General features: G+C 40.0%; 2 protein-coding genes and 1 non-coding gene across 3 annotated transcripts; 2 read left to right on the top strand and 1 right to left on the bottom strand.

The window, feature by feature from the left end:
- Window positions 1–29588: 29588 nt before the first annotated feature.
- LOC141635259 (small nucleolar RNA R71) lies at window positions 29589–29695 on the top strand. Its single transcript, XR_012539958.1, has one exon. It is a non-coding gene; the product is annotated as a small nucleolar RNA R71 (small nucleolar RNA).
- Window positions 29696–36041: 6346 nt separating this feature from the next.
- LOC141632808 (uncharacterized) lies at window positions 36042–41029 on the top strand. The gene is made up of 5 exons (XM_074445320.1): window positions 36042–36869; window positions 37646–38233; window positions 38295–38738; window positions 38850–39335; window positions 39944–41029. The coding sequence occupies exons 1-5, from the start codon at window positions 36042–36044 to the stop codon at window positions 41027–41029; spliced, it is 3432 nt and encodes a 1143-aa protein (XP_074301421.1).
- Window positions 41030–41346: 317 nt separating this feature from the next.
- On the bottom strand, window positions 41347–66866 carry LOC141633400 (succinate--CoA ligase [ADP-forming] subunit beta, mitochondrial). Its single transcript, XM_074445881.1, has 12 exons — window positions 66639–66866; window positions 65066–65176; window positions 64570–64681; window positions 63100–63164; window positions 62811–62888; window positions 62666–62740; window positions 62426–62578; window positions 62211–62345; window positions 61231–61395; window positions 42442–42564; window positions 41815–41886; window positions 41347–41721 (listed from the first exon to the last, which is right to left on the bottom strand). Exons 1-12 carry the CDS (start codon window positions 66735–66737, stop codon window positions 41620–41622), a joined length of 1290 nt encoding a protein of 429 aa, XP_074301982.1. The 5' UTR covers window positions 66738–66866; the 3' UTR covers window positions 41347–41619.
- Between the last annotated feature and the right edge of the window lie 5223 nt (window positions 66867–72089).

Below are 72089 nucleotides of genomic sequence, written 5' to 3'. Positions count from 1 at the left end.
CTAAGCAGTCAATACGCAAACGAATTATAAGCTGTTCAGAAATATAGCCGACCTATCGACCTTGCAAGACCAACAAAATCGGACTCTCTCGTGGTCACTCTTCTCTCATGAAGCAAAGGGTGAATATTATATGTAAAAGAGGGAAGAAAAGACAGTCACTCACCTAACTACGACCTACATAGCATGCATGCAACAAAAATGAAAGACAATGCAAGCACTAATGCACACACTCCAACCAATAATGTCCGTCACAGCCGAGGGCTTACAAATAATTTGGGAATAGTGAGGTTCAGATGAGAAAGGCAAAACATGTTATGGAAATGTGGAGGTAAAAGCGTCAAGCTAGTTCCTAACAGGACCATAATGGAACCATCCTAATCTAAACTGACTGAAAGACTAAGTACAAGTGCCCTTCATTTGGCACAAAGCTCACTAAACTCAAACACAATCTCCTCAAAAAGATATGGGATAAAACGGAGGAGTCAGACGGTCACAAAATTCCCTTTTTTAATACCGTCTGAATAAACCAACTGAAACAAAACAACTCTTTTTTTTTCAAACTTCTTTTTCTTTCTTTTTTTTTCTGTTCACGTTCCAGCCCCTTTTTTTTCATTTTTTTTTCTTTTCCACGTTTTCTTCTCCTTTTTTTTCTTTTTCAATACTTTTTTTTTCATACTCCCTTCCTTTATTTTCCACCAACTCCATACAAAAGAGATACGGTCAAACTGCAGACGAAAACTCATACCACAAAAGACATACTAACTAGCTTGACTAGGCAGACTTAGTTTGGAATGTAGCTAATGGGTCAAAAAGGCAAGTTTTGGCTAATGTGGAGCTAATTGGGTGAAAAATATAAGGAAAGGGAAATTTGCAAGCACCTCCCTTCATGTGACACCAACCACAAACCCGAATATGTGCATTTGACGAGAAATTGAATGTCATAAAAGTGCAAAAAAAAAACAAAAAAACAAAAAAAAAGATGAACATGCTATGCAAGGAGTACTACTCAAAATTCCTAATGAACTGGTAATGAATGTCACCAGTTATGGCTCTAAAAACTCAGAATTTTTAAGTAGTTTGCCAATTTATATGTCAAGTCTAAACAGTCAGCTTATATTTGAACAGAAATTCGTAGATTATGCGTATGACAAAGCTAAAAACTATCAATAAAGTGCAAGGCTCAAGTAAATTGACAAGTTATAGTGCATTGTCATCATGGAAATCTACCGTTCCGACTCAACCTATATGCAAAAATAAACGTGAAATTTTTTGAATTTTTGAAATTTTCTAATTTTTTTTTGGATTTTTGATTTTTAAATGAAAATAAACAACAATGCAAACATAAATTAAATGTGATAACTGAAATGCAATAAAAACAATATGCAGACACAAATATGGATGCATAACCTCCCCAAACCAACCCGTACAATGCCCCCATTGTACCAAAACATGGAAAGGAAATGCAAACTGAAAGAGAAAGAGAGTAAATGCGGAAAACTCACAAGATAGCGCGAATAAAGAGACCTCCCCAAACCGACCATGAACATGGGAGGTTGATAAAGGCCCGTAAAACCGTCTCAGGAAGCTAATCCAAGTCAAAAGCACTCGATAGTAGTCGAACAGTAGTCAATCGAGTAGAATGGGCGCTCAAAACTGCTCGATCGAAGGGAAAACAATCGATCGAGTGGTTCTCTATTTGCAGTGGTCGATCGAGTAAAAATTTCACTCGATCGAGTGAATCCATCAGCAAAAGTACTCGATCGAGTAGAAAAACTACTCGATCGAGTGATCCTCGATGTAATTCCTGCAAAACGCAAATAAAACAGCCAAAAACTAACAAGACAAGCATACTGAGATAGTTTATGGTATAAAAACCATTTATTACAACTGAAATAAAATAAAAATGCAAAATAAAATCTCCGGGTTGCCTCCCGGTTAGCGCTAGCTTCAGACAGGTCCCAGCTCGACCTCTTTTTCTTCAGCAGCTTACTCTAATGGAGCCCAGTCAAAACAACTCAAGGCTCGCAAAGACAACTTTGTCAAATAGCTGCGCATGTGCTACACAAAACTGTAAGTAGCACCATAAGATAGAAATAACATAGGAAATCAAAATGTAAAAACATTTAAGCTTAACAAATTTCCTATGGCAGCTCTTAAAATTGTTCAAAAAATAATTCTGCCCTCCAGCTAAGAGCGGAATATAAAAGCTCAAGTTAACCACAGGTGGAGAATTAACGAACTCAGGTGCATTCGACTCAAAATTAACGCGAGTAGAATTAAAATACTCTGACGGGTATGAAATGTGAGGTGGAGGAGTCTGGTCAACTAAGGGAGAAGGTGGATAATCGTCCCAAATGCATGGGATAGCAAAGTCAAATGGGTCAATGGGGTCTCCTAAAATAGGCTCATCATCGATATCATCATAAGTATCCCATTTAGCCTCTAGACTATCACTCTCCTCATCGCTAGACTCGTCAAGATGGAGGTTCTCAAAGAGAGCCTCCAAATCGTCCTCACTAACATTGCAAGAATCATAAAGGGGTTCTAGACTATCCTCATAAAAAGGATTGTCAACCACGCTAATGGTCTCCTCTATGTCTCCGTCAGCATTTCCTAGATTGGTTTCTAAGGTCTCACCCACCCCCTCATCTAAGTCAACATGAAGAGAAAAAGTAGGTTTAAGAGATTCAGTAGCAAACCAATTAAAGAATTCTAATACCTCAATTACGGGGATTCCTTCGAAATCCCACTTACCTATAGACTCGAGGTATGCTCGCGTAGGGCCATTCATATGCCGGACAATAGTGCAGCATAATTGGAGATCAGTAAAGGCATCTCGTCTGGGCTCAATAAACCCCCAAAGTCTGGCTAAATAAGCACCAAAGATTTCATCCTCTTCCTGTGGAAAACTTAGAGAAGTCGCGTACCTGTCAAAAATACCAACTGGCTTTAACTAATATAGCTAGGGAAGTCGGGTCAAATCCACAGAGAGGTAGGAAATTGTCGGCTTAATCTAAGTTTGTCAAGGTAACCAAATGGGGGGTTTTTTTAAATATAATAATCTAAACTAAAAAGAATAAGGAAGAGGAAATTAAAAGGAAGGAATCAAGCAGATAAGGAGAAACAGCTAAGACAGACGGTTCGCCATAATCATTTAGTCAAGTAATCTAGGTCTCAGGTCAATGCAAATATGGTCTAAGGGGTAGCGAACGTCACCTTTCGGTCCTTAATTCACCCTAAAGCATAAACAGCTTAACTTTCGCCCTCAGTGCAATACCCTATTGTTCGCTACTAGTCTCGCCTTTTCCAACCTTTCGGTCCAGGTCAAGGATCACTAAGAATTAAAGGTCTAATTGCGTCGACTCAATTAGACGGATACAGTTAATTGTAGCATTTAACCAACAAAGACTATACCAGCAGTTACCCAATAAATCGATTACTATTCCCTCATGATTATGGATCCCCTATAGTCTTAGCATAACGGAAATTAGCTACTCATAACCAAAGAATTAACGATAATAGCAAATTGATAATTAAGACTTAACATAATGATAAAACTAAAGGATTAAAATAGAGCGATTATGATAACAATAAAGGGAAGAAGGAATTCGAGAAATGATCAAGAATTAAGAGTAAAAGTAGAATAATAATACCAATCGCAAAATCCAAATCTGAGTAGCAAAGTGTAAAGGAAGAACAAAAACCAAAGAATAGTGGCAAGGTATACAGTAAACGAACGTAGGAAGAGAGAGGAGTCACGTAGTTCACTCCTCCAGTCTTATACTAAAAATCCATCCTATAACCTAATCAATGGACTAATTACAAAAGCCCATAAATTAATTAGGCGGACAAAGGCTGTAGAAGGGTAAACCACTCGATCGAGTGGAAATAACTCAGTCGATCGAGCAGCTGTGCATCAATCTCCTCGATCGAGTAGAAATAAACTACTCGATCGAGTATTCCTTGCTTTGCTCCTCTTGTGTGTACTCGAAAGTGGTCGATCGAGTAACTTAGGCAAATAAAAGCATTCGATCAAGCAATAAATCACTCGATCGAGCTGTTCAAGTTCGTTAGGCCTTGAACTATTTCCCGAACTCAGCTCACGCGTCTTCCAAGTGTTAGATTTCCAAGCTCCGGCTCCTTATTCTCCATGAATGCATACAATTGGGACAAATTAGGCTCGATTTAGCTCCTCTTCGGTTAATTCCTGCAAATCACATAAAACGAACCAAAGTAGAATAATCGGGGGTATTTGTAGCCAGATGCTACATAAAAAGTACAAAAAAATGCGTGTAAAAATGAGGTAGAAACCTTATATAAAAGACACGCATCAAATCTCCCCAAACCAAACCTTTGCTTGTCCCCAAGCAAATATGAATGCAACTAAGAATAAACAATGGAACGGGACCAACGCATCAGCTACAAATCATCCACTAGAACCAATTTAATGCGACAAAATGACAAAATGGCAAACGAGAAGTGCAAACGAGTTAAATCAATGTTTCAAACTTACTGAACCGTCGACCTTGCAAGATTCAAAAGATGTCGGACTCTCACGGGCCGCTCGTCACTCAAAATTAGGCACAAGGTAAGTATATATGTGAAAGATAGAAAGAAGTAGAGACACTCACCTAACTCGATCTATAAGAGCATGCATGCAGTTAACATGAATAAAGTCTCTACAACCGTACATATGCATTCCAACCATACTAGTGACCAAGACACATGCCGAGGACTTACATTTGGGTAAGTGAGGTAATGGGTAAGAAGGGCTAAAATGAATTTGGATATGTGGGGTTAATAGCCAGGCTAGCAACAACGGATCCAAATATAGACAGCATCCCAACTTCGTACTCAATATAGCAAGATGAAATGGTGCAAAAATTTTGCACTATACTCACAAACACCAAGAACTCGTCAACTCCCCATAAGATATAAATAAGACCTGGGAGTGAGAATCATTATCCAATTTTTCAACATGATTTTTCTTTTCTTTTCTTCTTTTCTTATTCTTTTCGCTTCGCTTTTTTTTTCATTCTCTTTTTTTTTCCGTTTTCGTTTCATTTTTTTTTCAACAATTCAACATTCTTCTCTTTTTCTTTCCCTTCAATTCTTCCACCATCTTCTGAAATCAGAGAAAATAACCATATTGCAATGAAACATTCCAAGAACTACTCGTCACTAGCTCAGCTAGGGTAGGAAGTATTATAGAAAGTAGTTAATAGGACAAAAAGGCAATTTGGCTATGTGGGGCTCATGGGTAGAATGAAATAAAGGGGACTGCCTCTCCTAACATGTGTCACCATCCACAGACCGAATGCATACAGGTATTAAGAAGACTGGACTCATGCTTATGCAAATTGATGTTACATGCCTTAAAGAGAGTACTACTCACATCCTAAATGAAACCGGTCATGAATGTCACCAGTTTATAAAGCTCTAACCTCAGAATGTAATGTAGCTTGCCGACATAAAGAATCAAGTCTATTCGTTCAGATAAGGAAGAAACAAAAACTCGTAGATTATGCACATAATCATGCCAACTAAATGTCAAGAATATGCAAGGTTCACGTAAGGATTCAAAGTAGCGTCAATGTTCAAACGTTCCGACTCAATTTAAACGTGAAAATTTTTTTGAATTTTTATGATTTTTTTCAATTAATTAAAGCAACAATGTATGCGGAAATGAATAAACGTGCAAGCAAAAATGCAAAAAAAACATGCAGACACAGATATGGATGCATACCTCCCCAAACCAAACCGTACAATGCCCTCATTGTACCAAAAATAGGGAAAGAAATGCAAACTGAGAGAAAATGAAGAGTGGAGTCGGAAAACTTACAAAACGTCATAAAGAGGGACCTCCCCAAACCAACCATGAACATGGGAGGTCAAAGAAAGTCAAACAGTAGCTCCATAGACGAAAAACATCAGCTGGGAGTCAAAACTACTCGATCGAGCACTTAGAACAGCTCAATCGAGTGAACTGGTGCAGGGAAGGACTCGATCGAGTGAAAAACCACTCGATCGAGTGAACGTGATTTTGGAAATGGTCGATCGAGGACAATTATTACTCGATCGAGTGAAATCTTCCCCAAAAAGTGCTCGATCGAGCTGGAAACCACTCGATCGAGTGCTTGGATCTGCAAAACACGCAATTAAAGCAAGGAAATACATAGGGAGTTCGTAAACAGCGTATAAGGTTCAACAGTAAGCTAAGGAAAAATAAAATGTTTAACAAAAGTACAATAAAACAGTCTGGGCTGCCTCCCGGAGAGCGCTGGTTTAAGAGGTCCCGCACGACCTTTCTGGCATCAATTAACTGACGCGTCAAGCTCGTCGAAGCGCAAGACTTCAACGCGATTGTCTGCTTCATTTGCCTCGTGGTAATGTTTCACATATTGGCCATTCACCTTGAATCTATGACCCTCGGAATCTTCGAGCTCCACGGATCCAAATTTGGTAACAGCTGTCACCGTATAAGGACCACTCCACCTGGACTTCAGCTTGCCATGGAATAATCTCAGTCGGGCATTAAATAGCAGCACCTTTTGCCCAACATGAAACTCACGAGGTAAGATTCTCTTGTCATGCCATCTCTTCGTCTTTTCCTTGTAGATGCGCGAGCTATCATAGGCATTAAGCCTAAATTCTTCCAGCTCATCTAGCTGCAAGAGACGATTCTGACCACACAACTTAGGATCATAATTAAGCTCACGAATTGCCCACCAGGCCTTACATTCCCATTCAACAGGTAAGTGACACGATTTCCCATAAACTAGCCTATAAGGTGATGCACCAATTGGTGTCTTAAAGGCAGTTTTGTAAGCCCATAATGTGTCATCTAGCTTAAGACTCCAGTCTTTCCGTGATTTAGAAACTACTTTAGACAAGATCTCTTTCAACTCGCGATTAGAGACCTCTACCTGACCACTAGTTTAGGGATGATACCCCAAACCTCGCCGGTGTTGGACACCAACTTTAGACAGTATGGAAGTTAGTTTCTTTTCTTTAAAATGCATTCCCCCATCACTAATGACGACCCTAGGGACACCAAATCGGGGGAATATGATCTTTTTAAACATCTTTATCACGGTCTTAGCATCACAATGAGGTGAGGCAATTGCCTCAACCCATTTTGACACATAGTCTGACCACTAAGATATACTGTTACCTTTCTTTCGGATGGGAACGGCCCTTGGAAGTCAATGCCCCAGACATCGAAGACCTCAACCTCTAAGATGCCATTTTGTGGCATCTCATGTCTCTTTGAAATGTTCCCTGATCGTTGGCACGCATCACAAGCTGAAACAAAAGACCTAGCGTCAGCAAACAAAGAAGGCCAGTAAAAACCAGACTGAAGTATCTTAGCCACGGTGCGCGATGGACCGTGGTGACCACCATATGAAGAGGAGTGACAGCCTTCCAGGACTATCTTGGTCTCCCACTGCAGAATACACCGTCGGTAGAGGCCGTCTGCACATTCCTTAAACAAGTAAGGATCATCCCAGAAGTACTGCTTAACGTTATACAGAAAACGCTTCCTCTACTGATGAGAAAGGTCAGGCGGCAGCTTGCCACTGACAACGAAGTTAGCTATATCTGCATACCAAGGTTCTTGGTTAACAATAGACGATATAACAGCAATTAAAGTATCGTTAGGAAAAGAATCATCAATAGGTAGAGAATCTTCCCCTTCTTGTCGCGACAAGTGATCAGCTACAACGTTCTCAGCTCCTTTCTTAACCTTAATCTGCAAATCAAACTCCTGAAGAAGGAGTATCCATCTTAGTAGCCGTGGTTTAGCCTCCTTCTTAGCAAGGAGATGCCTCAAAGCTGCATGGTCAGTAAAAACAGTGACTTCTGACCCAACTAAATAAGTACGAAACTTCTCTAAGGCATAAACTACAGCTAGCAGCTCTTTCTCAGTGGTAGTGTACTTCACTTGAGCCTCATCCAGAGTTCGGCTCGCATAGTAGATAGCACTCAAAGCCTTGTCTTTCCTTTGGCCTAGCACCGCTCCTAGTGCGTAGTCACTCGCATCACACATGATCTCAAACGGCAAGTCCCAGTCGGGAGGCTGTATGATCGGCGCAGAGACTAAGGCCTGCTTTAACCTGTTGAAAGCAGAAAGACAATCATCAGTAAATACAAAAGGGGCATTGATACCGTCGTTTTGTATCAAAATTAAATTTATAATTCCAAACTAAAACTATAGCTAGTGATAGTAAGGGTCGAACCACAGAGAGACAAGGTTGATTTTGTTTGCTATTTTTCAGTCTATAAAAGTAACAATTAATTGGGGGGTTTTGAGATTGGTTGACTAAATTGACTAAATGCTAAAATGAAATTTCTCAACAAGATAAAAAGGGGATCGGGAAATTCGGTTCACCATGGCAATGGTCAGGACAATAAGGTAACAGAAATCCTATAATACGGTCTCAGGGGTATAAGCAAGCCTTTCGATCTATGCTCAAATTAACCTTGCGGTCTTCAAATTCCCCGAAATTTCTCAAAGCTTTCACTCAAGAGAAATTCCAATCTAATGATAGTTATAATTACTAATCTTTCAATCTAGCAAAAAGGCATATCAATAGACGACAAAATCTAAATAGTAGAATTCATGCTAACAAACAATCCTAATTTATGCCATGGTTCACCTCATTCCCAATCAAAACAATTAGCTACGCATGACTAAAACTAAAACAATTTCTAAATTGATAACAAAGAACAAGATTGACATGATTGAATTTAAATAAAAGACAAAGGACAAGAGTTGAATTTCTGGAATTAAATTGATAAAACAAGAATTGAAATAACAAGAATTAAAAGAAGAGAGGAATTGCATAAAAACTTACTAATTGAATTCAAGAACAAAGTATCGAAATCGAGGGTTTCCGTCTGCAAAGCTAGATCTAAAAACTGAGTTCTTCAATAATGAAAAGCATAACCTAAAAGTTGCTGCGTTCTACTGATAAAAAGATGCCAAAAATTAATTACAAGTTGGGCTTTTAAAAGTCTAACACGAAGAAAATAATTCTCAGCTCGAAGACTGGTCGATCGACCGGTCAGCATGGTCGATCGACTGGTAAATGCAAACGATGGCGTCGATGAGCTTCGATTGTCGATCGACTTTACAAAGATAGTCGATCGACTGATGGTGCTGTGCAGAAACACTTCTTTTCTTCAAAAACAGCTCCTCACTCCAATGCACGCATCCCGAGGTGAGTGAGTACGAATCTCCTTCTTCTGGGCTTCCTTGAAGTTTCCTCCGGAGGACGAATTAGGCTTGATTTAGCTTACTTCCATTCATTCCTACAATAAATCATAGAAATTGCAAAGTAAACCGTTTCGGGAGAAATAGTAGCCTTAAGCTAACAATTATGCATGGAAATACGTGCCAAAACCACAGATAAAGTGTTTAGAATATGCACGTATCAAATCTCCCCAAACCAAACCTTGCTTGTCCCCAAGCAAGCACTATGACCCGTATAAAAACTAAATGGAGAGGAGTATATCTCAGAGCTAACTACAAGTCAATGCCAAACCGTTTAATGCACATTATCAACTACTCCAAAGCTCAAATCAGGTGAACAAACTTATGCATATCATGGAATCAAATCGGGCGTTCGACCTTGCAAGACTTATACGTTCGGACTCTCCCGGGTCACTCTTCTCTCAGCAAAGCAAATGGTAAGATTATATGTAAAAGAGAGGAAAGAAAAATACAGTCTCTCACCTAGACTGCGACCGACAAAACATGTATGCCTGACTAGCATGAATAATGATTCTAGCTACCGTACATACGCATAACCACCGTCAAAGACTATTACATGCCGAACTATTGCAAGATTTGGATATGTGAGGTTAAGTGGGGAAAAAGAAGGGCAAAACAATTATGGAAAAAGTGAAGGTAAGAGCCAAGCTAGTACCTATACAACCATCAGAAACCGTATCCCTTCCTCCAACTCAGCATATAAACCATGCCTTTAAGAGACTAGGCATCACAAAATCCCAAGACAAACGCCTCTAATTCATGAAATAAGCATATAAGGCGCGTTCTTATTCAACCAAAACCTTATTATTTTCAAAACTCCTCTTTTTTTTCTTTCTGTCTGTTTCTTTTTCTTTTCTTTCATTTTCATTTTTTTTTTTTGTTTTTCATCTTCTGAACTGGTGGTCGATCGACCAGTGATGGCAGTCGATCGACCACCCTATCACAACCGAGCTCCGCCAGGTAAGTCCTTTTTTTCTTTTTCTTTTCTGAAATTTTTTTCTTTCTTTCCAGCTGAAACATTAACATCCCCTTCACTTCTCATCAATACTCACTCCATCAGTACAAAACGAACCAAAACCGCTTCTAATCCGACAAAAATTCCTCTACTACTTCCTAGCTTGGCACAATGGTAGGCTAAGTATGGGATGTAGTTGAGGGCAACTGGCAGTTATAGCTTATAGTGGAGTTAATGGGGTAAAATGAGAAAGGGGAGGATGCAAAAGTTCTCAAAACATGCAATACCGACCACAAACCAATGCGTATAGGCAATAAGCAATCAAAACTCATACACTGCAAAACATGAAATGAAGGGAGTACTACTCTCAATCCTAAATTAACCGGTCATGAATGTCACCAGTTATAGGCTCTATATCTCAGAAAGTATAAGTAGTTTGCCAAAAGTAATGAGTCAAGTCTAATTACCCGAAATGAATTCCATAACAAAATTTGAGAAATCACTTATAATTCTCGCTAAACAGCTGTGAAAAGGGCATGGAATGGCATATTTGACTAATAGTGCAAAATCATCATTAATAACTCCAATCCGACTCAACTATATGCAAAAGTAAACGTGATATTTTTTGATTTTTTTGAATTTTCAAATTTTTCTTTGTTTATTATCTTTTTTTTCTGAATGAATGAAAAAAAAAACAAATGCAAACAGAAATGCACTAAACATGTGACTGAAATGCAATAAAAACAAATGCAAATGCAAAACAAAAGGCATATGCAAATACCCTCCCCAAACCAAAACGCACAATGCCCTCATTGTGCTTAGCAGCAAATCACCAGCAGAAAAATGGGAGAATAAAAGCATAATAAAATAAAAGGAAGCTAATAAAGAAAGGAAGGAACTCACAAAATAAGACCTCCCCAAACCAGCCAAAAACGGGGAGGTCACCAGCATCTAATCTCCACCATCGTAATCAGAATCTCTGTCCTCGTCGGACCCCGAGTCGCTCTCCCCCTCCTCCGCCTCGGCCGGCAGCGGTGGCTCTCGGGAAGTGGAGGCACCGGCAGATAGTAGTGGGAGGGGGTCTCTGGCGGCCGAGGGTAGCCGCCCACAGGGGGAACAAAGTAGGAAGGGTGAGTCCAAGAACCCTGTGGGAGCATCCCTCCTCGGGCTAACTCCTCGTAAACTGGGTAGAGGGCTAGAGCCGTGTCTAGCCTGTGCTGGTCAAAGCTCCTGCACAAGTCACCCAACACACGTGACATTGCCCTCTGGTCCATGACCGGAGGGACAACCAAAGGAGTATGAGGTCGAAAAGTGTCCGGGTAGCCAGTGGGAACAGGAGTGGAGGAAGAGGGTGCCTGTGAAGTGGAGGCACGAGCTCTCCTCGAAGTGCTAGCAGTAGCAGTGGCCGCCACCAGAGGAAGCCTATAACTAGGCAAGGGCGGCCGAGCTGCCCCCTGAACAGTGGTAAGGGGCAGGACAGGAGGGTAGCCAGTGACAGGGATGCGGTCACAGATGAAAGAATCTATCTTCCACCGCATCTGTCTATCGACCCAATAAACAGCCCTCGCGTAAGGAAGGTCCATGAAACGTAGGTCAGGGTCGATGGGGTCCTTCTGTCGAGGGAAAAGTAAAACAAGACGGTTGGCGAGACGCGTCACCAACCCACCACAAGCAATAGTGGTCAAAGTGCCCTCATTTACAGTCTGAAAGTGAGCGGCGGTCAAGTAGGCAATGTTATAAATACGGGCTATCCGACTTTCAACGTTCAGATAGCCCGCCAAGATAGAAAGCTCAATATTATTCATATTATTAGACTCTTTACGGCCAAAAATGGTATTACCCATTAGCCGTAGAAAATAACGAAGAGGGGGAAAATGGACGGAAGTGCCCGTCCTTTTAGGCCCGTGAAAGTCACTGATGCAAGACCACATGACTCGATGAACATCAGAGGTATCCGAGGTTCCGCCTCGAAATAAAGACCGTAAAACCTAAGCAAAATCGGCTAATGTCAGAGAGTAGTTGACATTGAAAAGCCGAAAGGAAATGCAAGGGTTAGTCTTATTTTCCTTAAAAGCAGCGGAATTAAAAGCATAAGACGAAAAGAATTCAAGGGTCAGAATGTAGTATGTGAACTCAGCCATGTCCACAAGACCCATCATACCTGTCCCATTTAGCAGGGACACAACCGACTCATAACAGCCTAATTTCTCCAAAGTATCTTTATGGAGAAACCGGGTAGCTGTGACTTTCATTCTCGAAACAAAAAGAGAAAATTTAGCGCGCTGAGTAGAATTAGCAAAGATAACCTGCGGATAGTCAGGTAGACTATCCGTGGTAGCCTCTATCATCAGTGGCGGTCCTCGTGGCCGCTTGGGAGCTCCTTGGCTCGATTGTCCCTCGTAGATGTGCTCCTTTTCTTTCGTCATCTTTGTTACCTGCAAACAACTCATTAGCAACGAGAATCCTCTAACAAAGTCAATTTACGGAAACCCGAACAAAATCAGAATTTGAAAATCGATTTAGGGTTTCGAAATTTGGGGAAAGACGGCATTATCACCTCCTAGGTGCTAGATCATCTCGAAAATCAAGGGGGAAAGGGTAATACAAGCAACTAAAGCGTAAAAACAACAAGAAATGAACCCCTAAATCAATCATCCCAAATCGATTTTTCCGTCTCAAGGGAACAATGCTCGAAAATTGGGCAAGATACTTCAGTAGAAGTCGAAAATAGAGGATGGAAATGAGATTAGAGCATACCTTTTGACGAGAAATTGCAGGATTAAGCAAGAGAAATCAAGATTGAGAGGGGATTGCAGATGAAATCGCGGAAAAGGGGAAAGGCTAGGGTTTGCTTAGGATTTTTGATGTTATGAATATGAAAGAATGAATGAGAAAAGAAAGAAAACTCCCTTATTAAAATGCAATCTGGACTCGCGCTGTGGTCGATCGACCACCTGACCCGGTCGATCGACCAGTCTTCACTTGCAGCAGCTTCTGGACTTTTCTCATCAGTCGATCGACTATGTTGCCCAGTCGATCGACTAAGCTCCGTATACAGTAGCCTCTGACCTGTTCCTTTTCAGTCGATCGACCACATTGCCCAGTCGATCGACTGAAAACACTGGCAATTTAGCTTAAATTCGTCAAAAAATTTTTGCCAACTTAAATCGCCTTTTCCTCTGAGTTTACGCACTTTGCATAAAATATATTCCTGGAAAAATTATCAAAGGCGTACATTTTTTTTGTTTTCAACCCAAGAAAGTGCTAAATAAAAAAAAATAAATAAATAAAGCTCAAAATGCAAATTAAATGAAATAACAAAATAAAATTCCTAAATTACAAATAATTACAACCTGGGTTGCCTCCCAGTTAGCGCTGGTTTAAGAGGTCCCGCACGACCTTTTTACCTCACTCTGCATCATCCGATAACGGGTCGAAGTACAATACCTCGACTTTCCCAACATATGCATCTGATCCATGATAATGCTTCACATATTGGCCATTAACCTTGAACCTTTCTCCAGCAGAGGTCTCCAATTCAACTGATCCGAACTTTGTGACTGTTGTGACCGTGTAAGGGCCAGTCCACCTGGATTTCAGCTTACCAGGAAATAAACGGATACGAGCGTTAAAAAGAAGTACCTTATCGCCAATATGGAACTCGCGCTTAATGATTCTCTTGTCGTGCCAGCGCTTTGTTTTCTCCTTGTAGATCCTTGCATTGTCATAGGCCAGCAGCCAAAATTCCTCTAGCTCATTCAGCTATGTCATGCGTTTCTCACGAGAGAGGTTAGGATCCAAATTCAAATCACAAATAGCCCACCAAGACTTACGCTCTAACTCAACAGGTAAATGACATGTCTTACCATAAATCAATCGGTATGGTGACATCCCGATTGGCGTCTGATACGTGCCTAATGTATAGTCTTTTTAGCCTATTTCAGCACGTATTTCTATGCATTTCTATACTATTGTTATGGTATTTTGCCCCGAATTGGCTACTTTGGTGTATTTTGTCCTTTTTGTAGGAATGATCGCGAAAGTAGTGGAACCATGTTCCTTTTTGCCCTTTTTGCATGCATTTAGAGGAGACGGGATTGTCCCAGAGTAGAGTACTGCACTTGGAAGCGTCGTGGCACGCATTACGAGGCACTTGGGTGAGGACGTGAGCTGAATTGAAGATACAAGTACTCGATCGTGTTGTTTTTGGTCGATCGAGTGGTTTCTAGCCCCTCGTTGGTCGATCGAGAGGTTCCTTCCTCGATCGAGTTAGCTGAACATGACCAAGTCCTCGATCGAGTAACCTGCTGGTCGATCGAGGGACTTCTGCTGAGATGATGGTCGATCGAGTGGTTTAATCCACTCGATCGAGAGGTTTTCATGGGCGTGGGCTTTGATTCAGTCCGTGTGTTTAATTTTCGCTAAACATTGTTTGTTTCCTATTTAACCTACGTTTAACTAGGTTATTAGGTATCTCTTTCATTATCTAAGTTTACTTTAGAAAGCTACTACTACTTTCATACGTTACTTTTCTCCTTCAACTGTTGCTTTTAGTTTGGGATTATTTCACTCGGACTTGGTCGTTCTTTACGCCGGAATCGCTTAGATTGTAATCTCCTCTCTTCCCTTAATAATAATTAACCTTCTTGTTGCCTTTAATTCCTGTTTTATGTTATCGTTCTTTCTTGCCCTAATTTCCGTTATTGCGTTTTATTATTATTTCATTATGTCTTTCTTTGGAAATTTATATCTTTGTTAGTTTAACAATCAACATGAGTAGCTAATCTCCCTTCATGTTGGGATTAGGGGATCTGCGGTAGAATAATGACGACGTAGTGAATGAATTAGACGAATTGACTAAGAGACCCTGTCACTATAGCAATATAACTGTAATTCTCGACCTAGTTGAGTGCACGCTTCTATGTCACCCATTAATCTGGCTACAATTAATCCTGGATCGAAAGATTGGACTAAATAGGCCTGCTATAAACAGTGGACTACCCTAATGAGGACGAAAGTTAAGTTAGTGGTATTTTAGGGTGGGAAGTGGACCGAAAGGACCTTCTAATATCCGTCTCGCATTAGTTCGTCTCGAGTCATTTCTTTGCTAAGTTGTTGAACTACCATAGTGAACCGAATTCCCGACATGTCCCCCTCTTATTGATAGTTTAAATTCACTTCCTGCTTTACTGCTCTCTGCTTTATTTCTCTTTCCCTTCAACTCCGTAGTTTAGAATCAAAAATTCAATCAACCTAATTGTTACCATAGGATTAGAAATAGGTAGTTTGTAGTTGCATTACCTCCCGAGGATTCGATACTCGACCGCCTCTACTACATTTTTAGTTGAGACCGTTAGGTTTTATTTTTTGATTCGCGACGGACGTGTCAAATTTTGGCGCCGTTCTTGGGGAGGCAATTGTTCAATTTACTAGCTGTTTTATTTTTAATTCTTCTTTTAGTTTAAGGAACATCGTTCCTTAGACTATTCTTATATCTTGTCCGTAGTTCCTTCTTATGCGCAGTCGCAAGGTGGGCCACTACTACCTTTTGATCCCGAGATTGAGAGATCTCTGCACGTAAAAAGGAGACTATTTCAAGAACAACAGCGGAGGAAGAGCCCGTTCTCGTGGTAGCTTTTACGAGAACGAGCTTTTCGAAGACAATCCACCGTCTTCTCCAGTTTCCAATTCATCAGTTGAATCTATTACTTTTCCAGAATTTCCCGAAATGGCTGAGGAAGCAACCATTGCTAGTCACTCCGAGCCCACGGCTGACAACCTCTATAAGGGGTTCGAACTGCCGGGAGATGCTAGGAAGTTCGAGCCCAAGCCTGCATACATCAATATGGTCGAGAAAAATCAGTTCGGGGGGAGCGCAATCAAGACGCAACAAAGATATGGAGACTTTCATTGATTATCGCCGCTCCATACCTCCTCCCACCGGTGTGACAGCTGATCAAATCAAAGAAACTATGTTCATCTTCTCACTCCGCGATGCTGCAAGGGAGTGGTATAGGGATTTGGACCGAGCTGCTCACGGCATAACAGATTGGAATTCGCTAGCATTGGCGTTTTATAAGAAGTACTTCTCTGCTTCGAGAACCATCGCCATTAGAGCTCAGATAACAAGTTTCAAACAAGGGCCTGACGAGAACTTCCACGAGGCATGGCTTCGTTTTAAGAAACTAGTGCGGACCATACCACATCACGGTTTGAAAAATGGAGCTGTGCAACCATTTTTACAATGGTTTATATGATGATCGAGGGCTATCTTAGATCTGTGCCCAATGGTCGATTTGTCGACAACTTGGGAGCGACCAAGGGATGGAAAATCATAGATGATTTAGCCACTCATAGGGCTGAATATGGGAATTCAAGAGGAAACCAAAGGAGAGCCGTTGAATCCTCTTCAGTGGCCGCATTAGAAGCCCTTACCGCGAGGTTTGACAAGTATGAATTAGGGGGAGCTCTCAAGGGAGGGATGTACCAGGTTAATGCTATGACAGACGGTCCCTTTAAATGCCCGTACAAGGTGTGGGGTAGATGGACATGTTTCGATTATTATCCTAGTCCTTATGAGCAATGTGTTGCCTTCCAACATTACAGGCAAAACAACACTCATTACGAGCCGAATATCCACCCCAATTTGAGGTGGAGTAACCATAACGTACTCAACCCCACCGCTCCTCCGAATCGGCAAAGAAGACCGTATATTCCACCCCATAAGACTCAACAAGGCTATCGAAGCCTCCGTCTTTTAACCCTCCTAACCACGGTTCATCTTCAAGTGGGGTGAGTGAAATGGGCGAGTTAAAGTCTATGATGCAAGCCATTACAAAGCAGCTTCATGCGAGTGATCAACAAAGAAGCACAAGTGACCAACAGAGAGACGCGTCCATAAAGGCACTTGAGACTCAAGTTGCCCAACTCGCCGCGAATCAATCCTCGAGGAAGCCGGGTCATTTACCGACTCAAAATGAGAAGAATCCAAATGAGACGGTACATTTGATAGAGTTGAGAAGCGGTCTTTCTTATGAGGGACCCGGAAGTATGTAAATCGGACCGAGGAAGGCATCGGCGATGATGAACAGTGTTCGTTAAGAGAAAAGGACTCACGACACAGGAGTTACTCGATCGACTGAAATCTGGAGCTCAATCGAGTGTAAATGGTGAAGAAGCTGGTCGATCGAGTAGAGTTCCTGCTCGATCGAGTGAATCAGAAGACGAGGTTGGTCGATCGAGTGGTAAGTTTGCTCGATCGACTGACGCTGATGAAGAAACCGCTCGATCGAGTGAGCACAGTTCTCGATCGAGTGTTATTGATGACGGGAAGCTTATTCGAGAGCCTGCTAGTGCTCGTTTAAGCGAGAAATTACCAGAAAGGCCTCGTTCGAGAGGTAAGAAGCATCCGAAGGATACTGAACTTGCTCCGGAAGACACTTTGGAAGCGAGAAACAAGGGACTCGAGATTCCAATTCGTTCCTTCCCGAGGCGACTACTGAGAATACCAAGATTAATCAACAGTTTAGCAAATTTGTTGAGCTTTTGAAGAGTTTGGAAGTTTCCGTGCCGTTCACTTTGAATTGTGACCAAGGTACCCTCTTATTTAAAATTTATGAAAGAAATTTTAGCACGTAAGAGGACTATAAATGATAATGAGACCGTAGCTTTGACTGAGGTGGGGTCAGCCCTATCTCAAAATAAGCTACCTCCTAAGCAATCAGACCCGGGTAGTTTTTCGATCCCTTGTCACATCGGTATGCAATTGATTGATAATGCGCTATGCGATTTAGGCGCTAGTGTAAGTGTTTTACCCTTGTCTCTAGCTAAGAGACTTGGTGTGACAAAGCTGAGTTGCACCAACATGACTGTCCAGATGGCCGACCGTAGTCTATCACGGCCACTAGGTGTAGCAGAAGACGTACCTGTTCAGATCGGGAAGTTCTTTATTCCCGTTGATTTTGTCGTCTTAGATATCCCCGAAGATGTGCACGCCCCTATCATTTTAGGGAGACCATTTTTGTCCACTGCCCGTGCAGTAATAGACGTCGGGGGGAAGACTTTGACCTTTCAGGTAGGGGACGAGGAGTTGACTTTCCATCAGTCCAAGTTCCGGAGGGCTCCCATGCAAGCTCACCCTTGCAATGCTCTCTCTTCTGTTGACCCTATTATTGACACTCCAGATGAAAATTTGGAGAATATTGCTGTTATCGCTAACCCTCCGCCTCACACTGAGAGCAAGAAGGAGGCAAATTCGTCTGTTGTCCTTACTGCAGGTACAGATGAAAGCAAGGATGGGACTGTCAAAGGAAGTGGTGTGGCCCTTATCAATCAAAGTGGCAGCAAGGATGCCAAGGAAGATGACAGAGGAGCGAGAACGAAGAAAGTTCGAACCTACATAGATCGGAACTACATTCCTCCTACTGTCGCAACTGGTGATTCAAGTTCCTGGAAATCAAAGAGGACGGCCGTATCGCCAAGTGACGTCCTCCAGTCAGAAGCCCACCAAGGGGCTACTGAAAGCTGATGGGAATTAAACGGGGAAATGCCCCGTGTAACAAATTGTAATAGATATTTGTTTGAATTTCTTTTAAACCTCTTTATTACGCTTTTAATTAGGACAATTAGTTTAGACAATTCTTTAGTTTAGACTAAGACTATAGACTGTGTTTTCTGCGTATTTGGTATTTTGGGATGTGTTTGGATATGTTTTACGCAGGTTTGGGGAAATGTCACGCATTTCGAGGAAGTAAAGACGAAAATCAAGGAGCCTACAAGAAGAAGTCCTCGATCGAGTACTTTTTGTACTCGATCGAGTGGAATTTGGTTCGATCGAGCTGTCTGGTTACTCGATCGAGAAGGGCCAAAGAGGAGAAGGTCGATCGAGAAGGTTCTTACTCGATCGAGCAGTAGGGACATCAAAGTCCCCGATCGAGTGACTTAAAATCACTCGATCGAGTGAAATGAATAGGACACGGGAGTTTTTCTATCTTAAAACTCTTATTTTCCTAATTCTTTTTTCATTTATCCCTAATCCCGTCTAACCCCTTCCCTTATTGCGATTCCCATTTTCCCCCAAATCCCCAATTTTTGCCCAAAATCATCAAATCCACCACCTACATTCTATCACTCGCACTTAATTCTTCAATAGCCCCTTGTTTTTCCCCTCTTTTGTGTTCGTTTTCACGGTTTTCAAAGGGAATTAGGGTTTGCGGTTTTTTCGATCAAAATCCGCCTTTGTTGCTTGTTATTTGAAGTTTAATTGCTTATTGTAGGTTAATCATCATCAAGTAAGTGTTCCTTTCATACTCTTTGCATTTTCTCTTCACTTAAATCGAATTTATTAAGGTGATTTGAATTAGGGTTCGAAAATCCATGACTAGTCGATTTTGTTTCGACTTAACTGTGTTTATATGCCCTTAATTAGCTTGTTGATGATCTTTTCGCAATTCCTCGCTGTTTCTACATGTTGAATTCGAATTTTGCGCGATTTCCGCGATTAGGGTTCCTGTAAGTCGAAATTTATCGACTGTCTGACGGTTTTTCTGTTGCCTTGCTTGCTTAACTTCAGTCCTTTCTCACTTATCACTGTTGTTAACTGCTGTTACCGTCCCCTATCGCCATTACTCGATGTGAATTACTGGGAAATCTCGTACTGTGAGTAGAAATCTTCGACTGATAGGAGTCTTACATGCTCCCATATGTGATTTTCATGCCGTGTTAGCCCCTCTATCAGTCATTATTTTATCATATCACCACCACTCACATGCTGCCCTTCGAAATTTTTGAGGAATTGTTGAGTTCTACTTGCTGGAAGTCGGATTTCTTCACAGATAGGGCCTTATAATTGCTGTCACATGTTGGTTAGCGGGTTGTTTTAACCACGGTTAGCAGCATATTTTCTTATCATGCCCTTTGATACCTTGCAGGATGGACGCGAGTTCTGTGCCTTCTACTAGTACGTCCTCCAGCTCATCCGTGAGCGAGTCAGTGGTCCCTGCTGTTGCCACTAGCTCCGCGTTGGTCACCACCGCAGCACCAGTTCTCCTTGTCTCAGCTGCAGGGACAGTTTACTCCGCGGCTAGCTCAGCCGGGAGCTCGATTGAGCTACACCATCCACTACTCCTACCAGGCCCTTTTCCTTCTTTGGATCGCGATTCACCCTCGTCTCCCGCAGCCTGGCATGGCACCACCGAGGCCACACCAGCAGGCTAGCCAGTTAGCCATCACCTCCAGCCCATCAGGGGCTACAGCTACAGGAGAGGGCGACCTCACACCTTTACAGCGGATGCCCACGGTACGTTTCACTTCAGAGGCTCACCGGAAACGGTTAACCGCTTTACTTCGTTGCCCCCTCTCCCCCACCCGTTTCCTTGCGCGGACTGACCTAGAGACCTTAGGCATTTATGAGGAGGTCTGTAGTTTGTTGAACGGGACGGGTATGTCGGGTCTGATTACCATGCAGGAGGCTACTATTCGTACCCTTACGTACGAGTTCTTTAGCTCCTATTCCTTTGACACCGACTCTTATGATGCTGACCACTCCAGTTCCTGCATTTACTTTCGACTCCGCAATGAGTCACATCACTGGACCTTGGCCAAGTTTGGGCAGGTTTTAGGACTAGTTAGTGACGGTCCCACCGACCCACCTCGAGACCTCCTTCAGCCACTTTGGGCTGCGCTTACTCACACTCCCTTCCCCTCACGGAAGGGAGCTCATGTTCACCTACCGCGCCCGTTACTACTTGCGTCGATAGGAGAGACCATCTTTGGGCGACTCCGAGCCCAATAACGTGACCAACACCGAGCTAGCGATTCTCGCGGGGTACCTCAACATTGACTCCGGACCGTTTATTCTAAACATTGCCTATCTGGTAGCTCGGCATTGAACGGAATTGGGACTCGGGTCAAGACCGCTGTTGTCTGTGGCGGGCTAGTGACTAGGATTGCCCGCCACCTTTACCCCACTGACCCTTCACTTACTCCACCTGATAGGGAGGCTTCTTACCTTGACCTGGGAGCCATGACTGACTTCGCCTGGTTCCCAAAGGCGAAGGGGAGCGCGAGGACATGGAAGATCTGTGGTTCCACGTCTGTTACCATGCCGTGCTCTACCCTTCCGCTACTTTTACCGCTCCCTACTGCTGCTGAGGGAGCGAGGCCACCTACACCCACCTTCCACCTTACACTTACCCCTCCTTCTTCTTCTAGGAAGAGGAAGCGGGAGGCCGGAGCATCCTCTAGCTCCCAGGCTGGACCGACCCCCACGCCTCAGCCTACACCCACTCAGGCTCCCACACCTCCACCCTCACTCACTCCACCTCCTTTTGATCCGGCCTTTCCGGCCAACTTTGTCTGCCCTCCTGTCTTAGAGGCGCCCGAGGTCATGGACCAAGGGCGTCGTGATGCCGTGCTTTCGGATATGTGCAGGTACATTACTGAGATGAGACGGGATATGGCTTTGGCTGTATTCCCGCTCTACGAGTTCCATATCCGAGCCCGGCGACCGATTCCAGAGGGGTGGCCGCATCCTTCCTTCTACCGATACCGGCGGACGGGTACCCTCCACTACCTTCGACTCGGAGGAGGAGCCGGAGGAGACAGCGGTAGCACGAGAGGTGCGGTTACGGGCGAGCAGCGGCACGAGCCGAGAGAGGAGGAGAGTGACCCTCCGTTCGCACCCGGTCCGGAGGAGGATCACTGGAGATGACGACTGAGTCTCCCCCTTGTTTGTTGCTGGTTTGGGGAGACCGTTTTGTTGAGTCGGAGTACCTAGGAGACGGCGGTGCCGATGACGAGTAGCTACTGGTCTACTCACTTCCCCAGTTTTCTGGCTGGTTTGGGGAAGTTCGCTTTTGTATGTTCTCTTACTCTTTTTATTTCGTCTCCTTTATTTTTCTTTTATTGGTTGTATACTCCCATCCCCCATCTTTCTGCTGGTGTATGCTGGAGGACAACGAGGGCGTTGTCCGTTTTGGTTTGGGGAGGGTATTGCATCCTTTTGAGTCTGCATCTGCATTTGTTTTGCATTCACGTTTAAATTTTTCAGTTTGCATTTGTTGTTTATTTTCATAAAAATCCAAAAAAAAAAAAAAAAAAAAATAGAAAATATCAAAATTTAAAAAAAAAAATTTCACGTTTATTTTTGCATTTAGGTTGAGTCGGAACGGTAGATTCCCATGATGACAATGCACTATAACTTGTCAAATTACTTGAGCCTTGCACTTTTATTGATGGTTTTTAGCTTTGTCATACGCATAGTCTACGAATTTCTGTTCAAATAATAGCTGACTGTCTAGACTTGACCTATAAACTGGCAAACTACTTAAAAATTCTGAGTTTTAAAGCCATAACTGGTGACATTCATGACCAGTTCATTAGGAATTTTGAGAGTAGTACTCCTTGCATAGCATGTTTGTCTCATTCGCATATTTATGACATTCAATTTCTCGTCAAATGCACATATTCGGGTTTGTGGTTGGTGTCACATGCAGGGAGGGTCTTGCAAATTCCCCTTTCTTTACATCTTTCACCCATTTAGCTCCACATTGACCAAAACTTGCCTTTATGACCCATTAGCTACATTCCAAACAAGCCTGCCTAGTCAAGCTAGTTAGTCTGTCCTTTTGTGGTATGTTTTCCATTGCAGTTTGGTCCGTAATTCCTGTTTGGAGTTGGTGTTTGTGTTGAGGAAGGAGGAAGAAAGAAAAAAAAAAAAAAAAAAAGGAAGTATTGAAAAAAGGAAGGAAACGTGAAAGAAAAAAAAAAGAAAAAAAAAATGAAAAATATGAAAAAAACAGAAAAAGAGCTGATAAGCAAAAGAAAGAAATAGAGATTGTGTAAAAAGTTGTCCCCTCTTGTCAGAGTTGAGAAGATGTTCGAAGATGTACAATCGACAAGAGGGTTGGTTGTTTCAGTTAGTTGTTTCAGACGATGTGTTTAAAAAAGGGAACTTTGTGACCGTCTGACTCCTCCACTCTTATTCTATATTTTTTGAGGAGATTGTGCTTTGAGTCTAGTGAGTTTTGTGCCAAGTGAAGGGCACTAGTACTTAGTTTTTCAGTCAGTTTGAGATCCGGATGGTTTATTATGGTCCTGTTAGGAACTAGCTTGACGCTTTTACCTCCACATTTCCATAACTTGTTTTGCCTTTTCTCACCTGAACCTCACTATTCCCATATTATTTGCAAATCCTCGGCTGTGACGGACATTATTGGTTGGAGTGTGTGCATTAGTACTTGAATTGTCTTTCATTTTTGTTGCATGCATGCTATGTAGGTCGCAGTTAGGTGAGTGACTGTCTTTTCTTCCCTCTTTTACATATTACATTTGCCCTTTGCTTCATGAGAGAAGAGTGACCACGTGAGAGTCCAGTTTTGTTGGTCTTGCAAGGTCGATAGGTCAGCTTTATTTCTGAACAGCTTATAATTCGTTTGCGTATTGATCGCCTGACTTTAATTGTTGATTTCTGTTGCATTAAATCGGTTCAAGTAGACAAGTTAAGCTAGCTCTGAGTTATCATTTCCGTTCCATTAGTTTAGTTTTGAGTTTACTCGAGGGCGAGTAAAGGTTTGGTTTGGGGAGATTTGATACGTGCCTAATGTATAGTCTTTTTAGCCTATTTCAGCACGTATTTCTATGCATTTCTATACTATTGTTATGGTATTTTGCCCTGAATTGGCTACTTTGGTGTATTTTGTCCTTTTTGTAGGAATGATCGCGAAAGTAGTGGAACCATGTTCCTTTTTGCCCTTTTTGCATGCATTTAGAGGAGACGGGATTGTCCGCAGTAGAGTACTGCACTTGGAAGCGTCGTGGCACGCATTACGAGGCACTTGGGTGAGGACGTGAGCTGAATTGAAGATACAAGTACTCGATCGTGTTGTTTGCTGGTCGATCGAGTGGTTTCTAGCCCCCCTGTTGGTCGATCGAGAGGTTCCTTCCTCGATCGAGTTAGCTGAACATGACCAAGTCCTCGATCGAGTAACCTGCTGGTCGATCGAGGGACTTCTGCTGAGATGATGGTCGATCGAGTGGTTTAATCCACTCGATCGAGAGGTTTTCACGGGCGTGGGCTTTGATTCAGTCCGTGTGTTTAATTTTCGCTAAACATTGTTTGTTTCCTATTTAACCTACGTTTAACTAGGTTATTAGGTATCTCTTTCATTATCTAAGTTTACTTTAGAAAGCTACTACTTTCATACGTTACTTTTCTCCTTCAACTGTTGCTTTTAGTTTGGGATTATTTCACTCGGACTCGGTCGTTCTTTACGCCGGAATCGCTTAGATTGTAATCTCCTCTCTTCCCTTAATAATAATTAACCTTCTTGTTGCCTTTAAATCCTGTTTTATGTTATCGTTCTTTCTTGCCCTAATTTCCGTTATTGCGTTTTATTATTATTTCATTATGTCTTCTGCTGGAAATTTATATGCTGTTAGTTTAACAATCAACATGAGTAGCTAATCTCCCTTCATGTTGGGATTAGGGGATCTGCGGTAGAATAATGACGACGTAGTGAATGAATTAGACGAATTGACTAAGAGACCCTGTCACTATAGCAATATAACTGTAATTCTCGACCTAGTTGAGTGCACGCTTCTATGTCACCCATTAATCTGGCTACAATTAATCCTGGATCGAAAGATTGGACTAAATAGGCCTGCTATAAACAGTGGACTACCCTAATGAGGACGAAAGTTAAGTTAGTGGTATTTTAGGGTGGGAAGTGGACCGAAAGGACCTTCTAATATCCGTCTCGCATTAGTTCGTCCGAGTCATTTCTTTGCTAAGTTGTTGAACTACCGTAGTGAACCGAATTCCCGACATGTCCCCCTCTTATTGATAGTTTAAATTCACTTCCTGCTTTACTGCTCTCTGCTTTATTTCTCTTTCCCTTCAACTCCGTAGTTTAGAATCAAAAATTCAATCAACCCAATTGTTACCATAGGATTAGAAATAGGTAGCTGTAGTTGCATTACCTCCCTGAGGATTCGATACTCGACTGCCTCTACTACATTTTTAGTTGAGACCGTTAGGTTTTATTTTTGACAGGTACGTGACAGACGTGTCAGCGTCTTAAACGCAGTTCTATAAGCCCACAAGACATCATCTAACTTAAGACTCCAATCTTTCCGTGATTTAGAAACAACTTTAGCTAAGACTTCTTTTAATTCTCTGTTAGAAACCTCAACCTGACCACTAGTTTGGGGATGATACCCCAAACCTCTACGATGTTGGACACCGAATTTAGTCAATAAAGCACTAAGTTGTTTCTCTTTAAAATGCATTCCCCCATCGCTAATGACAACCCGAGGGACACCAAAACGAGGGAAAATAATCTTTTTAAACAGTTTAATCACGGCCTTTGCATCGCAATGGGGAGTAGCAATAGCTTCCACCCATTTGGATACATAATCTATAGCTACGAGGATATATTTATTACCTTGACTGCTCGGAAAAGGTCCTTGATAATCAATGCCCCAGACATCGAAAATCTCAACCTCAAGAATGCCTACCTGTGGCATCTCATGTCTCTTGGAAATATTCCCCGATCTTTGACAAGCATCGCACTCAAGAACAAAATTGCGACAATGCATGCAAAGTTGGCCAATAGAAACCAGATTGGAGTACCTTAGCTACAGTCCTGGATGAACCGTGATGACCACCATAAGCAGAAGAGTGGCAAGCCTCTAGGATATCCTTCACCTCCCATTGAGGTACGCATCTCCGGATGAGACCGTCTGCGCATTCCTTGAAAACATAAGGATCATCCCAAAAATATTGTCTAGCATCATAAGCAAACCGCTTCTTCACGCCATGAAAGCTCGGGTGGTATCCTACCGTCACAAAGCAAAGTTATCAAAATCAGCAAACCACGGAAGTGGATAAGACCCTGAAGTAGTAATAGCTAACAGACTCTCATCAGGAAAAGAATCATTAATAGGTAACGAATCCTCCCTTTCTGTCAGCTGCAGACGAGATAGGTGGTCAGCCACCACATTCTCAGGTCCTTTCTTGTCTTTGATCTCCAAATCAAACTCCTGCAAAAGGAGTATCCACCTCAAAAGCCTCGGCTTCGCATCTTTCTTAATAAAGAGAGTCTTCAACGCTGCATGGTCAGTATAAACAATAACCTTAGAACCTAACAAATAAGACCGAAATTTGTCTAAGGCAAAAACTACAGCTAGAAACTCCTTCTCAGTGGTAAAATAATTAATTTGAGCCTCATCCAGAGTTCGGCTCGCATAATATATGGCATTCAAGCTTTATTCTTCCGCTGTCCCAAAACTGCACCGACCGCATAATCGCTGGCATCACACATGATCTCAAATGGGAGGTCCCAATCAGGCGGCTGAATGATTGGCGCAGAAACTAGGGCCTCCTTTAACCTATTAAAAGCGGTAAGGCACTCATCAGTAAATTCAAAGACAGCATCCTTAAGGAGCAAATGTGTAAGTGGTTTAGCAATTTTTGAAAAATCCTTAATGAAACGCCGGTAAAAACCAGCGTGACCAAGGAAACTCCTCACTCCTTTAACATTCACGGGAGGGGGTAATTGCTCAATCACCTGCACCTTTTCCTTATCAACATGTATACCTTTATCAGAAATCAAATGCCCTAACACAACTCCCTCATTGACCATAAACTGACATTTTTCCCAGTTTAGAACAAGATTAACATCTATACAACGCTGCATGACTTTATCAAGGTTAGCTAAACAACGATCAAAGTCACTACCATAAACTGAGAAATCATCCATGAATACTTCCATAATATTCTCTATATAATCAGAAAAAATCCCCATCATGCACCTCTGAAAGGTAGCAGGGGCGTTACACAATCCGAAAGGCATTCTACGATATGCAAAAACACCCTGTGGACAGGTAAAAGTGGTCTTACTCTGATCGTCCGGATGAATAGGGATCTGAAAGAACCCTGAATATCCGTCTAGAAAACAGAAAAATTTGTTAGAAGCAAGTCTTTCAGTCATTTGGTCAACAAAAGTGAGGGGGAAGTAATCTTTCTTGGTGGCGGCATTCAACTGTCTATAATCAATGCACATCCGCCACCCTGTCACTACTCGAGTTGGTATTAATTCGTTTTTATCATTTTTAACCACGGTAGTCCCTCCTTTCTTCGGGACTACCTGAACTGGGCTAACCCACTTGGAGTTGCCAACTGTATAAATAATACCTGCATCGAGTAGTTTCATCACCTCAGCCATAACAACTTCCTGCATCTTCGGGTTCAACTTGCGTTGACCCTGTCTGTAAGGCTTGTGGCCTTCCTCCAACTCTATCCTGTGCATACAAACATCAGGGCTGATGCCCTTAATGTCATCCAAAGAGTAACCCAAAGCCTTCCTGTTTTTCTTAAGCACACACATCAAAGCAGACAGCTGGTCATCATTAAGCTTAGAGCTAACAATAGCTGGGTACTGCTCCGTATCATCTAGAAAAACATACTTAAGATTAGGAGGAAGTGGCTTACGCTCCGGCACCTTTACCTCTACAGCATAGACAGAATCAGCTTCAATGGTGTAGCAAGTGTTGACCAAGTTCTCGTTGGCCAAGCTCAAGAGCACCTCATCTTTTTCCTCACTGAGCTCGTAGCTCTCCATTGAGGCTACCAAAGCATCTGGCTCCTCAGCATTCTCCATCAGATTACTCGCACACTCACCTAAACGGGTTAGATCAGCTAAGGGATCCTTGGCTAAGGATTCCCTCCAATTACAAGTAACAGCCACGTCAACAATATCAATGGAATAACACGTATCCTCATCAGCAGGTTCAGTCGCCTTGTGAGCAAGACTGAACTCAATGGTGTCATCCCCTACCTCTAAGGTGATGGTTCCGCGTTTGACATCTATTACAGCCCCAGCTGTATGTAAAAACGGTCTGCCTAAAATAATAGGTATTTGACTGTCCTCTGCAATGTCCAAAACAACGAAATTGACAGGAATAAAAAACTTACCCACTCGAATGGGTACATCCTCTAGAACACCTATAGGTCTCTGAGTCGATCTATTTGCCATTTGAACGGTAATATCGGTCACCTTAAGTCTACCAATATTTAACCTTTCGCAAACAGAATAGGGCATGATACTGACACTGGCCCCTAAGTCACAAAGGGCCTTTCCAATTACGTGGTTACCTATAGTGCAAGAAATTGAAAAACTACCCGGGTCCTTTAATTTAGGTGGCACATTAATTTGCGAAAGAGCATTACACTCTTCCACAAAAGCAACATTACCATCAACACGAAAATTTCTCTTACGATTTAAAATATCTTTCATGAATTTAGCGTAAGAGGGTACCTGGGTAATTAGATCAGTGAAAGGAACCGTTACCTCGAGATTCTGGACCATCTTCAGAAACTTACCAAACTTACGCTCCAGCTTAGTAGCCTTCAAACGCTCCGGATACGGGACTGCAACACTGGCCGTAGGATCAGTAACCTTCGGCTTCCGTAAGTTTAAAACCCCCGTCAAATCATCAATGAGTGAAGAATCATGCGAACTAGTTGACGGATTTGCATCCTGCTCTGGAGTTCCAGTCGATCGACTGATATGAGTGGTCGATCGACCAACTTGGCTGGGCGTGAACAGTTCCTGTTCAGAATTGATTTCGTCAGGTGATTCAGTCGATCGACTGACAATGTTGGTCAATCGATTGATCGTGTCTTTGGTGTGAATAGTTTCGATCGAAACTATTTTATCGACGCTTGATCGATCGATCGACAATGTTGGTCGATCGATTTAAGTACTTGCAATTGTGCTCGTTTTTGCACCAGAATTTAAACGAGCTTCTTCATCATTTCCCGAGTCTTCCGTTGGCTTGTCGGGACTTTCATAAGAGAGGCCACTTCTGAGATTAATGGCATTAATGGTTTCAATCGGCCCTTCACATTTGCTTGAAGAATTAGCAACTTGCTTAGCCTCTATATTCTCCAATTGCTTCACAAAATTCCTTGAGCACTCAATCCCGGCTGCTTCCATATTCGCCACTTGAACCAAAAGGAGTTGGACCATTTCTCTCAACTTCTCGGTCTCATCTGAGTTTTGAACAGTTACTTCAACTTTCTCCTTGGAAGCTTCAGAGATCTCGAGCTTCTCGAGACGGGCAGTAATAGAAGTTATAAGTGTCACAACGGCACTCATTTCATCACTTTGCTTTTGTGACTTTCCACGTGAACTTCCAAACTCAGCTCTATGGACTGCCATCTCCTCAATAGTGTTCCAACCTTTACTTTGACCGGTATTGTTTTGGAACCTACCATTAGCAGCTGCATCCAGGATGACCTTGTAATCATCATATAGAGCATTATAAAATAGGTTGCAAAGATACCATTGCTGGAAACCATGGTGAGGGACAGCTCGGACCAAACTTTTGAAACGTCCCCATGCTTCACAAAAACCTTCATCAGCTCCTTGCTGGAAACTTGTGATTTTACTTCTCAAGGCGTCAGTCTTTGAAAGTGGGAAGTACTTCTTGTAGAAGGCTAATGCTAGAGATGTCCAGTCCGTGACTCCAGTTGCTACCCTATCAAGGTAGCGGTACCAATCTCGCGCCGAATCCTTCAAGGAGTATAAGAACATCAACCCCTTTACTTCATCCTGAGTCACCCCAGCTGGTATAGGTATGGAACAGCAGTAGTCTGTGAAAATCTCCATATGCTTTAAGGGGTCCTCATCTGGTAGACCAGCAAACTGATTTCGCTCCACTAAATCGATATAAGAGGAACGAAATTCGAAGTTACCCGTAGTAGGGGTAGGTAACTGATGCCCCTTTGGAAGATGGTGTTCCTTTGGCTGTAGATTATCATATATTGTAGCCATAATTGCCAAAATGAGAGTACTCAAGTCTTCCTCTCAAAAACCTGTCTTCTAACTGTGCAAAAGCAAAACTAGAAGCAAAGGTGAGCAACGGTCTCAAGGAACAAAAGTTCCTTGAGACAAGAAAAATAAACTAAAATAAAGCAAACAGAATTACACCGTCTCCCCGGCAACGGCGCCAAAATTTGATACCGTCGTTTTGTATCAAAATTAAATTTATAATTCCAAACTAAAACTATAGCTAGTGATAGTAAGGGTCGAACCACAGAGAGACAAGGTTGATTTTTTTTGCTATTTTTCAGTCTATAAAAGTAACAATTAATTGGGGGGTTTTGAGATTGGTTGACTAAATTGACTAAATGCTAAAATGAAATTTCTCAACAAGATAAAAAGGGGATCGGGAAATTCGGTTCACCATGGCAATGGTCAGGACAATAAGGTAACAGAAATCCTATAATACGGTCTCAGGGGTATAAGCAAGCCTTTCGATCTATGCTCAAATTAACCTTGCGGTCTTCAAATTCCCCGAAATTTCTCAAAGCTTTCACTCAAGAGAAATTCCAATCTAATGATAGTTCTAATTACTAATCTTTCAATCTAGCAAAAAGGCATATCAACAGACGACAAAATCTAAATAGTAGAATTCATGCTAACAAACAATCCTAATTTATGTCATGGTTCACCTCATTCCCAATCAAAACAATTAGCTACGCATGACTAAAACTAAAACAATTTCTAAATTGATAACAAAGAACAAGATTGACATGATTGAATTTAAATAAAAGACAAAGGACAAGAGATGAATTTCTGGAATTAAATTGATAAAACAAGAATTGAAATAACAAGAATTAAAAGAAGAGAGGAATTGCATAAAAACTTACTAATTGAATTCAAGAACAAAGTATCGAAATCGAGGATTTCCGTCCCGCAAAGCTAGATCTAAAACGAGTTCTTAAATAATGAAAAGCATAACCTAAAAGTTGTTGCGTTCTCTTGATAAAAAGATGCCAAAAATTAATTACAAGTTGGGCTTTTAAAAGTCTAACACGAAGAAAATAATTCTCACTCGAAGATCGATCGATCGATCGGTCAAGATGGTCGATCGATCGGTAAATGCGAAAAAAGAGCGTCGATGAGCTTCGGTGGTCGATCGACTTTACAAAGATAGTCGATCGACTGATGGTGCTGTGCAGAAACACTTCTTCTCTTCAAAAACAGCTCCTCACTCCAATGCACGCATCCCGAGGTGAGTGAGTACGAATCTCCTTCTTCTGGGCTTCCTTGAAGTTGCCTCCGGAGGACGAATTAGGCTTGATTTAGCTTACTTCCATTCATTCCTACAATAAATCATAGAAATTGCAAAGTAAACCGTTTCGGGAGAAATAGTAGCCTTAAGCTAACAATTATGCATGGAAATACGTGCCAAAACCACAGATAAAGTGTATAGAATATGCACGTATCAGGCATCCTTAAGTAGCAACTGTGTAAGTGGTTTAGCAATCTTTGAGAAGTCCTTGATGAACCGGCGATAAAAGCCGGCGTGACCAAGGAAACTCCTCACCACCTTAACATTAACGGGAGGGGGTAATTGCTGAATCACTTCCACTTTTGCTTTATCAACTTCTATTCCCCTGTCAGAAACTAAGTGCCCTAGGACAACTCCCTCGTTGACCATGAAGTGGCACTTCTCCCAGTTCAGCACAAGATTAACCTCAATGCAGCGCTGCAACACTTTCTCAAGGTTAGACAGACAGTTAGAAAAATCACTTCCATATACACTGAAATCGTCCATAAAAACTTCCATGATAGACTCAATATACTCTGAAAATATCCCCATCATACACCTTTGAAAGGTGGCAGGGGCATTACACAAACCAAAAGGCATCCTGCGATAAGCAAAAACGCCTTGAGGACAAGTAAATATAGTCTTAGCCTGATCGTCTGGGTGGATAGGGATCTGAAAGAACCCTGAGTACCCGTCTAAATAGCAGGAAAATTTATGAGAAGCTAACCTTTCTACCATTTGATCAATAAAAGGAAGGGGAAAATGATCTTTCTTGGTGGCGGCATTGAGCTGTCTGTAGTCTATGCACATCCGCCAACCGGTCACTACTCGAGTAGGTATTAGTTCATTCTTTTTGTTCTTAACAACAGTTGTCCCTCCTTTCTTCGGGACCACCTGTACTGGACTCACCCATCTAGAATTACCGACAGAATAAATAATACCGCATCCAAAGCAGCCTTCATTACCTCAGCCATCACAACGTCCTGCATCTTCTGGTTCAGCCGGCGCTGACCCTGTCTGCAAGGTTTGTGATCTTCCTCCAGCTCTATCCTGTGCATACAAATATCGGGACTAATCCCCTTGATATCGTCCAGTGAATAACCCAGTGCTTTCCTGTTTTTCTTAAGTACAGCTAACAAAGAGGTCAGCTGATCATCATTAAGCTTAGCACTAACAATGACTGGATATTGCTCTGTATCGTCTAAGAAAACATATCTAAGATGAGAAGGGAGAGGCTTACGTTCCGGTACCTTTACCTCAATGGAGCAAAGAGTGCTAATCATTTGTTCCACTTGCTCTCCCTCAGCTTCATCGAAATCCTCAACTAGCAATTTCAACGCAGCGTCATCGTCGTCTGGGCTATCTGCACACTCATCAAAAAGCATAAGAGCTTCCAGTGGGTCCTTCATAAAAGAACCAGACCAGAAGTCATAAATACACTCGTCAATAATATCAACCGAAGAGCAAGTATCCTCTATCATTGGGCGAGCCAAAGTACCAGGCAAACTGAAAGTGATCGCGTCATCCCCTACTGCAAGAGTCAAACGCTCATTTCTAACATCAATAACAGCCCCAGCTGTACAAAGGAATGGTCTTCCTAAGATAATTTGGGTCCGGGTGTCCTCAGCTATATCTAAAATAATGAAATCTACTGGGATGTAAAGCTTGCCTATTTTCACAGGCACATCCTCTAAGACACCTAAGGGCTTCCTAACAGATCTATCAGCCATCTGCTGGGTAATGTTAGTCACTTTAAAATGACTCATCTTCAGTTTCTTGCAGACAGGAAGGGGCATGACACTGACACTGGCACCTAAATCGCAAAGGGCCTTATCAATAACCATGTTGCCTATAACACAAGTAATAGAAAAGCTGCCCGGGTCTTTCATTTTTGGAGGGGCCTTGTTTAAAAGCAAATTACTAGACTCTTCCATAAATGAAATTGTCTCAAATTCACTCAAATTTCTCTTACGCGTCACAATATCTTTCATAAACTTAGCGTAAGTGGGCACTTGAGTAACAAGTTCGGAGAAAGGGACAGTTACCTGGAGGTTCTTCACAACGTCCACAAACTTACCGTACTGTTGCTCGATCTTTGCGTCCTTCAGACGGCCTGGAAAGGGTACCCTAGTGGCAACGAGTGGACCCGCAACTTTTCCTTTACCTTTATCAATGCGTGACGTCTCCACAGCAGGGGAAGATGACACGGTAGCGGCATTAGATAGCAAAATAGGATCTCCGCCATTAAAAGTACTCGATCGAGTACTTATACCACTCGATCGACCATTCTGTTCTTCTGTCTCACTCGATCGACCAGTTTTGTCACTCGATCGAGTGATTCCTGCAGCAAACTCATTCGATCGAGTGCTTTTATCGCTCGATCGACCAACAGCAGATGGTGCACCACTCGATCGACCAGTAATTTCACTCGATCGAGTGATGGGATGAATTGATTCACTCGATCGAGTGGAGAAATCACTCGATCGAGTATGTTGATTACACGCTGCAAGTATTTCGATTAAGAACTCATCTAGATCGTCGTCTTGGGTATCTTCAACTATCAAAACCTCGTCTTCTTCATGAGTAAGGTCACTTTGAAAATTCATTGCACCGACTGGATCGCATATTGGAAGAAGCTTGGTTTGGTCTTTCGCGAGTGTTAACTGCGCGACTTGTTCTTTCAATTCTGATATGACCGTTTCAGATTGCCGTGATATACTCATCATAATGGACTTTAATTCGGCAATTTCTTCACTTGCAGAAGGAGAGGCCGGTTGCGGTATTGGCGTAGAAGGGGTAGAGACATTCTTTATTTCTTCGTACAACTGAGAAAAAGGAACTCCTTGCTTATAATTCCGATAAGCAAGGGCACGCTCTACACTCGCCATGCATTCAATAGGACTATGCCCTTCCTCGCCACATCTACCACATGGCTCTATATGCTCAGTAATCGTAGGCATCCTGGCAAATAAACTTTCAAAGCAACAACTAACCTGCAAAACTAATCAAAACTTTGCAGAAATGAGATCAACCTCAAGGAATAAATTTCTTGAGACAAGGGACAAACTTAACTAAAGTAACAAAATTACGCCACCTCCCCGGCAACGGCGCCAAAATTTGATACCTGTCGAAGTGAGTACCAAAAATAATATTTATAAATTCCAAACTACAACTAGCAAGCGGTAGTAAGGGTCGATCCGCAGGGAGGTAGGGAGTTCTAAGTGTCTTATCTCAGTCTACGAATTTTCTGGGGAGTTTTGATTATTTCAACTAAACTAAAGAGACTAAGGAAAGAGAGATAAAAATAGAAGAAATTAACAATAGAGGGAAGGAACTAGGACTTCGGGTCATCAATAAACGTCAGTCAATTGCAGCTAAGGTCACAAATCAGTCGATGTGTCGGTCTAAAGGGCAACGAATATCTCCTTTCGGTCTCAATTCGCCCTAAAATGCTATTAGCTTAACTTTCGCCCTCACTAAAGCATCTTATTGTTCACTGCGGGTCTCCCCTATTCCAACCTTTCGGTCCAAGTTAAGGATTACCAATATTAAAAGGCTAATTGTGTCGACTCAACTAGCAGGATACAGTTAAAGCAGCGATTAACAACATAGACTACAACAACAACGACAGATCTAATAACCTAATTAGCAACTAACATCAGTCTAATGAATCACCTAATCCTAGCAGAGGTATTTAGCTAGACATGAATAAGAGAGTAAGAACAAGGGAAGGGGGAATAATAAACATTAAATAATTAAGGAGAAAAAGGGAGAGAAAGAAGTTACAGTAGAAATAGATCCGGAAAAATATAAGAGAATAGCAGTAACAGTGTATTAGAAATAATAAGAGAGGAGAAGCAACGTCTGAGGTACAAAAGACCGAGGAGTGAGAGAGAGCCCCTTTTTAATGACATACTGACTTCCTATTTATAAGAAAATAGGAATTATTAAACCTAATTGACGGAAATTAACTAAATAGTCCAAGCCCATAGCGAATCCACTCGATCAAGTGGAATAAAATCACTCGATCGAGTGACTAAAGCTTAAACCACTCGATCGAGTAGAAAATCTACTCGATCGAGTAAACCATAAATTGAATCTACTCGATCGAGTAGAAAAAGGGCTCGATCGAACATAAATCTACTCGATCGAGTACTTTCCAGCAACGATTTCCTACTTTGCGCACTGAACTTCAAACGGCTTCCATTTCTTCGTTACTTGGGCAAATAGGGTGATTCCGGTGGCGTTGGAAAGCTAAGAGGACAAACTTTCATCTCCAATTGGAATCACCAGAATATCAGTTGCAGAACTCGAGATATGGCTCTTCAAAGTAGGCACTAGCAATTTGAAGTTCTTCCTTTGCTCGCCTAGCTATCTTTCTTCTTTGCGCATCTCAAAATAGCTACATTCCCGCTCCAAATTCACTCTTCCTCCAAATGCATGCTAAACGGACGGTAAAAGGCTTGATTTCACTACTCTTGCGTTCATTTCTACAAAAAGGACAAAACGAACCAAAGTAGCCAATTCGGGGCAAAATAACATAAAAATAGTATGAAAATGCATAGAAATACGTGCTGAAATAGGCTGAAAAGACTATACATTAGGCATGTATCAACTTAAACATGTGATCATCATGATCAACAGTCGTGATCGCATTATTGTCGGAGGACACATATTCCAACAGAGAATATGGCTGATGCTGATGATGAGGCTTCTGCAGATACTGAGGGGCCTGTTCAGCAAGGGACGAATGAGCTAGAGGATGTCTCTTCACAGGATTCGCTAAGTGTCAGGGAGGAGGAGGTCATAATTATCTCGTCTGATGACTCTGCTGAGGTTCAGGATGTTGTGCAATTAGGGAGAAATGGGTTTGTTGATAATGAAGCTGAGTCAGATCAACAAGGCTCTAGTGGAGATTTACTGTTCACTGGTGCTGATAGGGGGACACAACAACTAGCATCTTTTGCTTCAGATGCTATTACTAGGAAGGGCAAGGAGCTTTACGAGGGGTCATCTAATCTTATCCCTCTTGAAAAACTGATGCAGGAGGCTTATGAGGATGAGGTGAGCCAGATAAAAGGGAGAAAGCTGACTAGAAACAGAGGGCTCAAGTTCTTTGATATTCCTGAAGTTGGGGCCAAGGCAAAACAAATTGCAACTATCCCTGTAGGCAGTAATTCAGACGGTTTTCTTGGACTGGCTGATGTGTACCACTATTCTGATCTGAGGGATACTCACAGGGAGGAAATATGTGCTGCAAGGAAGCGGAAATGTTGCACGGAGGCAGGAGATTATATCATTCCTGAGGATGCACGAAAGTCTCTGGAAAATGCAAAGGCTTACCTTCACAGGCTGGCCAAGAAAGGGCGTTGGGAGCAAGGGTTTGCAGGGGGTGAACACCCACAGCAGCAATGGGGCTTTAAGATCAATGTGGCGGATGTCGTTATGGTGGATTCGAGTGACTCATCGAACCCTTCTGTCAATGGTAGGGCGAATGATCGGGATGGCTTTGCGGAGGTTGGGCCTTCACAACCTCCTCACTCACCATGATGGGCCTTGTATGGAATTTTAGGGGCCTTAATAACACGCTCTTGCCTACAATTCCGAAGTTAAGAGCGTTATTAGGTAGTAAGTTTTATGATTTTGTCTTTTTAATCGAAACTAAATGTAGTACAAGCCAAATTTTCCCTAAGTTTAGAAGTTTAGGGTTTGTGAGGGCTTTTGGTGTTGACGCTGTTGGGACAGCGGGTGGCTTATGGGTAGGATGGAGGAAGGAGTGAAAAATGTCGCTTGTTAAGGCTTGTAATAATTATATTATCCTCTTAGTCGAAAAATATAATGGACGGTTATGGTATCTTGTTCTTTTTTATGGTGCCCCGAGTGTAAGTTTGAGGGCATCGGTTTTTGAGGATTTGGAGCAATGGTTTGTCACTTGTCATCTTCCTTTCCTAATAATAGGGGATTTTAATCAAGTTGGGTATGCATGTGATAAATTAAGTTATAGTCAACGACCGATTGCGGGTGCGGAGGAATTTAATTTATGGACAATACGGAATGAGCTTGTGGATATTCCGTTCAAGGGACCGAGGTTTACATGGTGCAATAATAGAAAGGGAGATAAGAGGGTGTACGAAAGGCTGGACAAAGCCTTGGGATCCAAGGTTTGGTTGTCTCTCTTTCCGGACACGGGCATTAAACACTACCCTATACAAATTTCGGATCATGCTCCTATTGAGGTGGACCTAAATCTTATTAATACCAAAGGTAACAGGCCTTTTAAGCTTGATGCCTAGACATTGGGTTTTGAGGATTGTTTGGAGCGGGTTCGTATTGCTTGGAGTGCTGTGGATTCTGGATCACCGGCTTATCGTGTGGCTAGGAAACTGGCTAGAGTGAGGGGCAGTGTCAAAAAATGGACTTTGGATAAAAAGGCAGAATGGCAGGACAAGTGGGATGAGTTTGATCGGAAGTTAGAGCAGGGGATCAACACAGCTTGTAGGGGGGGTGATGAAGAGTACACTCGAGTGCATGAGGAGTTTCGAATTTTTGCCGCAGCTGCAGCGGTCTATTGGAAACAACGAGCAAAGGTCAAGTGGACGGTGGAAGGGGATACGTGTACAAAGTTCTTTTTCAATTGGGTTAAAGGTAGGGCGGGGCGCAATCTTATTCATGGATTAAAAGGGGAAGATGGGCAGTGGAGATACGATGATGAGTTAGTGGGTAGTGAATTTCAGCGACACTACATGGATTTGTATCAGTCTTCTAGAAATGGTGGGGCCTCAAGGGATACTGCGGGAATTGAGTCTATCCTGGATCATGTGCAGAGTCGGGTGGCTCAAGATGAGGTGGATCGGTTGAGCAGACCTTTTACGGCTAAAGAGGTACGTGGGCCCGGATGGTATTCCTGCTTGTTTTTACCAAAAATGTTGGTCTCTGGTTAAGCATGATTTCACTGCTGGAGTTCTTTCCATTCTAAATTCGGGGAGGGTTTTGAAAGAGCTTAATAGGACTTTTATTACGCTTATACCAAAGACTGATGCCCCGGAGGGTGTCTCGGACTACCGACCCATTAGTCTTTGTAATGTGATCATGCGTGTTGTGACTAAATGTATAGCGAACAGGCTTGCAAAGGTGATGGGTTCTCTTGTCAGTGAGTCACAAAATGCTTTTCTCCCGGGTCGGAGTATCAGTGACAATATTCTTTTGGCTCATGAGGCAATATATCATATCACGCGACACAGGAAAGGAGTACATGGACGATGTGCCTTTAAAGCAGATATGAGCAAAGCGTATGATCGGATAAAATGGGATTTTTTGGAAATGACATTGGTAAAATTTGGTTTCCCTTTGAAGTTGGTACAACTTATTATGAACTGTGTCAACTCTGTAAGTTATGAAATCCTTTATAATGGGAAACCATTACCGCAGTTCTGACCACAGTGCGGCCTGAGACAGGGGGATCCTCTGTCTCGGTATCTCTTTTTACTTTGTATGGAGGTCCTTTCGGCAAATATTGATCATGCTCAGGATTCAGGCCGGCTGGAGGGCTTTAAGTTATGCAGAGGGGTACGACCAATGACACATTTATTTTTTGCTGATGATGCGGTTTTCTTCTTCAAGGATAAAGGCGAAACAGCTTGTCATCTCAAGAGCATTATAGATTTTTACTGTGAGGCGTCCGGACAAAAATTAAACTCGACGAAATCGGGTCTCATTTTCAGCCCGAATACTACTCTTGCAAAGGCACAGCAAATCCTTAAGGTTTTCAACGTTAGATCTAATAGAGGTATTGGGAAATATCTCGGAATACCGGCTGAGTTTCAGGAGTCGAAGAAGGGTATTTTTCAATCCTTAGTGGACCAGATTACGAAGCGGATCTCTTCATGGAACGATATTTTTCTATCACCAGCGGGGCGGTTAACTCTAATTTCGTCAGTTCTATCCAACCTCTCCAATTACTTTCTATCGGTCTTCAAAATACCGGTAAGTGTGGCAAAAAGATTAATTCTCTTTTGGCACAATTTTGGTGGACGGGATGTAAGTTGGGGACGACTGTTCACTGGTGTAGTAAGAATTTCTTAAGCCTTCCAAAAGGTAAGGGAGGTCTCGGGATTCACAATATCGAATGCCTGAATCAAGCGCTTTTGGCAAAGCATGGGTGGCGGTTGGTTTCGGGAGAAAACTCCCTATTTAGTAGGATTTTTAGACAGAAAGTGTTCGGAGATAATATGTTTGACCCGACTAGATTATCAAAAAATGTAACCAGCTGCTCATGGGGGGTCCGTAGCATTATTAATGGCTTTCAGGCGATTAAGGATTACTTGGGATGGAAGTCGGGTCGCGACTCAAGACTAAATATATGGGTAACACGATGGGTGGGGGGTGCATGCCCGGAACCAAGGGACCAGTGGTTGGGGGCTAGGGATATGCACTTGGCGAATCTACAAGTGAGAAATCTATTGCTCCCTAATGGTGAGTGAAACGAGCTCTTCATCCGGGCTTTGATTAGAGAGGAGTACGCGGCAAGGATCCTGGCAATCAGGGTGCGAGATATGAACGTATCTGATGAGATCTATTGGCCTTTTACAAAGGACGGGGTGTTCACGGTCAAGAGTGGCTATGGATTGATTTTTGATGAGTATATGAGTAGGAAGGGTACAGTTAGAGATAAAACTAGGATCGGTGAGCGGGAAAGGGCTTTCTGTAGAAAACAACTATGGACGCTTCCGGTCCCAAACTCTTGGAAAATACTGGTTTGGAGGATCATTACGAACACACTCTCCGTAGGAAAAGAGTTTCATCGCAGGCACCTGGAGGTTGATGTTCTGTGTAGCTTGTGTGGAGAGAGTCACTGTTGTATGGAAACCCTTGAACACCTGTTTAGGGATTGTGAGGTGTCAGCTAGGATCTGGGCGGGATCTTCGCTTGGTATTAGGGTGGATGGTGCAGAGTTGGTTTATATGGCTGATTGGCTTATTGATTGGGTTCGGTATCTTTGGATGCAGGATGAAGGGCAGATAAGAGTCATAAACTTCATCGCAATTTTATGGGGATTATGGACTATTCGTAATAAGGTCAAGTTTGATGGAATGACTAAGAATCCTCATGTACTTGCGGATCTTTTGTTTGGATTGACTAAGGACAAGATAGGCATTTTAAAAGATCAACTTAAGGGAAAGGGTATGACAAAAAGAGTAGAAGGGGGTGTAGAAGAGCTCCTGGATCAACGAAGGATGGATATGCGGACCGGACATCCTGTCCAGCTGATTGGATGTCCGGATCGGTGTAATGTCATCAGGGTAAAGGTGGACGTCGGATGGGAACGGAATTATGTGGCAGCGTTTGGGTGGGTGGCTTATGATGGGCAGGGACAAGAATGTATGCGACGACAGGTGAAAACTAAAGCGGAATCAGCTTTGCAGGCGGAGGCTTTGGGTGTTAGGGATGTGCTTTTGTGGGCTAGCTCCGAGGGCTGGTTGCATATGGATATTTCGTCTGATTGCCTACAACTTATTAATGCAATGGCAAGAATCGATAAAGTCAACCATCTGATTACAGGCATCTTGGAGGACATGCATAAACTCGCAAGCTCTTTTCATTGTTTATGTTTTAGTTTTATTCCTAGAAATCTTAATAGTATTGCGCATGGCTTGGCTAGACAAGCCATAAAACTGTAAAACTTTTCTTTACGGCTGCCAAAAAAAAAAAAAATGCATAGAAACAACTAAGATTGTCGTGCGAATGACAATCACATACGAAGTACAAGTTTTTACGGTCTGAAAAATAACTCCACTAAATGCAACCCTAATTTTAATGTTGGTTCTTTTAAGAGGATCTAGTAGAGAATCTAATTGGTCAAAAAATATTACTCCGTATAATCAAAGTGGTCAAAAAATATTACTCCGTATAATCAAAGTGTATAAAGCTATTTTTGTCACAGCGTGCACCGTCTTTAACTTGAAAGAAGGGAAAAACCAATAAACGCTCCACATTATAGTGCTTCAAATGTTCTCAGAATAAAGTGCAATTAAGTACGTACACATATTAAGCATTGCTTCCTTGCGCCTTTAAATTCGAAGAAGCAGATGGGCAAAGCTATCCGAGTAAATATTTGGTGACAATTGACTGAAAGCACAGAGATTAGCTTTCTTCATGACCAACTCGGATCAAATTTATATTCAACGTCGTCAACTTATATGCAAATTTCAACCAAGTAAAGCCAACATTATCCAAAAAATTTTAGAGATACTTGAAAATTCCCCAAAAGTCAGATTATGAAGCCGAGTAACTCTGAACTAGTAGACGCTTTCACTGCTTTTTCTGCTGCATCGTCCAGGTCTTCTGCTGTTATGATTGTCATACCACTCTCCTGCCAATTTAAAAATATGTTAGCAATGAATCTCTCTAAAGAGCAGTTTCATCTTTATTGTGACAGTGAAGATATGACTAGATTCATCTTTACCTTCAGAATTCGCTTTCCCTGATCAACGTTAGTTCCCTCCAGCCTAACAACCAAAGGCACCTTCAGAGAGACCTAAGCACGTATAAAACGAGTTTCAGTTTCAGTAGCAAGCTCAAAACTTATGACATAACTTTTTCTATTTGATTTTATTTAGGAGGGGATAAAAAAGTATCAATAAGTCTCCTTGAAGACGGATATATCCGTCGTAAGTTAAAACGGGTCAAGTAATATCCACTTGTATGAATAAGACCAAAAATGAAAAAGTCTAGGGAAGAGCAAGATGTTTGTCCTATCTATGCAAATGGGTCATTACTTGTGAAAAAGTATATGTATCCTGTTAAACTTTCGATGGTCTTATTTGAGTATTTAAACATCTCCGCTTTACATCTTCCTACGTCTACCGAATTCTCACAACTAAAACGATTACTCAACACAAAATTTAAAACAAGGGTGACCCCCTAATATGATAATTTCAGCAAGCAAATGAGAACAGGAAACAGGCCTGTATCTGAGAGACTGTCCAGTGATCAATTTTGCAACAGTATTTGTACACACTTCAGTGCACTGAGTCACCACTGACTAGAACAATGTACAAATTACAAAATTCAGTATGTTTGCCATAATCACCTGTTTAGCAGCATTGACAATTCCACTGGCTATGACATCGCATTTCATTATTCCGCCAAAGATGTTTACCATAATTGCCTTTACTCTCTCATCAGAAGTCAATATTTTGAATGCCTCAACAACCTGCGTCACATGTACTATATTAGCAGCAGTGGAGAACTAGCAGTAAAATTAAAACGGCAGCCGCATTAATTGTAAACAGGGTAGAATAATACTCCCTCCGTACCACACCAAAGGTAACGTAGGGAAAAATGGAGTATTTAAGAAAAAGTGAAAAAATTAAGGGTAAAGAGGGAAAAAATAGGTGGGGTATGTAATTGTGGGTTGGTAGGTGGGGTATGTAATGGCATTTTGTGTAAATATCAAATGGGTATAAGGATAACTTGGTAATATTGTGGGCCAAATAAGGAATGTTACCTTTAGTGTGGTATGTCCGTTTATAGTAAGTGTTACCTTTAGTCTGGTACGGAGGGAGTATATATTGACTCTCCTTATCACAAACAAAGAAGGATTTCCTGGCTAACCAGGACGTCATAATGCTAGAAATAAACATGGGTTCCAATCCAATACACAGAACGATCAATATCAATCAATATATATATATATAGAGAAGGGTTCTAGTAAGGCCCTCATATCATATGAGTCCCTAAGTCCTTATAAGGGCCTTTGGATGGAAGGGGTGGAGGGATGAGATTACATCTCATTGAAGGGTCATAAATCTCCCTCCCTAATCCTTGTATAACTCCTTCTAATCTTGTATAACTCCTTCTCCATTCTAATCTCCCTACTCACTCACCCACTCATCATCCATTTCATTCATTCACTTCTTCAATCATTCACCAGCTCTCTCCTGATTCATTCTCTCCCAACAAAAAAAAACCCAAAAAATAAAAACAAAAACCACATTTCAGCCGAACCACCGAACCACCCACAACCACCGTTCCCTCCACCACTCGCCTGCCGGTCTCCTCTCCACTCCTGCCGCCGCCGTCCCTTCCTCACTCACCAACGCCACTCACCAACACCACCGCACCACTGCCACACACCACCACCGCCATATCCCGTCTCCCTCCTTTTCTCCTTTTTTTTATTTGTTGTTCAAAGTCTCGCACACCCGACAACCCCACGGCCACCCGTACCACCTTTCTCCGTCCAGATCCCGCACCTCCTTTCCTCCTTGGTCGATCCCGCCTCCTCTGAACCGCACGCACCAACACTCACCACCATCATTTTCGTTTTTGAATTTTATTTCAGATTTCGTTTGCTTTTTTCGTTGTTGTCGTCGTTGGTGTTGTCGTTGTCGTTGGTGTTGTCGTTGCTTTGTTTTTTTGTTTTTTTTGTTTTTGTTTGCTTTTTGTTTATGTTGAGGAGTGTTTTGTTTGTGTTTGTTTAGGAGATTGTCGGTTTTGTTTTTGTTTAGGAGATTTTTGGTTCTTTTTTTGTTTTTTGTTTGTTTTCTTTTTTATAATTTTTTTTTTTTTTGGAGTGTTACATAATTTTTTTGTTTTTAGATATTGTTACATTTTTATTATTGTTATTTGGTTTTTATTATTGGTATTTGGAATTGGGTGTTTGGTTATTTGTTATTTTTCAAGTTTTTTTTTAAGTTTCATATTTTGGGCTAAAGTTATACACTAATCAAAATAGAGTTATACTGTTAATGTCTAAAGTTATACATTGTATAAATTGAAGTTACACAAATTTTGGACTAAAGTTATACATCTTGTCTATTAAAGTTATACACTGCGTGTATTAAAGTTATACGCACGATATATAAATTTGTCAAATTTAAATATTTAAATGTTTAGATCTGACGTTTTTTATTTCAATTATTGTTATTGTATTGTATTTCATTGTTATTTGGTTTTTTTAGTTATTTGGTTTTTTTCTTAAGACGGTTTTTTTTGTTAGATTGGCGGGTTTTTTATTTTAGATCTAGTATTGGCGAGATTTACGGTTTTTTCTACTTTATAGTTTTTGTTTACAATTTACATTTGTGTTCTTTTTTTTTTTTTGAATTTTCAAATCTATATGTGAACACAACTAAAGTTATACATTGTATAAATTGAAGTTACACAAATTTTGGACTAAAGTTCTACATCTTGTCTATTAAAGTTATACACTGCGTGCATTAAAGTTATACATCTTGTCTATTAAAGTTATACACTGCGTGCATTAAAGTTATACTTCTTTTCTTTTTTTAAAGTTATACACACGATATACATCTTGTTTATTTTTTCAGATTTGTTGATTTTTCTTTTTTAGATCTAGATGGTTTTTATTTTTTATATCTATTTGGTTTTTATTTTTTCAGTTTTGTTGGTTTATTATTTTTGGACTAAAGTTATACAATTTTGGACTAAAGTTATACAATTTTGAACTAAAGTTATACATTTGGACAAAAGTTATAAGTTTGTTGGATTAAAGTTGGATTTTGGACTAAAGTTACAGGTTTTTGGACTAAAGTTATACATATGAAGGACTAAAGTTATACAAATAAGGACTAGAGTTATACAAAAATTGACTAAAGTTATACAAATATGGACTAAAGTTATACAAATATGGACTAAAGTCATACAAAAAGAACTTATATAAATTCCAATTAATTCATCGAAAATGGACTAAAGTTATACAAAAATGGACTAAAGTTATACAAAAATGGGCTAAAGTTATTTAAATAAGGAGTAAAGTTATACAAAAATGGGCTAAGGTTATACAAAAATTGACTAAAGATATACAAAAATTGACGAAAGTCATTGAAATTATACACACTTCTACTGGAGTTATACATTCGTTGAGTAGAAGTTATTCATATCGTTACTAGAGTTATACATTCATTGAGTAGAAGTTCAACACATTCCTAATGTATTTGTATATCTTTGGTGCATTTTTGTATAACTTTAGTCCATTTTTGTGTAACTTTAGTCCTTATTTGTATAACTTTAGTCCATATTCGTATAACTTTAGTCAATTTTTTTATAACTTTAGTTCTTATTTGTATAACTTCAGTCCATATTTGTATAACTTTAGGCAATTTTTGTATAACTTTAGTCTATTTTTGTATAACTTTAGGCAATTTTTGTATAACTTTAGTCCATTTTTCTATAACTTTAGTCCATAAAAGTATAATTTTTGCCCATAACTGAAAAATTTATAATAACTTTAAAAAAACAACATTTGTAAAAATAAAAAAAACAAGACGAATTTTACAGAAACAACATTTGTAAAAATAAAAAACAAGACGATATTTGAAATGTCAAAATATGCATTATAATAACTTTAATATGTCTAAGATTAATACTAACAAATAGAACAAAAAAACAACTACAACCAAAAGTTATACAAAAGTTGTACCGTTAAAAACATTAAAGTTATACAATTTACGACTAAAGTTATACTCGTAAAACATTAAAGTTATACAATTTACAATTAAGGTTACACTTTATATTTTTTTTTTTGGGAGTGTTATTGTTTGTGTTATTTCAAATCTGGGTTTTTTTTTATAAAAAAGCGAGAATTGAGAAAATAAGTAAAAAATAACGAATGAAAAATAAATAAATAAAATAAAAGATAACAAAAATAACGAATGGAAAAAAACTAGACCTGGCAAACAGATCGGGTCGTGTCGGGTTCGTGTTCGTGTCACATGTAAACGGGTCACAAACCCTTCAACCCAAACCCGACCCGTTTAAATCTCGTGTCGTGTTCGTGTTAACCCACTTACATAAATGGGTCATCAAGCCTCAACCCTAACCCGCTAATATTGTGTCGGGTTCGGGTCGTGTTTTCGTGTCATGTCAATATTTGGAAAGTTTTAAGTATATTTATGTGATGATAGATAAAAACATTAGGATTAATTTATTAAACAGGTCATTCGTGTCGGGTTCGTGTTTAGAGAGTTCAACCCAAACCCGACCCAATTAAATATCGTGTCGTGTTCGTGTCGACCCACTTACATAAATGGGTCGTTGAGCCTCAACCAAAACCCGTTAATTTCGTGTCGTGTTTTCGTGTCGTGTCATTATTTGCCAGCTCTAAAAAAAACAACTCAAAACATAAAAACTAACACGAAAAAAAAAAAAAAAAAAAAAACCGTCGGCGGCAGTGGAGTTGGCGGCGGCGGGTGGTGGGGTGGTGTCGGGTAGGGTGGTGAATGAGGAAAAGATGAATGAATGATTTTTTTGGGTTTTTGATTTATTTGGATTTTTTGGGTTTTTTTATTGAGGTTTTGAGAGAAGAGAAGAGTGAAATGTGTGAGATGAGAGAGAAATGGGTGAGTGGAAAACAAATATATAGTAAATTAGTGGTTAATTAGGGTGGATTAGTAAGGTGTGTTAATTAGCCTTTATAATGACTTTGGGTGGGTACATCTCATCCCTCCATCTAATGGCTCTTAATAGAACTTATGAACTCAAATACATATGTTGGCCTCTCTCTCTCTCTCTCTAGGAGAGAGAGAGAGATTGATTTAGGATCCGGTGAGAACGAACACTCAGTGAGAACAGTGAGAACGAACTATAACCATTAGATTAAAAACAACTCACATTTGGGATCAATCCCAATCATAACCAAACTTTTATGTATTATACGTATAAAACACCTATTCCTAAGTCAACACTTCCTCTCTCTCCTCAACACCACGATTAGCGACCATCAGACGGCGACCACCACGACCAGCCACCACCACCACCAATAGACGACGCCGATGACACAATCACCACCACCATATGCCGGGGCCACTCCTGTCCCTGTCTCTTTATCTTAGTCGCCGGAAACAACCCATCTTATATGTTGATATATGATGTCATCGCTGGAAACAACTCAGACAAACACCGCACCTTCCCCGACCACCCAGACGCGGTTACACCACCATGATGCCACCAGGATGAAAAAAATTCACGGCCATCCCATCTTATCCTACCCTAACTTTTCCTCCCTCCTTAAGCTCTAATCACCCATTAGTCCATCACTGCTGTCGCCGCCACCGATCACGAGCATCACCGGCGAATCACTGACAAACATCCCCGACGCAATTTATGGTACACGAAATTAATGCATCAATTTTTTATATCGATGTATCTCAAACCGATTTTGATGTACCTAATAACTAATTGTGTGTATCTATGTTAAGATACATTAAAATAGCGGCTAGATAAATCAATGATTAGTGTACATAAATCAAAAAGATTTGCATTTTTGTTGATATTAGAGCTACCCTTTTCTCATTTTGCTGCAAATTATTGTCCAACTCACATTTCGTCGACTTTAGAGATTACCCTTTTCTAATTTTGCTGCAAATTGTTGTTTAGTCTTTCATTTTTTGTTGAAATTAGAGTACCATTTTCTCATTTTGTTTCAAAAATTTGTCCAAGTCACATTTCGGCAATTTCAGAGGTATCCTTTCCGCGTTTTGCTGCAAATTGTTGTTTAAATCTTGCATTTTTTGTTGAAATTAGAGCTACCCTGGTCTCATTTTGTTTCAAATTATCGTTCAAAGTCCGCTTCGGAAGGTACCCTTGTCCTAGTTTGCTGCGAATTATTGTTTGACTCACGTTTGGTCGATATTAGAAGTACCCTTTGTTTGAATTCACAAGAGTATAATAAATACTACTTTTACGGTCGATATCATAACTACAGGTACCCTTTTACGGATTTTGTCCATCATATCGAAAAGTATTGCAATGAATCAAAGATAATTACAAAAATGTTGAACATGTTGCTTAAGAAGTATTCTAATCATGGATTTTTTACTTGTTTGATATGGCTTCTACCACGTTTGAGTATATGCTTGAGAAAGAAATGTTCTATTTTTTTACACGCCATGGTTAAAGCTAATAAGATGGATTTAGCATTTGAGTTTTTTCATCGAATGGTTAATTCCCGTATGGAGGTTTTTGTTTACTCACTCATCATTGTGGTTAGTGGATTGTGTAAGATTGGGGAGTTGAAGATGGGTAGAGAACGTATCTAGCATTAATACACAAAATTAGTTATCAGGTACATTAAAATGGGTTTGAGATTCATTAATATAGAAAGTAGATACACTAATTTCATTTAGATTAAAATGATTTTGTAGTGAAGTTTACAGAAGAGGAAGAATGTTAGGCGACGGTTGGCACAAAGTTAAAGGGTTGATATGCTTGGGATGGTCAGGTTTGACGCGAGAAGAAATTCGATCAGAGATATGAATAGATTTCCGACACATGATGGTTGGAAGGAGAAAACAAAGGTGACAACGAAGAGATCGCTAGCAACATTAATTAAGACGCCATTGTAGGGTAAACTTTGGGCGTCCAACGAGGGTCTCACCGGAGCTCTGGCAGCAGGATAGCGGATACTTGATGAGTGGTGGCCGCCTGATTCTGGTGCCGGTGTGAAGATGGAGAAAAGAAAGAGGTCGCAAATGGTGTAATGAGATGTAGAGCAAGCCTTCGCCGGTAAATTCGCAGGAGATATGGAGATATATAGCTGGTCGGAAAGTTCGCTTGCGTTTGGTGGTGGTGGTCGCCGGTTTTTGGTAGTAGATCAGGATGAGGGAGATGAAGGTTATAAGTAAAAGGATAAGAATGAGGGAGAAATGGTAAGGTTGGGGTTGATTTTTGGCAGTTACACAAGTGAGGGTATTAATTAAGTTGGTCTTTTAGTTCGTTCTCACCGTTCTCACTGAATGGTCGTTCTCACCGGATCCTAAATCTATATATATATATATATATATATATATATATATATATATATTTAGGATCCGGTGAGAACGACTACTCGGTGAGAACGAACACTAACCATGGGATTAAAATTAAATCCACGGTCCACAAGTCAACCTCACACAAGCATAACCATAAATTATCCAAACAAAAACAAAACTATTGTCATCATTCATCTCCATTGAAACCACCAGCTAACCAACCAAACATCGACCACCGCAACGTTCAAACGGCGCATCTCCTACTCCGCCACCCACTGCTTTATTTCCGGCCACCCAGACAACAACTGAGAGTAATCAGTCATCGAGATCGTGGTCATTAATGATTCTTTGATACCCAGGTTCAGTATGATCAAATTCAAAATTCAATCATTCCAGACATGGAATGGAATTCTTTCAAAAATAGCAAACTTGTTTAGTACTTCTCACATCATGTAAGGAATCCCTTTGAGCTAACATATGATCAGTGGCTGCAAAGTCAATGATTCAGTATGATTCATGTTAATTATAATCATATAAAACTGTTTGATTACCCAGAATCAAGTATTTCTAATTAACCTTCCTTTCTGAAATCCATCATTTTTTACCAATTCCAGATACCACGACACGAGATTAGGATTGAAGTTTGATTTACAGTGAACTTTGAATTGCTAAATGAAGTTCTTCCTTGTTGCCTTTGCTGCATTTGTTGAAGCAATTCAGAAAACCCATTTTCTTCCTTCTCATTCTCCAAGCGTGCCCAACAATCGTTACAGCACAACAATCGTGCCCAACAATCGTGCCCAACAGTCGTGCTACCGTCGTCGTTCCACCGACGATAACATTTTAGGCAGATAATCACACTTTCAGAGCAGAATTTCCCGAAATGGGTGTCGATTGTATACAGCTGCGTGATGACGCCTACTGTCTATCACTGTCGGAGCTAATTGAAATTAGTGTATTTGGTTTATATATTGATGTATCTCAAACCAATTTTAATGTACCTAATAACTAATTGTGTGTATCTATGTTAAGATACATTAAAATAGTAGCTAGATACATCAAATATTAGTGTACATACATCAAAAATTAGTGTAGATTAGTTGTCGTCGACTTCTCTGCCACTCGTGTGAATCTCCGGCGAGGAAGGAGATATAAGATGGATATGATTTTGATGTAGTCGGAGCTCCGGTCACCATCACCACTGTCACTAGTAAACCTGAATTCGACCGACAAGAAAGAAAGAAGAGACAAGAAAGAAAGAAGAGACGAGAAGATGCGAGGTGGGTATGGGTTGAGAAGGGAGCGAATGTTGGAGTTTAATTGTTGGTGGTCGACTGGAATGGTGCACACATCCCCACGCCTGGTAAGGCGCTGCTGGTGTACTGCCGGAGTGATGGTAGGCCGACGGCGGTAACCGCCTGGCTCCTGCGTGAAATGAGTAGTTGCGCCGGCAAGGGAAGCGCGATGTAGTTTCGCCGGAGATGTTGGTGATCGTCGACGACGGCAGGGTGGTGATGGAGGAATTTGAAGGGTGGTTGGCAGGTTGGGTTTGAGGAGGGATATGATTGGGAGAGAGAAAGTTTGGTTGTGAGAACAAGGGGACGCACGTGTGGTTTAGTTATAAAGGCCGTTCTTACCGTTCTCACGAGTGTTCGTTCTCACCGGATCTCACCTCTATATATATATATATATATATATATATATATACTTAGAAGAGGAACTTTTCGAGCGGTATTGGTTCAAATTTTGTAAATTATTTAAGCGATAAAATATTGAAATAAGATAAATATATTAGTACGTTGATAAATAAAGTTATTAATATAATATCTACAAGAATGAAATATAGTACTTAGAAAAATAAATAGATTGATTCAAGAGTCCTACAATGTGTCTATATTACTACCTCAATCAATGTTTTACGTTTGTTGAAATCCTTATCACGGAGTATTAGTTTTACATTGGCTAGAATCCCTCTATACATATACATATATTATGCACTACTTATAATTTATCATGAATAAATTGCTACACCATCATGATTTTGCACCATCAACATCATTATTGCTTCTTTGTTTTTTTGACTTTATGCTTCTTTAGTTAAACTCCGCCTGTGAATGTTTTCGGGCATTCACTGCCGGTCCCAAGCCCGGATAAAGGAGGGTTGCGGTAGGTCTATGGCATCCAGCATAAAAACTTAAAACACATTTTATGGACATAAATCGAAATTTGAACATCGTTGAGGCGTCTCTTCAGAAGCGATGCGCTGCACTTCTTAGACCCGAGTGTAGTGAAAAGTATGTGAGGGTTGCTAGGTCGTAGCCCGGAAGCGACACGCATCACCTGGGGTGGTGTCAAATAGGCAAGGGTGCGCTACATCTTCTAGACCCGGGTGTAGTGAAAAATATGCAAGGGTTGTTAGGTCGTCGCCCGAAAGCGGCACGGCACCTCGAAGTATGGGTGTGGTGTCAAATAGATTTGGATCCCGGAAGCATGGTCAAGAGCGGGTAAAGAAATCAGGGCATGACTTTAGGAAGGGTAGTAGGTTACGTTTTGGTACGGAGGAGAGTGCATATAATGTGTCTACAAGAGACAAAGTGGGTCGGAGATAAAACAAAGGTGATAGCGCCTTGGGGTTATAAGCTTTGGCACACGGGTAAAGACAAAAGTCATAATGAAGTGGGCATTGTCATTGATAAAGATTACATCGATGATGGGTAGAAGTATCGAGAAAGAGTGATAGGATTATGAGCATTAAGCTTGTAGTCGGGGATGAGGTGCTCACTATTAGAAGTGCTTACGCACCTGAAGTAGGGTTGGATGCTTCTTTTCGACGAGCCTTATGGGAAGATGGGGAAGAGGTTGTAGAACGAGTCCCTATTGGAGAGAAATTGATCATTGGTGGTGACCTCAATGGGCATGTGGGTACTAGTCGAGTTGGCTTAGAGAGCATTCTTGGGGTTTTGGGTTCAGGGAGAGAAATGAAGCAGGAAGTGACATTAGATTTTGCTTTGGCATATGACTTAAGTATAATGAACACTTGGTTCGAGAAAAGGCATTCTCAATTGGTAAAGAATGTGTGGAGGAAAGTATACACCGATTGCAAGATTGCAAGGTCATACTTGGGGAAAGTGCCGCAACATAACATAGACTAGTGGTACTTGATTTTCGGGGTAAGAGAGACTTAGGAAGAGATCGATAATCGGTGAGACACGAATCAAGTGGTGGGAGCTACAAGGGGAAAACCAACAAGCGTTTTTGGATAAGGTCGAAAGTAGCGATATTTGGTCGGATTGCAAGGACAAAGATATAGATGCAACATGGGATAAATTGGAGCATATTGTAAAGGATTTGGAGAGGGAGTTGTTAGGGGAATCTAAAGGAAATAGACCATCAAGTAAGGACACATCTTGGTAGAACGATGAGGTGAGACAAGCGATAAAGACGAAACGTGAATGCTATAAGGTTTTGGGGAAATACATGAGTGATGAGAATTTTGAAAAGTACAAGGGGGCTAGACGAGCCCGCTAAAAAGACAGTGCGTGATGCGAGGGCAAAAGTTAACCAAAAAGTGTATGCGAGGTTGCGAGGGCAAAAGTTAACCAAAAAGTGTATGCGAGGTTGGACACGGGAGAAGGAGAGAAGAATATCTATAAACTGGCTCGCATAAGAGACCGAAAGACGAGGGATATTCGGAGAGTTAGGTGTGTGAAAGATAAGGTTCTGGTTCAGGAAGGAACGAAATATTGGGGATGTAGAAGTATCACCAAGCATGATTAACCGGAAAATTTGTGCGTAGAATACAAAAGAGTGAAGTTAGAAAGGCGTTAAGGAAGATGGGGTCTAAGAAAGCAGAGGGACCGGATGGTATACCCATAGAAGTTTGGAGGTGCTTCGGTGAGAAAGGAATCGAATGGGTAACCATGCTTTTCAACAAGATTTGGAGGCGCAACAAGATGCCATCAGCTTCGAGCAGAGGCACACTTGTCCCTTTGTACAAGAATAAAGGTGATGTTTAAGAGTGTTCCAATTATCGAGGAATTAAACCTATGAGTCATACGATGAAGTTATGGAAGCGGATAATCGAGCAAAAGCTTAGGAAATGTGTAGACATCCCGGATAATCAATTTGGATTCATGCCTGAGAGATCGACTATGGATGCGATTTTTATCATGAGACAGTTTATGGAACACCATCGGGACAAGAAGAAAGACTTGCATATGGTTTTTATTGACTTGGAAGAGGCATATGATAGGGTACCGAGAAAGGTACTTTGGTGGGCTTTGGCGAGAAAGGGAGTATCTCGAAAATATATTGATCTCATAAAGGGCATGTATGAGGGGGCTAGTGCAAGTGTTCGCAGGGAGAACGGAAGAATTTCCATTACCATCGGGGTGCATCAAGGTTCCGCACTTAATCCTTTTCTCTTTGCTATAGTTATGGATGAGTTGAGAAGGGATATTCAGGACGACATCCCTTGGTGTATGATGTTTCGTGATGATATTGTGTTGATTGATGAGACGAAAGAGGGGGTGGAGAGATAGTTGGAATTCTGGAGGCATACTTTAGAGACTCGTGGGTTTAGGCTGAGGAGGACTAACGTGGCGGGGTCAAGATCGACACAGGTGGGGAGTATTATTTTCGATGGGAATGTAGTCGAGGGGTCAGATTTCTTCAGATATCTAGGATCTATTACTCAAAAAGATGGGAGTTAGACAGAGATGTGGCTCACAGAATTAAAGCGGGATGGTTGAAATAGAAGAGTGCTTCAGGGTTTTTAAGCGATAAAGATATGCCCCAAAGATTAAAGGGAAAATTTTATCGCACGGCAATTAGTCCTGCCTTACTTTACGGTTCCGAGTGTTGGGCCGTGAAATATTGTCACATTCAAAAGATGAGTGTGGCGGAGATGCGTATGTTGAGGTGGATGTGCGGCCATACAAGGAAAAATCGATTAAGGAATGAGGTGATTTGGTAAAAGGTAAAAATGGCGCCAATAGAGGACAAGATGATGGAAAATCGACTAAGATTGTTTGGCCATGTGAGAAGGAGTCCTATTGACGCACCAGTTAGGAGGCTGGAGACTTGGAGAACAGAAAAGGTTCCTAGGGGTAGAGAGAGACCGAGACAGACATGGCTGAGAGTGATAGAGCATGATATCAGATTTCTTGGGCTTGAGGAGAGAATGGTGACGGAGAGGGCATAAAGGAGGGAAAGGATACATGTGGATGTAGATACCCAGTATCGATGCTGAGACTCCAACAAACACCCGATAATTATCGGACTACAACATGCTTAGGAATCGCAGCGTTTAGTCGACAGTTTGTATACAACTTTATGTCGGAAAACATAAAACGATGTCAAAAATAAAACTTTTCAAAAGTACCTGGATTGTTAAATGCATGACGACGGGGTCGCAATGACGCTAACTAGAGTCAAAACCGACACCGGACCAAAAACCGACTCAAAAATTCAGATCCCGACTCCAACAACGAGTCAAACCAAGTCAAACACAAAAAACAAACCATTCAAATGCTTCTATGTTAAGATTTCCCGGAATCTTACATAGTCAAGTACCAAACATGTTCATCCAAATCCTAGGATAGAACAAATCATGATTGCATTCGTGTGAGAGCGACAAGACACCTCGAAGACGTGCGACATGTCTCCTCCTCGAAGACGTGCGAAAAAGTAAAAGTGGCGCCAATAGAGACAAAATGATGGAAAATCGACTAAGATGGTTTGGCCATGTGAGAAGGAGACCTATGGATGCACCCGTTAGGAGGCTGGAGAAGAGAAAAGGTTCCGAGGGGTAGAGGGAGGCCGAGACAGACATGGTTGAGAGTGATAGAGCACGATATGAGATTTCTGAGGCTTGAGGCGAGTATGGTGACGGAGAGGGCACAATGGAGGGAAATGATATATGTGGATTTTTAATATTTGATATATTTAGTGTTTTTATTTAATTTTAAAAAAAATTATTTGTTCTCATCTCCTTTATTACACTTTTTATCAACCACTTTCTTATATATTTTACTTGGTTTACTTTTAAAGCTAGGTTGCGTCGACACTTCTGTTAGGTGCAGTGTCGGGTGTCGACACGACACTTCGCCGGATACGACACTTAGGACGCCTGGGATACTGCACTATGCGACACGACTCTCGAAACGGCACAGTGAAGCCGACAACGATGGAGAAGAAAGGAGTTTCACGGAAGATAGAATTAATTAGAGAGTATTTTTTTAAAATTTTGTAATGAAGATGATGGAAGATGAAGAGGCAATTTTAGGTTGAGTGTTAAATAATTAAAGAACAGTAAAAGAAGAGAGAGAACTATGGGAAAAAGGTGAAATGAATACTTATAGCTGGCGGAGTAGGTAGTTTGTAATGATTTATTTAATATTTTATCACATATCCCCATAGTGGACAGCACATGCAACTAGGAAACTTCAACTTTTTAACATATTTATCCTTTTCAATGTTAAAAAAACGCTATTTGTAAATTGCATTGGCCAATATTTTTATAAGATATTAAACACTTAAGATAATAGCAGTGTCGTGTCAGTGTCTATTAGACTGGTCAAGACACTTGTTTGACCGTATCTAAGTGTCTTTTAAATATTAAAATAAAGTATCCGACACCCGGATACGCGTCGGATACGACACTTTGTCAAGGAGTCTGAGTAACACAGTTTTAAAGTATTCCGGATTCTTAAATTCTACTTCGGTTTTCAAAATAGTTTTAATCTTTATTCTCGATTTAAATTTTAAGTTTTTATAAAAGAAATTCGGATTTCGATTTTAAAACCTACAAATTTACCTTACTTTGTATTATGTTTCGCTCTCCCTTTTGTTTTTCATTTTCTTTCCTTTTCTATTTTTTTTCGCATTTTGAGGTGTACGTTCACCCATAGACGATTCTAAAGGATGATTAATGTCAGCCGACTCCAAATCATTTTGGGATTAAGGCTCTGATGATGTTGTTGTTGTTGTATGCTGCTTTCATTAGAGTTAGCTTATGATTATTATTCAATTAATGTCCGTTGGTTTTCGTTTTTTACCTTGATGTTTGCTTCTTATTTTTGTTATGGTTGTTATAGGAAAAAATCACCCCTTCACAAAGCTTTATATAGTTTGTTGTTTTTGCAGGTACAATATACGTACAATATACTCTTGCATCATATCACTCCTCTGTTGGCGTATGTAAATTATTCTGGTTTAGTTGTTTCTTCGACCTGTCAATTTTTAGTTCATGTTAGTTTTAGTGGTTTTCTTCTATTATTTATTGTACATGAATTACGATATTAAGATTGGTATCGTAAAATTGACATGTCAGATGATTTATATATATATTTCATCTATCTTTTATATATGTTTCACAGTTCTATTGTCCATGCATGATATATACGCGTCAGACTACAATTTGAAAAATAAAGACAGTCATAAATGAGGTATGTCTTACGATATTAAAGAGAAAATTACTAAAAATTCCCATATTATTGTCTATAGAGTTGTCATGGTAATGAGTTAATGGTGACCAAATTAAATAATTCTAGCTATGTTATATTAGAGAAATCCCAAAATTTGTATACTACTTGATTTTAAGATGAGTAATATTCTTTATAATGAACATATAATTAGAACACAAAGTCTCATTATAGATAGGAGATATCCGTCTATAGTTATAGACGAGCCAAATATCCATCCACTTTAAGAGCAAGTCCAATGGTAAGCTAGTACCTACTAGCTTACCATTGCCATATGAAACTTTAAGCTAAAAAAATTTTGAATTAAGAATGCATTCCAATGGTTTGGTTTAATTTTTCACTAGCCAAATTGGACCCACATTTTAAGATACTAACTTTTAATTGGTTGTTTCCTTGTAGTAGGTCCATTTAAGCAATTTCAAGCAACTAGCTTAATGAAGCTAGTAGCTTAAACAAAGCTAATCCATAAGGACATTTTCAATGGCTTGGCTACTAGCTTGCAATTTTAAAAAATTGCAAGCAAGTCCCTAATCCAAACCATTGGACTTGCTCTAAGCATAAGACAAGCAACAAATTGCATGGTGGGACCCAAAAATGTCACCACTTTAAACATATTTGACCCGTCTTTCACTTTAAACGGATATTTCCGTCTATAGTGAGATTAATTGTAATTGGAATTAGAACAAGTGGATATATTTGAGATCAGATCATATATACCACCTAGAATATGTAGAGGGGAAGGAATCAAATTGTATTATGATTGTATTATGCGTTTGTGTGTTGCTAATTTGTTCAATTAATGTTCCACGAATATAACCATTTGCGGTGAAGAGTTTTTCATTATTTTGGTTTAGACAAATTGGGGGTGTAAGACTATGGTTGGGTACGAGTTAGATCTAGGTGAGACTGGCCTAATAATATTAGGGCCCAATAAAATTACTCACTCCAATCGAGACCAAAGGTTAAATTTTTTGGCACTATTCATGGTTATAGAGAATCTTTGGTATTATTTGTAATATATAAGAGAAAATATAGTCACGTAAGATCTGATTTGATTTATCGTCATTAACTACTGCTTTTGTTCAACAAATGATGTGTATAAAAAGATATACATTAAATGAGTTTAAAATAAAATAATAATAAGAGTTTTATCTTTTAAACGTTTGTCTAATTATACAATCAAATATTAAAATTAAAATTGAAATAAGAGTTTTACTCTACTGCAAAAACTCATTACCTATAAAGATAGTTTATACAAACTTTGCGAACAAAAAGAGTTAATTCCCTTTTGTTTTTCCAATTATCTCTCATTAAACCTATGTTTGATTTACGTTATTTTAGTCAAATGTCATACGTTATTTTAAATGTTTCGTCAATACTATTGTTCTATCGTATTTGCACATTGCTTTCATTTTGCTCATCATCTTTATATTCATTGTTTGTTTTGTGTTTGCTTATTTGTAGGTCCTTGGCTTTTATGGTCTTTGTTCGGTTCGGAGTAATCGTTATAAGGCGGTGCATAAGAGTCAAAAATTTGTAGCCATGCAAATTATAACACAGGGGAGATAGCAAAAATACAAATTATTGTGTAAGATGTCTACTTTTAATTGGCAATTAAATTTACCTAATAGCTTAGTTTACCCTATAGTATTCTAGACAAGCTAAAACTCATATTCTACCTAATCACTTGATTAAGAAGTGTTTGATTAGGATTTAGGAACTAAGATTGCGTTCCCAAATCCCCTAAGTATATGTATATATAGGCCTTTTCCACATGCAATTGGTAAGTTGTTAGTATAATATAGTAACAAGTAGTTAATTCATTTTTTTTTGGTATTGCGTAATTTGTTCATATTACGTTCTCAAATCCCCCTTGAGGAGTATTATGTAGATTGTTCATTTTTTTTTTTTTTTTGCAAGTAGATTGTTCATATTTAATGCTTTATTTATATGATAAAATTGTATGTGTTGTATGTTTGCAAGAATGGCATGCTTCCATGGAGTTTCCAATACATGCATATGATTAATTGACTCTTTTTTTCCTACTCACGCTCATTAAAGTATCTAGAAGACATGGATGGAAACCGTATGCATATGACCTTATATTTATAGACGGTAGTGACAAAAAGAGTAATTAAAAGTTAATTCAAGTATGGAGTACTAAGTAATACGGAGTAGTTCATGTATATATGTATGTATTTCACATGTATTTGACTTAGAGTTTTGCTTTTCGTAGACCACCATCCTGAGTAAGCATTAACTTTTGTAATGAACAACTCCGTTAATTAAAAAAAAACGTAAACGATAGATGATATTAAGAGTACTAATACAAGGTCATCAAAGAGCGTAAATAGTGAAACTATAGTTGTATCGTCTACTTTGATTCTATTAGTACAAAGTCGAGCTGCGTATAGAGTACTTGTGTTTAATAAACTACCAATTATATACTCCCTCTGTCCCATTGAATAGTTTCCACTTGCTTTACATTATTTTGTAAGGGGGAAATAAAGTAAGTGTAAACTATTGACTCAGACGGGGGAGTATCATATATGTTATTATGTGCTTGAATGGACAAGCCGACGTATAGAAACAACTATTATTATCTGCGTTGCAAATTAGTCTCATTGAATAGTTTAGAATTGCTTTATTTTGTAAGGGGAAATAAAGTAAGTGTAAACTATTGACTCGGACGGGGGGAGTATCATATATGTTATTATGTGCTTGAATGGACAAGTCGACGCATAGAAACAACTATTATTATCTGCGTTGCAAATTACCGAGTGATTTGTGTGCAACACATGACATTTCTGAAAACAGTACTTCTTTCCTCCTCCACAAATATTTGTGTAAGCTATCTTACACAAGTTTATTGTAAAATGAATTTCCATCATTTTGGTCCGTTGCATACTATTTTTATATAAAATTAAATCGTGTTACACAAAATTAACTATGACCTAAAAGTAAAATAACACTCTTTTATTATTTAAGTTAGTATAATATATAATAGTATATGTGTAATTGAGTTTCATAGAACAACTACTACTACTACATATGGAGTATAATATAGTATAGAATTTAAAATATAATTATCAATCTAAAAACGAATATTGTGTAATATAGATCTCAATTAGTATAATTTAAAGTTTCAACCACCTAAGCTAAAGCTATATACACGTAGGTTCAACCACCTAAGCTAAGCTATATATAGGTAAGTTCTATATTATAAGTGTTGGAAATTTGTGGGCAAGCAAATTAAAGAAGAGTATTATTTTTCCATAATTATTGTTGTCTAATTTTGTCTAATGTTTATAGTAGATTATTTAAGCTTTAGTATGTAACAGTTATGTGTACAAGTGGACAAAGTATGAAGCTCTTTCCTAAGAGGTGTAATTAACATAAAACTTGATGAGAATTTGACATTGAGTACAAGTAAAACCGGTGCTAAAGTTCAAATGCATATAACTATATACTATGAAGGTCAAGAATAGTGGCGATCAACATACATAACTTATAAGTATATCATACAAAAATTATGTTTGGTTTGATTTTATATCGTTTGCAATATTGTGTTCTGGTATGTATCTATAACCTATAGATTTGCATTATTTTATTAGGAGTACTAACCAAAAAAAGGACAAAAAGAAATTGAAAAATAAACCATTTCATATAGTCTTATGTAAAAGGTCTTATAATATTGTTATTGTCAGACCGTCTCCTGGGAGAATTTGTCAAAGGGAGACTTAATCCATTGTTTTACTATCTATAAGACCTCCATTTAGACCCACATTTTATGTTATGCTTGGATTACCCTCGATCCTTTGGATTATAATATGTAACACATTATATTGTCTATCTTAATTAATAAAAAGCTTGAATTGTTTTTAAAATGAATTACTTAACTTATTATTTAAAAGCTAAATTAAATAGGTTCATTTTTTAAATATCATTTGATTACTGTATGAATGAACACAAGTATTTCAAATATACAATAGTCATTGATCCTTTGATATTATGGCCCTTTCATAAATGGTCTTTTACTTTGGCTGGGAAGTTGTTTATGGGGAAAGAAAAGTTGATAATGGAATGTAAGCTGAAACGCAGAATGATGGATCGCAATTACGGAGTAGTAAAACAAAGACGTGACTATAGAGAAACATTAGTATAAAGCGAGAATAAGGAAATGGGACGGCTTGATTTTTTTATTCCAAACAAATAAAATCAGATTATTATTTCCCTCTGAATTTTTCTTTCCATGCCAACTTGATGGTTATTTAACGGAAGTTGACGGATTTGAGTATTGAAGTCCTTAACGGAAAACTCAGATATTTTAGGTCCTTGATGGAAAAAAAATATGATAGTTTGGGTCCTTATGTTATGCTTAACTCTTTTATTAACTAGCCTAGGAATATTAATCCACCTTAATTCAGCGTTACAATATGCCATGCACAACGTCACGCTAAATTCTTGACGGCTACTATTAGGATGAAATCTAGTAACAATATATACAGTAAACTAGAGAGAAACAAATAACGCTTCACGTAGGATTGTAGGAAATTAGGAACAGCCCTTCAACATAACACAATGGCTTTTATTAGAAGACAACCACAACAAAAAGTAGATTACCTGATTCTCAGAAGCACTACCGCCAACATCTAAAAAGTTGGCAGGGGTTCCTCCGTGCAACTTAATAATATCCATAGTGGCCATAGCCAATCCCGCCCCATTCACCATGCAACCGATCTCTCCATCCAGACCAATATAGTTCAAGTCAGCTTTGGCAGCGGTAACCTGAATAGTAGACAGATGAGGTAAGCTGTCAGTGGCTTCAAGGCCAAGCAATTTCAGTTTGTGCGTAGACACCACGACAAAAATAGCAGCCTGACAGTCTGACACTACTTTTTGTATAAATCTAAATTCCATGTTCTAACGTATTGATATTTGTGCCTCATGCGTATAATTAGCCATGTTACTCGGACTCGTCTAAGAAGTGTCGTGTCGGACATGTATTGGAGTGTCGATACAGTTATTTTCCGTGATTTTCAATCTTTTGGTCTAAATGAAGTGTCGTAATAGTGACGTGTCGTGTTGCAAATGCAACACGTGACCGAAGTGAAGTGTCCAAGTAACATAGATCAGTACACTAGTACGAAACATTCTTTACCTCCCTTGCTGTCACAGTCATAAATTTGCTTTCAAACGAGGTGTTAAGGGGATCCCGTAGTTACGTGAGTATGTGGGTACTATCATACTCCCTCCTATTCTCTAAATCTTACACATTCCTAAAACGGCAAATTCACAAAGATCTTCCACTTTTCTTATTTGTCTATTATTTGTGGTTATAATAACTTATGACCCCACATTCTCTCTTACTTTCATTTCCATCCACATATCACCATACCACTAAATTCTACCCCAAAACAAATGTGGAAGAACTTAGTGAATAGGAGGGAGTAATTCATAAGAACTTTTTTTGGCTTAAAAGCGGGACTCCAACTCTTATAATCAAACAGATTTTCATCCGAAACCAACATATACACAGGTAATCAAGGTGACAATTGCTTCGTACAATTGAAGAGTGAAACCTAAGGATCTCTGAAACAAACCTCTCGTGGATCCTCTTGTGATGTGTCACGAAGAGCAAAGATCTCCTTTTGTCGAAATGCAGCGTTGTCATCAAAGTTAAGCTTTGCATCAGCAGCCACTAATTGGTTGTCAGCAGTTTCAGCTAGTGGGTTTATCTGTCAGGACACGACTAGATTAGCATATAGAGGGAAAGTGAGCAAAGTTAAATATGAATCTATACAGCGGATGTGTCCACCTCCAGTAGAGTGCAATCACTTTGACAGAAAAGATTATACAGCTTCTTCACTTGTTCCATGGCAGCCTGTTTGTCAGCTACCTTCAGTGCAAGTCCATCAACAACCTTTGCAGCATCTTCGTCGGTAATTCCGGTGAAAACGTCGATAGGGACCTAAACAAAGAAGAAGAGACAATAAAAAAGAGTAGCATAACCAAATGGACTATACAGGAAGCACAACAAGAAAGGACATATAGCCACCTTAATGATCATGTCCGGATACTTTTCTGCAAGGTCTTCAATACTCGTTCCTCCTTTGCTACAGGCAATTATAAGCTGGAAAAGGAAATGTCATTTAAGTATCCACAACTTTCACCCGTTATAGCAACAAAGTTTAGGAACTTACAGGACCCGCAGTCTTGCGGTCAAGGGTGATGGCAAAGTACATCTCATTTACCAATGACAGCTTTTCACACAAATAGACCTGTTTGAACAGGAAAAGAAAGTTACAATACAAGAAAATAAACAATCAGGTCCCAAATATCGCCATATTTGACGTCTCAAAGCACGACAGAGGAGTAAGTATAGAACATGATGTAACTGAAACCTTCGTTTTCCAAAACTTACAAAAATCTAAAGACGAATCGGATGGTCAAAATAAAATATTAACAGCTGATGGAAACATAAAGACTTACCCTATTAACAGGTTTGCCCTGGGGACCAGTTTGTTTAGTGACCAATATCTGACCCAGCATTTTCTCTGGAGATGACAGACAAGGTAAAATAATCTCATAAGTGAATAGAACAAAATTAAATACTGGATTTCAATGCATAAACTTTGTGGGTCACAACCACAAATTAACAATCCAAGCAACACACTCAACACAGAAATCGTAACTGCCATCAATTATACGTAGTTAATGTACATAACTATACAAGCACAAACTCAATGCAATTGAACGGGGGAGAAGGGATGTCAAACAGGGATAAACAATAAACACTTCCTGAATAAAGTAAATAAAGCGTACCGCATGACTCCATCAATGAAACATATAGTACTTCCTTTGTTCCAATAGATTGTATACGCTCGGTTTTTGCACGATATTTTAGGAGAGGTCAAAACATGTGGGATAGAGTATTATTAAATACCAAGATTACCCTTATACCCCTCAAATAACCCTCCCACTGGCAAATATTTTCTCCCACCACCACACATCCTCTGCTTCTCCTTGCACCACTATGGCTACCACAGGCACAACCACAACCTCCTTACACATCCCCACCTTCTCCCCCACCACTATCCCTATCTAACCAACCACTCAGCGAACAGCTTTCTCCACCATACAGCACTGATTCTCTGCCACACACCACCGTGAACAACGGCCAGTCAGTCACCACCTACTTCAACCACCACCCTCACAAAGCCACCTCCTTGCACCACCCACGACCACCATCGACAACCAAGCAGTCACTCGGCCACCATCCACCTTCACCAAAGAAGGCTGATCCTCCACCACGCACTATAAATGCCAGCGACCATGGCCTTCAATCACCACCAATCCTCAACCACCATCTCAACACTAAAAATCCTAGATCTGTCCATCACTCCAACAAGATCTTTGCAGGCGTCAAAAGTGATGGGTGATGGTGGTGTTAGGGTGAGTCTTCGAAGATTAGGTGGCCAGATGGTGGTGGGTAAGGGTGTGACTCGGATTTTGGTAGAGGCGGAGTTGAGTGTGGTGGTTTCCGTCAAGGATTGATGCAGGTGATGAGATGGTGGTGCTGTTTGGGGGGAGGGGGGGAATTGAAAGTGGAGGTGGTGGCCTGGGGTTATAATGGTGTTGGGCAGGTGAGGGTTTGTAGTGCTGCACTGCTGCCCTACTGCTGCCCTGGGGGTTTATATTCATTAACGAGATGAGGAAGAGGCACAAAGCAATAAGCAATATGCATGTTGACCCGGGCAGGAGACCATCCAACAATTGCATATTAGACATAAAGAATTCACTTGTTCCTGGCTTCTATAGCATAAAACAATAAGGTGTAATCACTCTACTGTAAAGAAGAAAGCAGGGCCAATATAACTATGCATAGTCACAATACACCACATTTCCCAAGAAAAAGTAAGCACAAATAATGCATAAAAACAAGATGGAAAAAATGCATACCAGCTATATCTGCAACCTGATCTGACTTCATAATGTGAACTCCACCTTTAAAACCATTTTTAAAGGTTCCCAAACCTCGGCCACCAGCTAGGACTTGACTTTTAACCACCACCTTCATATAACTTAATAAATCAGTGATTTCTTTTAAGATGATGGTGATAATCAAACACTAACAAATTTAGGGGAATGAATTGACGTACACCTATAATTAGCTTATGCAAGATATAAAAATAATTATTTAGAACTTCACATACTTTTTTATTAAAAAAAAAAAGTTACTGTTTGCAATAATAGCGGAAACAATAGTACAAGGAGCTAAGACAATTGTGAATACGGGTCCACAAGGTGCAGGTTCCAAAATTTACCTCACAAGCTTACATACATTTTTAAGAAGTTTAAAACAGGTTAAAATATAGTTTGCCATAACAAAGAAAATAATAGTACATGACAGCACCGAAACAACTAGACACCTGGAGGCACATGGTCCAAAATTTACCTCATCTTGACCAGCAAAAGTCTCTTTGATGGCCTTTTGAACTTCATTAAGAGAAGTTATAGCAACTCCTTTCGGAACATTAATACCGAATTTGCCCATGAGCTCAGCACCCTAGTTTCCACGAACGCACAATAATGAACATAAAGTTAGCACAATGTCAACAATCATTTGAAGAAAAATCAACCACAGATATGGATATATGAAGCAAGACATTCCGACCAACTACAACTAGTCAGCTACCGAAGTTTGGCAACGTAAAATTCTCCAGCATTTTCGCTAGCATGATAGTGATCATGCGGCCAACCATGAAAAACTCTCTGTCTTCCATTTAACAACACTTCCATGTTTCCGATAAGGCACGGCTACACAGTTGATAAAGGGGTCAAAGGTAAAAGCCTCATCAACCTAAAGTTAACACCTGGATTTAGTTTTAAAAGACACGATTCACATGGAGGTGACGAGAGCCATATGGCAGCAAGGCATGAGGCAAAGGTCACAGATACGAGGTGCACTGTTTTGGGAAACAAATATGTATTTCAAAATAGAATTTGTGCAATAACACTTTTTCTGGAAGTCAACATTTATATGACTAAAAACTCCCAAGGATAATGTCGGAAAAAAGGGATATAATAAAAGTTCTATAGAAACAAATGGACACTGCATAATAGTGACTAGTGAGCCATGCTAGTTTCTGCTAATCTACGACGCACACGAGCTATGCTAATTATAGCTTATCTATGAGGCGCACTGACACGTTTTGGCTAGGACAGTAGGACCTCAGTGAAAGTCGGGCGTAAGTATGTCGAACATACACATTTTAAACTAAGGGATACACATATAGTGAATCCTTGCATTTAACCTACACATTTGCAATATCCTCCATTGTCCTCACAAGCAAACGAGCCAAAACTCTTATTTTAACAAATGTACAAAAGCACAAAGCTCTTATCAAAACAAGAGCAAATTAATGAAATATAACTTCTACATCGCAACAAAATGGCTAAATTTTTTCAGCAGAACATCGATCGTATTTCCGATATTTTTAAGGTAACAGGAGCCAAAACATCTCCATCACTTTCATTTCAAAAGATATATCTATCCATATTAACAAATGTACAAATCTCTTATCAAAACAACGCAAATTAATGAAATACTCCCTCCGTCCCGCTCAATTGTTGTGCTATGGTTTTGGCACAAAGACCAAGGAAAGAGAAAGGGACCAATTACTAAATGACAAGTAGAACAAATTGAGTGTGAATGATCAAATTGCTCATCAAGTTCATTCTTAAAATAGAAAGGACAACAAATGACCGGGACAGAGGGAGTATATCTTCTACAGCGCAAAAAAAATCGCTATATCTCTTCGGTAGAAGATCGTATTTCTGCCATTCGTACGGTATACCATCAACAAAATCGACACCGACACAAATCGTTTCTCCAATATTACACAGACAAATAAACCTAAGAATTATCACAGATAATCAAATCATCAACAAAAACACGAAATTACAAGATGAAATTCCTCTAAATCACAAAATACAATTACAAAAATTGATCAGAAAAAAAATAGGACCTGATATTCGTGAATGTTGAGACGGCGAAGCTGTTGTTGCTGCCATTTACCGGCGAAAGAAAGAGATTTGGAGGCCAAAGTTTTGAGCGATCCTCTCATGGTTTTTGTGTAGATCGAAAGACGGCGATTTTGCGAAGAAGGTGGAGAGAGAAGTTTCCGAATGGTGTGAGAGAGGTCAAGTGAGGGCGATGAGAGGTAAAATTGTAATGAAAATTCCGTCGCCCTAATTTTCCATTTAGTAGGCTCCGTTCTTTCTGGCTTTTTAGAGCTGAAATGAATGGAGCTGAGCTGAATTGAACAGAGCTGAACTGAACTGAATGGAGCTGAATTGAATTGAACTGAACTGAACTGAACTGAACTGAGCTGAGCTTAACTGAACTGAACTGAATAAATCTGAATTGAGCTGAACTGAACTGAAATAATCATAATAATATTTAATATTATTGTTATTATCAACTATAATAATAATAATATTCATAGTATAATACTAATATTAATATTTATAAGAAAAAAATTATAAAATTATATATGAATAATCATAAATTACAATAATGAAAAAATAGGAATTTTTTACTAATAATATTCTTAATAACAATAATAAATAATAATGTCAATATTAATAATGATATTAGTAAAAGTAATTGTTTGGAATAGAAACACTCAAGTAAGTGTAGATACCCAGTATCTGCACCTTCCAAAAACCACCCGATGATGATCGGACTATAACGTGTTTTTGATATGGGTGCGTGGATTGGCTATACATGAGACGGTTTAATGCACTACTCGAATATGAAAAATTATTTCAAAAGTTTTCTAACTTCATTTGCATTAAAATAACCCTATTTAGAGTTAAAACTGTCTTCGGACCCAAAACCGACTCAGAAACCCGCAACTCGAGTTAACCTGAGTCAACCCGAGTCAACCCAAATCTCGAATGTCAAAAATAATGTCATGAATGTTTTCAATATGTCATTTCCATTAAAATAACTCTATTTAGAGTTAAAACCCATCTTTGGACCCAAAACCAACTCAGAAACCCGCAATTCGAGTCAACCCGAGTCAACCCAAATCTCGAATGTCAAAAATAATGCCATGAATGTTTTCATCATGTCATTTACATTAAAATGACCCTAATTAGAGTCAAAACCGACACCGAGTCAAAAACCGACTCGAAATTCAAATCCCGACTCACACGGGTCAAACCCGAGTCAAAGACACAAAATACCTACCCCAAATATCACCCAAGAGTAAGCTTACACGGCTAAGCAAACCTCAACGACCACAAACAAAATTGATGAAACGGAAAAGATCCGAGTGAGTGGAAAGGACAAAACAAAGGATGGAAGGTTTTTTGATTGAGTGAGTAAGTTCAAAAAACGATAATCACAACCAACAAAACATTGGTTAGAACAAATGCAAAATCCAAATTTGCGAAAGGGACAACACACCCTATTGAGTCACAAGGTGGCTCGCGCCTAAAGCAGGTGCCTGCTTAGTTTCTACGCAAACTCAACCGGCCTACCATCCCACATTTCTCTATAAATACCCACCATCACACATCATAATCAGCACGCGAGCGTCCGCCCCCTCCTTCTCCCTTAAACTTCTATACTCGACTTCCTAAGTCACAAAATCGACACGTATTTATGACCTACCGATCGTAAACACAAGCCTTACACATATTGTTTGGTACCGTCGTCGTGCATTCGACCGACCCATTCGACCAACTCAACATCAATCAACATGTTTTAATTAACATATTTTCAACTCATTTTCAAAACCAAATCCTTTTTTAAGGCACTCTTTTTAAACTTCTTGATCGTGAGTAGTCGCTACGAGAAAACTTGTCTCTAAAGTCGTCTACTTCGCAAACATCAATACACGTAGGTTTGAGGGTGTAAACAACTCCTTTATTTCATGTATTTACTGTTTTTATGAGTCTATAAGCATGAACAATGCATAACACGATTCAAATATAGGTTAGACGAGCCAAAACCGAGTTTTGGACTGAGATAGAAGCTCCTTGCTATGCAAGGGATCTCACGCCTCTTGTGGGTCTCGGGTCAGACTCATCCGTGTTTGAGTTCGTCTTTCCTTCAACACTTTCTTTTATTTTTACTTCTTTCCTTTTACGGTTTTTGTCATTTCGAATGTTTCAAACCATTTCTATAACAAACCTAACCATAAATCATAATCATCCTTGGTTCTTTATACCATGGCGGTTTATTCCGTGACCCGATGATATTGTTGGTTAATCACATTTTAATGGGTATTTTAACACCCTTTTCTTTTATTTACCATTTTTCTCATTTGTTTACATTTGCAAATATATTAGTCATAATTCATAATCATCCTTGGTTCTTTATACCATGTCGGTTTAATCCGAGTACGATGATTAACTTGACTAATTACAAATAATTGAACCTAACCTAATTAGTTCAAATCAAACATTTTACATTTTTATTTGTAAACTATGCTTTTCAAACATGCAAGTCCGACAACGAATATTACTAACATAATAGTAATTATTCCGAGTCATGCAAACAATAATTGTAAATTATTTAATCACAAATATGGTTTTAAACATCCTTTTCAAAAACTAGGAGACGCCCCCTTGGGTCGGCTCATGGCTCGCGCCCCAAGAGGCCGTCTGTTTTCTACATTTCAAAACCAGGGCAGAATCCCTTCTATCGCTAATAGGCTCGCGTCCCAAAGGGGATGCCTGGCGCTGTTCTGCCTCGTTTTTAACATTTGTCTAGGACGATCCCGATTACGGTTAATCCGAACACATGACGGATCAGATTGGCAAGCTTACGTTTGTACACTTTGTCATTTGACATCCTTTTTCAATAAATGGATCGTGTTAAGCATCATAACCCGAATTTGGTAAATGAATGTTTAATTTCCGTTCTCACATGCAAATCAACCATAAAGCCAACTTGACATCTTATGCTTGATATTTGGATTAACAAACCGACTTAGAAAGCTCACATGTTAGGTTAACACTTTTGGATCTGCATTCATGCATTTTAACCGTTTTATCAACTCTTTCACTTAAACAACCACGATCGATCAGTAGAGGCCGCTAACGCGGGCGGGATTGAGTGTCCGATTAAAGGGCTTCCTAATACGTACCCTGACCCCTTACTCGGAACCTTTGGATAGTGGATGGCCTTATCCAGGGCATACGAAAGTCATTTTAGGCATAGAATGCTAAAAGGGGGACGATTCTTTATCTTTAGTACCTATGTCAAAAACTGCTTTGTGCTTCGTTTGACCGAGGTATAAAGTGGATTCGAACGGGTTCCAGGCATCCCACAAATGCTTGGTGGCGATTCCGAACATCTCTAATCGTTTCGCGGCCCTTGCCGAGACGATACCGACCGATCTAAAGTGATCCGGTCGAAAGCATTTTACGCCGCCGGGCGTGGCTTTCAAAGAGACCTCTGCATGTCCACAGATTGGCCTGGCGTGCAGGTGGCCCGTGACCGTGGATCGATTTGCGGCCCAAATCTGCAGACCGAGACGTGGCCCATGTCCACAGTTTGGCGACTCCGCTGGGGAAAACTAGGACACTTGTGTCTTTGTGATCCTTAGAGGTGAAACTCGAACGAGGTCGTGGTTAAAGTGCATTAATTGATATTACGGTCATAAGTCGGGTTCCTTGTCTGGGCCCACAACCTACCCCTTTTCGACCAATTGGCTCGTCTCGTCGGCGTGAGTTTTCTCATCCCCGCGTTTCGAATCCCGATTGAGTCAAGCATACCGTTGACGTTACACATTTCTCTTTCGTCAAAGAGCTTTCATCACTTTCGAGCACGAGGCTAAGGCACCCTCCTTACACATTTTGTTTGGATTGGTATCCCTCTCGCAAATCGGGGTTTGATTGCTTGGTGTGTAACCCACCCTTTTAAGCCAAAACCCGTGTTAGCATTATGCATAATATAATGAAACTGTGAGTGCTTATGTGCTATATGATCATAAGTCCTTCCGTGTCATTTCAAACTTTCAAAAACACCTTTTTGCGCCATTATAATGGTCATTTCAAACCTCGGTCTTTCGCCGACCGTTGCACGCCTTTTTATACCGTCGTAATGACGATTCTCAAATCCGGTTTTCTACAACCATTTCAACACGCCTTTCTAGGCCGTCGTAATGACGATTTTTAAACCCGGTTTTTCACAACCGTTTCTAAACACCTTTTTAGGCCGTTATAATGGCCATTTCAAAACCCGGTTTTTATAACCATCTCAATTACACCTTTTTCATGCCGTTGTAATGACGATTTCAAACTCGGTTTTCACAAACCATTTCAAAATCCCCTTTTACGTCGTCATAATGGCCGTTTCAAAACTCGGTCTGCCGCCAACCATTGCATTCTCAAAGCGCCCTTTTACGCCGTCTTAATGACGAATTCTACCCTCGAATTTTCAAAATTCAAAATTAATTTTTAAACAGAAACGTTTTTCAAACCGTCGTAACGACGATTTTAACCCGTGCAACTTTCCAAAATTTCAAATCTCGCCTTCAAAATCAAATTTGGCTTTTCTAACCCGTCGTAATAACGAATTCAATCCTCACGATTTCCAATTTCAAATCTTGAAAACGAATTTAACCGTTTTCAAATTCCATTCAAAATCAAATCATTTGAAAACAGATTTAACCGTTTTCAAATTCCAATTCAAATCAAATCATTTGAAGGTCAATTTAACCGCTTTCAAACTCCAACCAAAAATCAAATCATTTGAAAGCCAATTTAGTCGTTTTCAAATTTCATTCAAAATCAAATCATTTGAAAACGAATTTAACCGTTTTCAAATTCCAATTCAAATCAAATCATTTGGAGGCCAATTTAACCGCTTTCAAATTTCATTCAAAAATCAAATCATTTGAAGACAAAGTTAACCGTTTTCAAATTCCAATCAAAAATCAAATCATTTGAAGACGAATTTAACCGTTTTCAAATTCCAATCAAAAATCAAACCATTTGGAAACGAATTTAACCGTTTTCAAATTCCAATTCAAATCAAATCATTTGAAAATGAATTTAACCATTTTCAAATTCAAATTCAAAATCAAATCTTTGAAAACTAATTTAACTGTTTTCAAATTTCAAATCCTATTTCAAATTCTTTGAAAACAAATTTAACTGTTTTCAAATTTCAACTCAAACTCAAATCTTTGAACACAAATCTGACCGTTTTCAAATTTCAAATCCAACTTCAAATCATTTGAAAACAAATTTAATCGTTTTCACATTTCAATTCAAAATCAAATCTTTGAAAACAAATTTAACCGTTTTCAGATTTCAAATCAAAACTCAAATCATTTGAGAACAAATTTAACCGTTTTCAAATTTCAAATCAAAACTCAATCTTTGAAAACAAATTTAACCGTTTTCAGATTTCAATCAAATTTCAAATCTTTGAAAACAAATCTAAGCGGTTTCTA

This window comes from Silene latifolia, chromosome Y, assembly GCF_048544455.1.
Source record: "Silene latifolia isolate original U9 population chromosome Y, ASM4854445v1, whole genome shotgun sequence".
In the NCBI taxonomy this organism is placed as follows: Eukaryota; Viridiplantae; Streptophyta; class Magnoliopsida; order Caryophyllales; family Caryophyllaceae; genus Silene; species Silene latifolia.
This window is presented reverse-complemented; position numbering and strand designations above follow the sequence as displayed.

Bases quoted from the DNA above. Each gene is read 5' to 3' on its own strand.
- LOC141633400 (XM_074445881.1), bottom strand. From the start codon at position 66,737: ATGAGAGGATCGCTCAAAACTTTGGCCTCCAAATCTCTTTCTTTCGCC. The intron at 62,889-63,099 runs GTAAGTCTTTAT...CTGTTCAAACAG, and splicing joins AGGGCAAACCTGTTAATAGG to GTCTATTTGTGTGAAAAGCT. The intron at 41,887-42,441 runs GTGATTATGGCA...ATACGTGCTTAG, and splicing joins TTGTCAATGCTGCTAAACAG to GTCTCTCTGAAGGTGCCTTT.
- LOC141632808 (XM_074445320.1), top strand. From the start codon at position 36,042: ATGGCTGATGCTGATGATGAGGCTTCTGCAGATACTGAGGGGCCTGTT. The intron at 38,234-38,294 runs GTACGTGGGCCC...TCTCTGGTTAAG, and splicing joins GACCTTTTACGGCTAAAGAG to CATGATTTCACTGCTGGAGT. The intron at 38,739-38,849 runs GTAAGTTATGAA...CTTTGTATGGAG, and splicing joins TTATGAACTGTGTCAACTCT to GTCCTTTCGGCAAATATTGA.